The sequence below is a fragment of the Stegodyphus dumicola genome, chromosome 1, assembly GCF_044657685.1.
Source record: "Stegodyphus dumicola isolate Sdum_Otavi_A_Nest chromosome 1, ASM4465768v1".
NCBI classification, from domain to species: domain Eukaryota; kingdom Metazoa; phylum Arthropoda; class Arachnida; order Araneae; family Eresidae; genus Stegodyphus; species Stegodyphus dumicola.
In genome coordinates this window covers 280,410,621-280,482,709 of record NC_140768.1, presented here as the reverse complement: position 1 = coordinate 280,482,709, position 72,089 = coordinate 280,410,621, and the positions used below count along the sequence as shown (strand labels likewise).

The following is a 72,089-nucleotide window of genomic DNA, read 5'->3' as shown; positions in this document are numbered from 1 at the left end:
AGAACTCTCGCTTGTAACTTTAGAGGCGAAGAATTTAGCACGTTTTACGCTATTCGCTATTTTTAATTAATTTCGTCACGTTGCGTCGGCGGGATGAGGGCAATTATTATCGACATATTTACGTTGATTACTTTTCCTCCTCTTCCATCAACGAAAATGGCGGAAGAAAAAAAGCAAGTAAATATGGCGGCGTGTAAGCGGAATAATTAGAAAAATATCGTCTGCTGAGATAGCTAAATAGTGGCAGCTGTCTTCGTAGCTGGTGTTCTTCGCTTGTTAAAGTGCGAAATTAAAGTTTTGTTGCTTTCGCTATTTTATTTTGTAAGAATATACGTTATTTGGAGGTGGTTATTAAGTATTTTTGTATTTTTCGTTTGCTGGAGATTGCGTGTTGCTGCAAATGGCAACGTTTAGGATTGCGTGCAATTAGCGGAGAGATGATGATACATTAGTAATGGTAAGTATAGATTAAGGAGAGAATGCATTAAATAGTAGTTAGGGAAGTCTGGATTTCCATGTTCAAAATGTTTCAAGAGTAATTGCACGTGGATGTGAATGATAAGTTGAATGTTTTTAAAGCAAAAGATTCAAAAAAGATATTCGACTTAAAATAATTTAAACTTAATTTAAATTATTCTATCTATGTGAATAATTGTGAACTTCTGCAGTTTATGTCTATTAGTTAACCTATATTTATAAATAAATTGCAAACTAATATAATAAAGGAGGACTTTCTGTTTTGATTTTAAATTCTGTAGCGATTTTTTCCTCACATCTCAATTAGCGTACCCATCAAATAAAAACGAAAAAATTTGTTTTTGTGTTTTCACATAATACAGAAATGCAATACAGTATTAAGAAATTTAACTCATATATTCTTCTTCAGAAAGAGGAATTTTATTCTTCTTTGAATCAAGTACTTGAAAATCGGATTCCGATTTATTAGTCCAAAGGGCATTAGCCCAGAAGAGAATTTCGTTTTGGCATTTTTTGTTGAAAACTTTAAATGTCGGTTCACTTTTCAAGCTGTTGCCACCAAATATTACAGCCCTGTATTATATTTAAAGAAATTAAATAATGAAGAATCTGCATAAATGTATGTATGTTTCTCGCATTGTGATAAAATGACGGTTTGATGGGAGTTATCAAATTTTGAATAGTATATTTCCACCCAAATATGGGCATCTGGAAGCACTAATTTGGAAATTTTTATTATCTGTTTCATATTTCGTAAAACTTTAATGAATTTTTGATTAACAAACTCAGTAGTGATTTCAAAGCGAGCAATGGCAACACTGAAAAAAAAAAAAAAAATTAAATTCCTACTCTTAGCTTACACTTTCCCTATATCTTGTTCACATTTTCAATCGTTAATAAAATACTTTTTAATCATCCACTCAAGTTCAAATACTTTTTTTAAAACTTGTAGTGAATGACATTTGATGTTAATACAGTGTTTTCACATATTAAAGTCAATTCCTACTTATTTATTCCTGTTTATCGGTACTAACTGTTTTTATTAAATATATTATAAGTCTTACATATAATGACCGTTTATTAAAAATTATCACGTGCTGTAAAAATTAATTTTATAACAACTTATAAATAATAGAACATGGCTATGATAAATGGAATTGTAATATTTAACAAAAATAAGTGGAAACAGTAAGACAGAGTTCTATAGATTTTTAAAGTGCATGGAATTAAAGAATGGTATTTTCATAGAGATGGTAGTAATCTCGATCTGCAAAGTTCAAAACAATCTCAATGGCTTGAAAAGCTAGACAAAGTTTCTGCATATTTGATTTAGCTGATTTTATTCTCTGAGCTTTTGTGGTTATTGATTTCATGAGATAAAGGGTTTTCTGATCTTTGAAAATGTTAATGATTTCTGCTAAATTTTCCTGCGGTTTTTTCTGCTTAACTTTGTCACTGTAAAGGTTTTTAGGCATTTCTTGATTAGTTTGGCCTGAAGCTTGAATGAATTCGGGGAAGTCATCTTTAGTGGGAATTTCTTGTGGTTTTTCTATCTTTTCGAAATGATTGAATCTTTTTCTGTATACCTTGCAACCACGATAAGAAGAAACGTGATTTTCGTGACAGTAAATGTAAGTTGGTTTTTCATCTGGTTTTAATTTACAGGTATTGGATCTGTGATTTTGTCCGTACTTACAGCACCTGACCATTTTAAAGAAGTTATTTTGAGAGTGCCCGAGATCCTGGCAATTGAAACATTGAATTGGGCGTTTTCTGGGCTGATATTTTTCTATTCTGATATGGAATCCGAACATATTGTTTAATTGATGAATTTTCTCTCCTGCAGAATTTCTTTTTAGTTCAAGGAAAAATGTAGGTAAACAGATAATTTGGTCTTCTGCTTTCTTCGTGAATTGCTTTACTTTAATTATAGGGAAGCTTCTGCGTTCTAAGTTTGCGTGAATTTCTTGCTCTGTGTAGGATCTTGGGATATTCTTAAGTATAACTTTAATTGAAGAGGCTGAGGAAATTTGATACGTATGAAAACTAATATTCTGCTAAATCTGTAACAATATGTACAGGTGACAGGTGACAGCAGGGCCGGACACCCGGACGGCTTACAATGACTACTCGGGTGCTTTCCGGACCCTGCAACTATCTGTAGCTGAAACTTTAAATAGACATAAATATAGTAATTTACAAATAGACCTGATTGTGTAATCGCACGATGCGTCAATGTACATAATGTAACACACTAAGGTACTGTAAACTCAAAGATAGACACAATACACCAATACACATAATTGTGACACACTAATACGCTAGACACCAGTATTCTATACACTAATATACTATACACCAGTATACTATAAAATAATTCACTAATATACTATACATTAAAAGATAGACACAATACACCAGTGCGCATAAAGGAGACACACTAGTATACAATACAATATGTACAGCTGTATAACAATATGTACAATTGTATGCTGAAAAAATGCTAAATCTGTAACAATATGTAAATAAGAAGAATGTGTATGTATGTTTCTTACATTGCTGGAAAACGGCGGCATCTAGAGCTATCAGATTTTGAATACACCTAATTCTCCACCCGAATATGCCTACCTCGAAGCCCTAACTTGTTTTTGTTTATTTCAGATTTTGTACGACCAATATTGTATATTTGTACAACCAATGTAACTTGTAAAATTTTATTTCAAATAAATACCTCTGATAGCGGATGGTAGATAGTTTCATCAATAGAGCACAAAAGCTGAAAGTCGAAATGATGGTGTTATCTACTCTTTTATTGACGGTCTCCTGTCTCCTGCCATTCGCTAAAACCTAAGATATTTAACTTTCAGTTTCAGTCTGGAAGGTTACTGATTACCAAACGGTATGCGATTTAAAAGCAATAAATTTATAAGCAATAAATAAATAAAACAATCTTAAGCATATTGTTTCTGCTTTTTAATATGACTGATTTAAATAAAAAATGCATTAAAATAATGCGATATATAATCAGAAATATTCAATATTTTTAAGAAATTACACTAGATGAACTCATTAAAATCATTATATTACATATTGTAATATATGAACTCTGCAAACATATTGCACATTGCTTCTTTTTAATGATAGCTCATTTAGGTGGCTGCTCGCGCATGCGGTTAGTTTTTAAAGAAATAATAATCAAATTCATTATTTCGATTAAATTGCACATTTAATAATCCTTGACATAAAATGAGATATTTTAATTCTTTCCTTTGTTTTATCGCCTGTTTTTGCATTTTCGTTATTCAGTTTTCATTCCTGTCATTTCTCAGTGCGAAGAACGCCGTACTGTTATCATTTTGGAACTGAAACAATAACAGTTTCTTTTAAGACACCGTTAAACTTCTCTAAAACGACCACTTACGATGACAAATCATTTTGTCCTTGTCTTTAGAAGTGGTCATCACAGGCAGATGATATTCAATAGCCATGTTTTTTATATTCTCAGAAATACAATTTTACAGAAGCTAAACGTCAAACCACGAAAGATTTTATATAACTTGATGTTGGTAATGTTATCATCAATGCATTTGAGAGGTATTTGATGAAATAACAACACAGACATACAACGCATAATATTAAAGATATCTTCCCATTGAAGATAAATAACATTGTAGGAACTAGAGGAGAATCTCTATTAAATTAACAGCTCAAAGAAGTGGAATAAATGCTACAAACAATGTGAAATTACATTTATGCGTTGTACTAGCAGAAACGTTGCAATGCGAATGACCAAATTAGCAAGTTTAAAACAACGCAGTATTGCCATTAGGGAATAATAAGTGATAATTATTTCTAAATTTAACTGTAAAGTTGTAAAGGAGAATGACTGTAGTGCCGATGCATGTCTTCAACTGAAGTTATCCATTACTTCTGCGGTTTTCAAGTTGGCAGTTTAAAATGATAGATTCTAATGACTCAACAAATATATTTTGGATATCAACATTGTGTACAAAAGTTTCCCACGTTCTCAATATCAACAATTTTATAATTCTTAAAAGAATTTTAAATAGTTTGAGTATATGATTTAATAGTATTATAAGGTATTTTTTCCGACTTCTTATCATACCTTCGCACTGTGGTGGTTAGCCGCTCGACGCGTATTCGAGAGATCCGTGGTTCGAGTCCCAGCGAGGGCATTGCTCATTTGACTCTACAGTATGAATGACTGTAGATGTATGGCTAATGACTCTACAGTATGAAGTATAATAAAATATAGTGAATATTATTACATAATATTTGTAATAGTGTTCTGCTTCAAAAAAAAAAAAAAAAGGGGGGGATGAAAAAGAAAGATTAAGTATGATTGCCACTCATAAGTTACATAAATTCTGAAATACACTCATAAATTCTGAAAGAGTTCAGATTTAATATCGTACCTGAAGTTTTATTAAGGTTTTTTACGCTTTCACTGAGCAACCCAAGTTAACATTATAACAATTCCCTTCTGATAAGAATTTTTTTTTTTTTTTTTTAGCTTTATTATTAAGCATCGCTTTCTTCTCTCTTACATCACATAAAATTCAAGAGAAAAATAACAAAATACATAAAAATAGCATATCTTTAGAATTATTGATAGAGTGTTAGGAACTCCCATACATTTTTTTTTTAAATATTTGTTTTGTTATTGTCAGCTTGTTAAGTATTTTAACATAAACACATTAGCTTTACATAAATAAAAACGATATCTGATTAATGTAATTTATGAGTGGCAATCATACTTAATTTCAGTTTACTGTTGTTCTAAAAAGGATATTCTTTGAATTTCTTATTAGAATTCTCGACATATTTTGAAGAATATATGCTTTAAATAAAAGTGTCTTTATTTGGGTATCTTTGGCGTGTAATGTTTCTTTATTAAAGAACTTCCTTTGTGCAGCCTGGGGTTCAAAAGAAAATAATTTATCAGCAGAAAATTCGTTGAATTTTCGGATTACAACTTACACTTGTCCGTTTATAAGACTTTGGTAAGTTACCCGACATTTATTAATCGAAGTTTAAATGATGTTTTTATCAGTGAAATATTTCAAGAAAAAAGATTTAAAACTTCTGGCGAATAAACTTGGTGTTGTAGTGAACAATCGGCAAAAAATCTCCAATTTAAAGACTATTATTCTAAATAGTAATGAGTATATAAGTTACACAGATTTTGTTAAAGGAGATTTGGAGAATATTTCTGATGATGGAATCAAGACAAAAGATTAAGAATTTGAACTAAAAAAAAATAAAACTAAACAATGAAGCAGAATTAGCAAAAATTAATGTATAATCTATCAGCCAATTTTAGAAACTAGGACAAAGAGAAAGTGTACTTTGCCTAACTTGCAGTTCAAACAGTGCGGCAATGATTTAAAAAAATTGGCTACCCTTTTGGAGCCAGTTTGAAAGTATTGATAATGATAATGGTATTACTCCTGAAAACGAATTCCAATATTTAGTGCATGCGATTGTTAATAGTTCCAGAGAGCAAGAGAAGCAGTGGGAAGTTTCTCACCAACTGGAGAGAATTATGCAAAGACTATCGTTTTGGTAGCGAAGACATTTTGGTGGAAGTATATGTCAGGAAGTTGTTCAGATAAATAATCTCTGTAAAATACAGCCAAAAGTTATCACTCGTAGCTCTATATGACAAACCTGAATCTTATTTGCGAGCTCTTGAAACACTGAGTTTTACAGCGATCAAATGGGCAATGAGATAGACTCGTGCTTTGAAGAGGACTTTCTAAATGCTTGGAACAGAAGCCAATTCTGCTTGGACCAATTCTGTGTCAGACGTGAAAGAACGCTTGAACAATTCGATGGCATTTCTCAAAGGTAAAGCAGATGCAGAGAAAAGAATATTTTTTGCAATATAGAGTTTGGGTTTAACTAAAAATGAAGGTCCTAAGATGCCTAAAAAAAGAAATACGATTTGGAACCTGAAAAAGGCAAACTTCCTACGGCATCCATGCTGCTGACATCCACTAAAGAACCTGAAACAATAAAACCAAAATGCATATTTTGTGATGGCAAGCATTGCAGTGCTGATTGTTTTAATGCTCAAAAGTTAACATTGAAGGAGAGGAAGCTTGTAAATGATAAAAAATGCTGTTTTGCGTGCCTTGTTACTGGTCATTCCATTAGAAAGTATCTCATATTTTTATGTATGTGTCATTTATAGTAAAAAACATGTTTCCCTGATGTGGCATGAGCTGCAGGCTTGCAAAAAGCCTAATTATAAGAAGGAAGATGAAATTTTCTCTTGGAAAAGATGGTAACTTATCAAATGTAAGTTCAATCTAAAGGTCTTCCTTGAGACTTTAAAAACCAACCTTAAAGTCTGTGGTGATAAAGAGCGAATTTTTCATGTGCTATGTGATATTGGTTCATAAAGGTCACACATTTTAAGGGATATTGCAGAAGATACAAATGTCCCATAAGTCCTCAAGAGACGATTAAACACTTTGTTTAGCGGTGTTTCTCTTAAGAAAGATAAACATAACTGTTATAAAATAAAGCAATTAAACAGGAATTTTACTTGCAATTTAGAAGTTTAGGATGTAAAAAATTTTGGGCAGCACTTGCTCAGTTACATGTATAATAATATAATAATAATAAAGGTAAGGACAAAGTATGTTCATCTAGGAGAAGAAAAAAAACAGCAATATTTCTTGCCTTAAACACTGCATTAAAAATGATCATCTAAAAATCACTCATCATCTAAAGGCTTTTTTAATGCAATTAGTTATTTAAATTAGACAAAATTCAGTTTCTGATGTTGATTAAAACAATAGGCATTTCAAGAGACTGTGCATGAGATTCCTGTTCTTCAAGCAGCAAAAGTGTTTTGTAATGAAGCCCAGGTTAATTTTTATCTTACTTCAGATTTCAAATTCTCTTACTGATTTTCTCCACATCGTAATTTAATTAATGCTTAAATTAGCCTACATTAATATGCTTAAATTCACCAGTAATTTACTAATTATTACACAAAAGCTGTTGACATCAGGAATGAAATTAATATTAATTTTTTATAAAGTAGCAGAATTTATAAAATAGCTTAAGTTTTTATAAAGTCGTTGCGCGCTGATGGAGGGTACTATGCTGAATGACGAAGGCTAATGTGTAGGAGAAAAGTAGTGCATTTGCATCTAAATTATTTGCATGGGTTTCCTGAATGACGCTTTTGTTTATATATAACCCAAATCTGAAAATTTTAAAGAGAATTCGATAAAGAAGTGTACATTGAGATTTATCTGCCACAGTAGTACTTGAAAACATTAAACCAAAAGCGAAACCATTTCACTTTTTGAAATCTCGAAAGAAATAATAACAAATTTGGGAATTCTGTAGATATGGAAATGCCACATTATGAAACGAACAAAAAAAGTTGTCATCTATGTGTAGTTTTAAGATAATTATGGACTTTTTCATAATTTTCAAAGCTAATTTCATTGTTGCATTGTTTGGCTGTTCATGAAGCAATAAACAATAAATAAAAGCTTTTTTGTTCGGTATGTTGATTAGCCAAGGTTGGCTACCAAGCTGATAGGCTTACGTGCAAGATGTTATGTTGGTCTGGCAATCACGCCAATGAGTTCGTCACCAAATTTTTAGTCGATATGTTGGCTGCAACACTAATAAAGCTGTATTCATTCAATATGTTTGTCGCCGAAGATTAGCTACTGCGTTTGAAGGCTTGCATCCATTCTCGTTGCTAAGGCATGTTGTTAACCAAAGTCTGATTACCACGCCGATGGCTTTGCAAATCCAAGTTGGCTTACTAGTTATTGGAACCTGTTACCAAAATGAACAACTCATATGCAGGCCCTTGTGGTATACTTGTCAAACTGATGGGCTCACGTGCAAAATGCTATGTTGGTCTGGCAACCACGCCATTGAGTTCGCGGGCAAATTTTTAGTTGATGTGATGGCTACAATACTAATGAAACTGTGTTCATTCAATATGTTGATTGCCGAAGATTGGCTACCGTGTTAGAAAACTTGCGTCCATTCTCGTATGCGTGTTGATAACCAAAAGCTGATTACCACGCCGATGGCTTTGCAAATCCAAGTTGGCTTGTTAATTATTGGAAGCTGGTTAACAAAATGAAAAACTCGCATGCAAGCCTTTGTGGTATGCTTGTCAGGTAACTACACAGATAAGTTTGTGGGCAAGTCTTGGTCGATATATTGGTAGACTGGTTTTGTAAGTAAGTCCTGGATAAAGCGTGGGCATTTGTAACTGTTGTAGCTCTGCGAAACTGGGACATATAAATTCCGTTGATCCAAAGGCTGTCTTTTGTGGCATACGAAGAGGAATTCCAGACATCGAATCTTTTTTCCCAGGTTATTCTCCACCAAAATTTATTGCCAGAGCTGTTACAACCTTTGCAACTAAACTGGGCGGAATTTTGCTTCTAAATTTAGGGAGGTATCTAGAGCAGTAGAATTGTGGAGCAAACTGCAGCGGGGGTAAAAAGTTTTGTATCGGCACTGCCAGAAGTGGTATGGAGTTGGGCAAAAAATAATTGTCTTTACTGGTGCTCAAAACATATCGCCAACAATAACAACATTTCCGATCCAGTCAGTATTATTCTTGAGGCAAACCAGAACCTGGACACGGGATTGTCAACAACATTATACTAAAAAGAACCAATTAATTAAATAAGAGCAAAATACACATTTTAGTCCATGTTCTGTCATTTGTATAAATACAGCGAAATTTTATGAATTTTTAGTAAATGCACTTCGAAAATTTAATCCTTAATCTCTAATAAACTTAATTCAGGCTTTCATGCAGTTAATTATAAACATCCCACTGAACTACGAACTGAAATAAGCGCGCAGTTTTATTTCTTATAATCTAAACCGAAGTGTCCTAAAGTAGTTTTTCGGAAGCATTTTTATGAGCGCAATATCCTCAGCTTATAAACTTTGATATATTGTTTTAAATTTAATAAATATACTTCAGTTATTTCTCATAAAATCACCCCTTTATTTTATACTTCAGAACATCACAAATGCACATTCGCTTTAGCTATAACCGTAAAGGACAATCGCAATCTATGATAGACTGTGATTATAGCTAAGCAAAACAAAAAAAAAAAAAAAAAAAAAAAAAAAAAAAAAAAAAAAAATCACAGAATATTCGTGAATAAAAATACACACCTATGAAAAAGGAGTGAAAAAAAAAGGAAAGGAGAAGTATAGAAATAAGAATAATATTTTTCCATCACCGTCTTTGCAAATGTAACTAAAAATTTCCCGTCTCTTGTAAATGTGCATAAAAAGGCACACCGGCTCAAAAAAGGATTGCACTTTCGCCGACTAAAAATAGTAAAATAAAATAAGCGCCCGGCAAATAAATGTATACAAAATAAATAAAAAATGAAAATAAAATAAAAAAAAAATCAAATAAAATCCGGCGAGCGGTAGCAGCTCAACGAAATAAAGGGCGGCAAACAACCTCCAGCTAAGGCTATATTTATGTAATGGTGCAGTTAATGCAACCATGGGAATTTGAATTGTGTGCATGCCATGTCTATTGAGTGTGCCGCAAGGGGGCGCACCGTAGAACCCATTACTTGCTCTATTCACTCCTTATACGCACCCGCTACTTCGTATTATCTCATTCGTCACTCGTTCTATTTACCAAATCCTACCTCCCCCGCGCCCGTTCCCTCCCTTCCCTAACAATTCCGCCGGGTCCCAAAAAGGATTTATTTAGAAAACGCGAGAAATAATCGGTCTCCAAAACCGCAACCGTACGGTAATTGCCAAATGCTGACGTTACATCCATAACCGTAAACCGCGGCTTGGTTGCCATACCAACGCTTTTCGGTGCACCCCTCTTTGCCTCTATCAGCCAAGGGTCCGTTTATCAAACAGTTTAGAGCGGCGGCGGCGACCGGCCCTTGCTTTCTCGCGATGTTTGTGTGAAAATTGCCTGAGTGCCAAATTTGAATGTTTAGCGAACTTTTTGGCAGAACTAATTTCACACAGAAACGTTTCTCGCCAACGAATTGCTCATAAGATAAATGCCATTTATCCGTTAGTCACGTAAGGAAAAATAGGAGTATTCTTTTACTTTAGGTCAGATAAATTTTAATGGACCAAAAGTCGAATTCTTTTATGTTCTTGTATTAAACTTTGATCTCGCACAAGTATTTTAAAACAAAACCGATATAAAAATTCGCTTTAGAACCAACCAGTGAAAGGGAGGGGATAGTTCTAAGCTTTGGCCATTTAAATATGCATATGCATTTCAGCGATCAATAATGGCGAGTTTTTATTTCAAACTCCTATTTTAAAAAGTATTGTGCCATAATAATTTTAATTTTGTTTCTTGTTGGAGAAGAAGACAGCAAATATTAAATTTTGCTCTACATCAGTTCTCCCCCCCCCAAAAAAAAATGAATATTTGTCAAAGGACTTGAAAATTTTGTCATGATATGAAAAGTTTAAATGTTCATATTTAATCCTTTGTGTTATACATATAAGGATTTCACACACTCTTCTATGCAAACGCGAAGTTACGCATAAGAAAAAGTAAAATCAAATAAAATAAAAGAATAAATAAAGCCTAAGTTCTAAGTTTAAAAAAAATATTAAAAATTTTTTTAGATAATTTCACTGTTTAATTAAGATTTCATAAAAATTCCATCTCACTGCTAGCGTGCATTATACTTCTCTGAACTAGCTGATTAGAATTTCAAGAAATTTTGTTTAAATGTGTAAACATTATACCGCTTCGAAGTGAAAAATTATCATGTCCTTGTTATAAGAATTTTTAGATCTAGAACTAAATTTGAAATTATATGAAAAATTCGACGCTTCACTTTTCATTGTTCAATTAGAATTATGTATGAAACGCTATTTAAGTATTTAATTATGGAAACTTAAAATCTTCAACTAAGAAACATTTTAGTCTTATTTATTAGCTTTCAGAAATAAAGCATATTTACAAGATTTTGAAGATAACTTTATCTGTAAATTGCGATTACTTAAACCTAAAATTTTCCTACTTGCAAGCAAGATTTCCGTGAAACCATTCACAGAATTTCAAGAAATTTCGACCAACTTCGTAAAGCTTATATGAAGATAAAGTGACAAACTTTTATGGTTCGTGTGAAAATATTTTAGAAATATACATTACAACTTTATGCCAATGACAAAAAAAAAAAAAAAAAAAAAAAAAAAAAATTGTTTTTATTCAATTTAAAATATTTAAATACCTGTAATGTAAAAAATATAATGTCTCGTATCTCGTATGCAATCTTGGTCTTTCTAGATTGGCAACAAATCTACTATTCTGTTGTTTCAAATGTAAACAAATATGTCCGCCATGTTATTTAAAGATTAGTCTTAACCGCACTTAAACAGCTTTTAAATTGTTGATAATTGTACATATATTGCTTGCAGATGTAGTAAAGGCATAAAAACTTTAACCGGAAGATAAGAGCAACATAACTCAATCATTTTTAAAGCAAAAAATTCACAGTTTACAACCATATAAGTGTAAAGAAATTGAGATCACTGAGCCGGGTAATAGAGTGGATATATATATGTTTGGTGCCGCCGATAGCAACCAAAATACGATGTGCACATCTACATGTTATAGCAGTCCTATATACAAAATTTCAACGTTCTGAGGCTACTCGTTTTTGAGTTATGCGAGATACGTACGTACATACGTTCGTACAGACGCCACGAAAAATTTTCTTCAGAATTCATTTTAAAACAGTTTTATAATTTTTTTGGAGGAAAAGAGTCTTTTATTCTGTCTTTACGTACAGATATCATGCAAAAACATCATTAAAATGCATTCGATAGCTGTCAAAACGGATATTTTCTTTGAAATATGCTGCCTGAAACTTGTCGCGATTACAATACTTCCTTTTTACTACGTACAAAGAAGTAATAAAAGAGCGACTAGAATATAATGAATATTGAAATAAACATATAAAATTCCACGATCATTAACCATTTAATTGTCGAGTTATGAAACTTTAAAGTGTGTTCTATTTTTAGCATATCTTGACAAAATATCTCCTGCTGTAAGCCAGTATACTGACGAAAGTATCAAAGCATATTTTGACATTTTAAAGGAACCTGACTCCTTATAAAACGAACCTCCTTCTTTGCTAGAGATGTCTTTTTTACTTTAATCAACTTAATTTTGTCATTATAATTCAGAATTTAATATACTGCTTTGTTGGCGTGGTGGTAGGCGAGCCAAGCTATCATAGCCTTGGTCTCATTTTCGAATCACAGCGATGTGTGAAGTGTATATTGTTTTTAAGATGAGAACACTTAATATATCTTCAAGCCCAAAGTTGTCTCAAGAAATTGGTGATAGGAGAAGAGGACAGAGATCGTCGGATCCGGAGGTTTATGTATCCAAATTAGTGTCGAGATGCCCTAAAGTCATACTGCTCTTATAAGGTGCCGAAAGCCCTGGATAACGACTGACTCTTGCATGATAGTTCACGAAGCTGGTCATAATCCTTCCAGATCAGGAGCAACATGAAATCGCGTGCTTTCTTTAACGTCATAATATGATCTTATGTAATGATAATATGCTTAATGTTTGGCAATGCTATTTAGTCCAAAGGGGCAATTTGCCCTGAAGGACTATTAATTTCCTTTTGGCATTTTGCGTTGAAAACTTTTGTCACCATATATTATCGTCCTGTTTTATATTTAAAGAAATTAAATAATGAAGAATCTGCATAAAAGTATGCATGTTTTTCGCATTGTGATAAAATAACGGTACCTAGAGCCATCAAAATTTGAATAACGTAATCTTCCATAGAATATGGGCATATGGAAGCCCTAATTTGAATTTGAAATTTGTTTTATTATCTATTTCAGATTTTGTAACACTTCAACGAATTTTTGATTAAAAAACTAAACGATTTCAAAGCGAGCAATGGCAACACTGTACGAAAAAAGCATTTTTATCTCCAGCGCGCGAGACTCTGTATTATTATCTTTATACCGTTATCATCTGTATTCATTTTTATAGACTAATTATGGGTATATGATATTTAAGCTGCAGAATATAGAAAATACAAAAGCAATTATAAAATTCTGAGAACCCGAGTGCGTTTAAAAAGATATAACTTCAACATGATTGATTATTTAAAAACTGGTTAGTACTTTCCGTTACAATTAACAAAAATTCAATTAACTCTTGATTTAGAGATAATAAAAAACTAAAAATGAGTTATGTTACAGATATTTTTTACAGCGTGAAAAAAAATTAACTACCCCTATCGAAATAATTTAGAAGATTTAGTTGAATACTATCCTTTCACGCTTTAATTAGTGGATCAAAACAGCCTTTCCATTTTGCTAATGAAAAAAATACTTTCTTTTATAATGCAGTATTTTTTGGAAAACGTTTTCCATCAAAACCGAGAAGGAGAGTACGTCAAACTGAAGCGAATTCTTTCATCATTTTTCATAGCAACAAAATTTTTTTCTTAAAAAAAGTTTGTATTCTTTCGCGAAACGTATATTTAAACGTTTTTTGAATTCCGATTTAATTAACCAATTATAATTGGCTTTTTATGCATTCGGAAGATAAAGAATAGCGGAAACGTAGCAGAGTAAATAAAGAAATCATTCGCTTATATTTAACTGTTTTTCAGTAAGTGAAGCGACTGCGTTTGAAACCAAATCATATTATCTTAAGTATTTAATTTCTCATAGGATAATGCGTTCGAACTCATTAGTCATGGAAAGAAAAAGAATGGATATTGACATATTTTTAACTGGCATTTTAAAAGCTGGTTAAAGGAACTAAGACACTGGAATAAGTTAAGAATTTAGCAGGCATAATGCTCATACAGTAAATATTAAATTTGAATTATGGTCCTATTTCCCATTACTTATTTCTTTGCGGGAACTGAAAGCACAGTATTTCTGCCTCTGCTTGTCAGTCCTCTTACCTTCTGAGCTGCCTATATTGTATCTTATTGTATCATCTTCTATCTTCTTCAACTAGGAAAAGATTATACAGAGTATAATCTAATCCTAGTTGACATAAAACGGTAACTACCGCTCTTTTAAATAATTACAGGAAGACTATTGCGCTTGTAGTTACTATATGTGGTCGTGAAATAGCAATACACATAAATGTATTTAATCTATTGTATAATATGGACAATACAAACACCAGTGAGCCTTGAAAATAACAGGGATAGAGAGAAGTCTTCTAAGTCCTGTGAACATGATCTCCTCCTGTTTGGGTGCATTGTTCGAGGCGATACAGAAGTCTTTCGCATCCTCAAGATGTCCTCTTGAAATACCACATATTTCAAGGCTCGTGGCAGTCTTTAAGTTGTCAGTCGTCTGCAAACGACGTGTAAAGACTGTCCCCCTTCAGACTTGACTTTCCCCCGGGGGCTACTGGGAGCAATCCCGGCGTTCTGGCTAGGTCAGTATCCAGACAGCGTGGACCTCTGGCGAAACATTAACTGTCTTCACAGTGACTAGAACCATCGTTTATTCGGTGGTAGGTTCAGGCTCGGCAGGGACCGTACGGTATTGTCTTCTCTACCCCTTGGTTGGGAGCATGGTGGTAGGAAGTAAGATTTATTCTTACTTCCATGATTGTGGGGACGTTACATGGTCAGATATCGAAGGTTTGTTGTCCTCTTTGTGGTCGATGCATTGCCACTCACAATTTGACTTGTGTGCTTTTAACTCAGACTGTGTGAAACATAAGTTGTTCCTCTGCGTTGACCGGGGGTATGCCTCCTTGGATCGCCTGTAGAAGTTGGGGCGATTAACCTGTAAGGCAACCTTGAGCAAGCCAAGTTTGGGTGCCCGTTCCTCCTCGCACACTCTCCCATTTCAGAAAATCCCCAGGAAGTAGTCTGGAACTGCGAAATCTGGGAAGATGGTTAGCTAAGTCAAACAGTCAACTCGGAAAAAATCAGACGATTTGGAAATATCTAGCGACGTACAAGCAAATTTTATCCAAACTTATCTAACCAACGAAAATTTATCCGCTTGCCGTTGCGCCGTCCTGCTGAAGCAAATTTTATCCACCGTCTTATTCATAATTCTGCCGATCTTCATTCTTCGGCCGCTTTACCCACTAAGTGTCTGTAAACAGAGCCTGTCTGAATGAAGCCACAATCCGTAACTGTACGGGCTAATTAAATATCTGATTCCTAACTCTACACGGATGTAAATATGCCACACTTTCGCAAGGACATTCTGGCAGGTCTACAAATCAAATACATAGGTACCATGTGCGACACCCTGTATTTCAAAAGCACATTTTCTACTGGTATCATTTATTTGCAAGTAGTCTCTACGTTAATGATAAGCGAAAAAATTGTCAAGTGGATGTAACATAAATTAAGAATTCTAATGCCGCCCAACCGGGACAGTGTTTAGTGACTCCGACTGTTGCACCGAAGACTCCGGGTTCGAATCCCGGAGAAGGCATGTAAATATGCAGTGTCTGTGCGGCATGGGAGCATTCTAAATATGCGGGAAGTCCTCTCGAGAGGTTGTAGTAGGGGAGATCCTCGGACCCGTCCCTCGAGGGTGCGCTCTATCAGAACAGGAGGCGGAACTGACCAAAGTCGTACTATCACCTGTGTGGTGCTCAAGGTTCTTGCCAGCAACAATCTTGCACTCCTTGCCTTGATGAATTGTTTTGATGTTACTGTCAGACAAGTGAGATTAAGTCACAACAACAACAGAATTCTAATTATTTTAGTTAAATTCTATTACTTTAAAACAGTTATTAGACATTTTGTTTATTTCAAAATTAGATTGGCTTTAATTATGTGTTCAGTCTATCATCTTATAAAGAATAACTGCATTTATCCGTGATGTAAGCGGTTAGAACGACCAACTGGAAGATGGAAGATACATAGTTCGAGTCTCGGCAAGGGTGCAACTGAGTTTTCGGGTTTTCTGTTCCAAATACATAAATAAACATATTTGTGGAAGGGCTGAAAATTTGATGGATGACTAATCATCACCCCTAACATTTAATCAAATGGATCTCGTCGTGGCTTTCTTTGGTTGCCTTTCTTTGGTTGGTTAAGAGAGGGAGAAATTTACGAGTTATCGCATTTCCTCATATGTGCTTTCGTGGCATAAATCATCAGGTTGAGATAACTGTTGATTATTTCATGTTTCATGTTGCAAAGCCGTAATAGTATTTACAATACTTCTGTAAAATTCCTGGATGATCCAACTGCTAAAGGTGTCATTGCATTAAAAAATACTTAATCAGATAGCTTTTTTATTTCGATTTGTTTTCTTTCTTTCCTAAATATAAATATAGGTGAATAGTTTCCCCTCCCCAACACCATGTTTCTTTATACATTATAAATCAACGCTAATCTTGCGATCCTCAGTAATGCTACTTAACGAAGATTGGCTTTAGGATTGGATTATTCAATTATGGCAAAGCACACGAGCGCTATCTGCCTAAAGGGAGAGATGCTTTCATGGATGACTTTCTAAGGGAACTGCCTCGTATAATGTTACACACGGGGAAAACCACGAAAACGCCCATGCAGCCAGCCCGTTCGTGGAATTCGAACCTCGGACCGAACTACCAGTGTTTAGCGTCTTTACCGCTCGGCCGACGTGTATACGAGCCAGTTTCCCTTAGAAAGTCCTCCACGAAGGCATCCCTCCCTTTAGGCAGATAGCCCTCGTGTGCTTTGCCATAATTAAGTAATCCAATCCAATCCAATCACCGCTCGGCCGCTGTTGAAAAGATTGGCTTTAATCTAACATTTATAATACACTGGTGTGCAAAAATTAAGGACGAAATCGAAAAATTAGCATATCAGCTGAACGAAGAGGCACAGCGGACAGAAAGACCAATCAGGAGATTAAGTAAGGTGATGTACGGTAGCACATGCGCAGATATGTAGGTAGACGTAATGGGGGAGTGTCTGAGTAGTATAAAGCATGTTGTCGGTGTAAGATCAGTATTTCTGGCAAAGAAATTGCACGCCGTATAGCAGTTAAAATCACACCGAGTTGCTGCCTCAGAGAGAAATGACGAATAATCAATCTGTTAGACGACATCTGGATGCTTTTACCCGAGGTCGAATCATTGGGAAGTTGGAGGAAGGCCGCAGTATGACAAGTGTGGCTGCAGAGTTCGGAATTGCTCACAGCATCGTTTCACGACTTTGGAAACAATTTCAAACTACAGGAACAGCTATCCGGGGGTTTAGTAGTGGTCGTCCACGAGGAACCACACCCGCAGATGACCGGTATATTGCCTTACAGGCCAGAAGAAACAGGCGGCAGACAGCGGAAGAAATCGCTAGACACACGACACAGGCGACTGGACGACCGATATCGCGTTTTACCGTGTCCAGAAGACTGCACGGTGGTGGTCTGTTTGCACGACGCCCTGTACGATGTGTACCTCTAACGCCTGCCCATCGGAGAAGGCGTTCTCTGTGGTGCCGGGAACACCGGAATTGGAGAGACAATGAATGGGGACGAGTACTCTTTACAGATGAGAGCAGATTCAGTCTGAGTAGCGATTCTCATCGCATACTCATCTGGAAAGAGCAGGAAAGCCGCAATCATCCCTCGAACATCATTGAAAGGGACAGGTATGGAGGTGGCGGTGTTCTCGTTTGGGGAGGCATCATGCTTGGTAGTCGTACAGACCTTCACATCTTCGACGCAGGTTCAGTCAACGGGACCCGTTATTGTAACGAGATTCTTCTTCCCTATGTGCGTCTTTTTAGAGGCGCTATGGGTCCGCAGTTCCTTTTCATGGACGACAATGCACCATGTCATCGCACAGTAGCTGCTGAACAGCTCTTAGAGAGTGAGCATATTGAACGTATGAATTGGCCGGCACGATCTCCGAATCTCAATCCCATCGAGCATGTATGGGATTTTCTAGGCAGACGCTTGGCAGCTCGTACCTTACCACCAGTAACGATTCCGGAGCTTCGATTGGCGCTGCAAGACGAATGGGCAGCAATGCCTCAACAACTCATTGACACCCTCATTCTCAGCATGGGCAGAGGCTGTGAAACCTGCCTAGCAGTCAGGGAAATCATATCCCCTATTAAAGACCGGATGTTTCTTGCTGGACACCCATCACAGGGATGTTTCGGCCTTCAGTCGCATTGCGCTCCATGCTACTTTTTCAATAAAGCTTCTTTTTATCCCTCTGATTTCTCTTTTAGTAAGTGTTGCTTACATTACTCATGTCCTTACGTATTGGGGATCTTACGGTATTAAATGTGTTGATTTGGAAAGCTTTTGTACAAAGATATATTGAAAAAACCGTCTCGTCCTTAATTTTTGCACACCTGTGTATGTTAACTGTATTTTAACATTACAAACTCAAATGAATTTACAAACTTTGTTTTTCTGAAAACTCTCTTTCCTAATAGGATTGATTTTGCAGCCTAATGGTACCTGGGATTGATTTTTAATCCTTCAGTTCTCATGTTCAGATCTCCAAGTGTGAAATACCGCCCTAATTTGCGTTCTTTTAAGAAAGTATTCAGCAACTTTTCTTCAAACAATTGATATTTTTAAATAAAAATTTGCCGACCGATCTTATTTCTGTTTATAATTATTACAATACGCCATAGGCCAGAAATTTAATTGCAAGAGTTGTATTTAAAGTAAAAACAATATCCCGAATAACAGTTTTATAGTGTTAGCTTTTCAACAAGAGGTATCAGCGGTAACATTTTATAAATTTTACAGTACTAGTTCCGCAGTTTTGAGTACAGAATCTTCCTCTTAATCAATTAAAACAGCAACTTTTGTTTTACAATTGCTTTCTAAATGTTTAGGGTATTGCATTTCTTCTCATATAGAAAATATATTGCTAAAAATATTTGGCATCAGTGACAGCTGTTTTTGACTCGATCGGTTTACTTATCAGGCTACGCCACCAAAGTTTACGAGTTCTATTCTCGACCAGCAGCATCAGCCAAAAGAACAGAAGTATTTTAAATTTATATTGTTCACAAGGTCTTTTACTAATTTCATTCTAAATGCTTGAAGCTTAGTAATTACTTTATTCTCATCTTCATTTAACCTAACATAATTTTGTTCTAATTTTAATGTTATTACGAATGTAAGGCTTTGTTTTTTTGCTTATAGTTCGCATTTTAAGGTTAATTAATAAGCTCCCCGATTTTCTAACGAATCGAATAAGGGAACGCATGAGACTCGCTACTGTATGAATTCTACAGAAATGAGAGACTTAAAAAGTAGAAATAAATCAAATTTTAAAATTGTATATGAATTTTGAGACTTATGTAACATTTTGCCTCAAATCACTTTACTGATGATGACTGATTTTCGAAGGCTGTGTTGAAACTACTGAGGAGTTTTTTCTCTTTATCTTCCGAAATTCGCGGCAGTACAGGACTTATAGTTTTACACAAACCTCTACTATCCTCAAAGTGTTAAAAGAAATTACCGAGTATTCGCGAACTTGAGAACGCAGAACGTCTTTTGCCTAACTATCACTATTCCGAAGTTATTAGAAAACTAAGCATTAAAAGGGGTGTTGGAACCCAAAAATCTTCAAAAAATGGTGATTTCGGATTTTTGCATTTTTCAAATTCTCTACACTTTAATCTTTCTAAAAATACCATTCTTTAATCTCTACGAAAATTAGAACTGTAAAAAATCTAGTTTTAATTTATCATCGAATACTTTGATAAATGAGGATTTTTACATAAAAACGCGTTTTTCTCCAAACGTGATTTTTTTATACCTGATGTACCTTTTCTCAGAAACAACTGCTCACAGATATCTAAAATTTTTATGGCTTATTTATTAGGTTTCCTAATATTTACTGAAATGAGCTTTTTGTGATAAAGTAAGGGGATAAAGTAAGGGGAGCAATATTAACATAGGAAATAAATTAATATTTAATTTAAAAAACAAATTTTAATTATTAAGTGAGGATCATGTCATACATTAAAAAAATAAAACACTTAAATTTTTCTTCGAATCATTCTACAATTTATCTTATTTTAATTCATTTTTGCGTTATTCTTCTCCCGAAGTACACAGCGATCTGTTTTCACTTAAGAATAACACCAAAGAATTGTGGAGACTCGGCTTCGTGCAATCTTTTGCAGAAAACGGTTATTTCCGTGTTGTTTGTTCCCTTTAGAAAATTTTCAGCAAAATTCTGTATTACTGCCTAAATTTTACCCCTTTCTTCCACTGCTGACGAATTCCACAAGCTCATATTTTAAAACTAACTTTAAGGCAAAAAATACCACGGTTTGTGTATACAAAACCGTTGGAAATTTGAATACAATGGAGAAAAATAAAAAAAAAAAAAAATAAATAAAAAAAAAAAAATAAAAAAAAAACCCGCATAACGAAAATGGCGGCGTTGCTTCCCTGAAACAACTATTATGAGCATGGTTGCCAGAAGAAAAGCTATGCGCGTGGGTTTCCAGAGTTTGTCACTTTCTGAAAGTTTGGCTACTTCTACTAAGATGATTGCAACAGTACGTAAGTACCGTTCATTCTTCTTGAAAAACACTGTGTATTAGATTTGTTACTTGTCTAATTAATATGGTGAAGCATATGCAGCTTAATTCTGTGAAGAGCGGTATGATTTCATGCAAGACTTTCTAAGGAAAGCTGGCTGTTATTTACATTATAGCCTATAGATCTACGGACTCAAAACGAAATGAAAAACTTTTCGGAGAAACGCTTTCCTGCCAGAACCGGTTTGAACAGCAGGTTTCTATTCTCAACTTTGGAGAAAATGTTTTGTGGAGAAATGTATTTCACTTACGTATAAGCGACATTTCACCGTCCTGGGAAAAACTGCACAAATAACTCTACGATACGCTGCTGAACCAATAGGAAGAAGAATCTAATTCCCTGTATAATAATGCTTTGATGCTTTGGTTGCATATTTTGGTTTACAGTGGGAATTAATTCAGCTTTTACCAGAGTTTATCTCGGAATCCCACGAGGGGCCTCACACGTAAGGGCTTATCAAATTGATCCAACATAAAGATGTGTACCTTAAGATATCCTGTATAATATTTCTGAAACACGATCTTTTATACTTCTGAGAGGAATGTGTTTCTCTGAAAGTTTCTTATTACGTTTCACGTACGTAAGCCTGATAAGGGTTTCAGACATTTGGAAAAGAAAACCGTAAGTAATCTTGCTGAATGCCTGGTCAACTGCGAAAATTGAACTTATCCTCTATAGATAAAAATGTTTTTCCAGTTTTCGCTACTCATGTAAACGGATATTTACTAAAAACTATTCTTTTGTTTATTTAAACTCAATGTCAATTTTCCTCACTCCATTACTAAATAGGCTAATATTTATTGAAAGTTATTTTTTATATATTCTAAGTGGATTTTGAGTTTAGCCATTTAGCCACTGGTGGGCTAGCATTTACTGAAAATTGTTCTTCTGTGTATTATGACTGTAAAAAGGAGATTTTTACACACTATTGTTGTAGTTAATGTATCTAAACTCTGTGAATAATTTTACTTTATTTGATTTAAAATTTCCTACTGGTATTTATTTAGTGTTTCCAAAGAGAATTTGGGGTTGGAAACGAGTATAGCTGTCTGAAGCAATAAGAATGAGATGCAGTGCATGGCTTAAAACGCGAGATTTACTTGAAAAAATTTCATAACAATAATCACATTCAGATTTGATTACAAAAAATATTCCTAAGAACTTTTGAGACATCCATAATAATATTTCAACTCCGTTTGTTACTTCAGTCTAACTATAAATAACATTTCCAAATATGCATAATAAAAAACGACGTAAAAGAATTATCTATTAAAATAGTTCGTTTAATAAATTCATTTATAAACTAAATATCGGAAATGGTAAATGTGACTTCAATATTACTAAAAATTCTTTATAATGCCCTAAACTAGGATGCTAGTGCATTCGCTATTACCGAGGTTCTTAAAAATTTGAAAACTTGGCAAAATGAAGAATTTATTTTTTATTAAGGTGGAAGTTTTAATCGTCCCTTCGAGCCAAAACTCTTCCAGTTTGGAAGCATACACACATAGGCTGGTATTGATAAGTTATTGGTTATTTGTTTTTAGCGCCCTTTTGGGGAAAAGCCGTTAAATGAAAAATATTGACACGAGTGATCCATTTTTCATTACTTCACTTACCCTAAATGACTTTTACTTGCTAAGGAACTGGGGAATATTTCGGCAAGCACACATAGTAGATCGAATAACATATTATAAGCTACTATCAGCTCTGCTGTTTAAAATCATACTTTTGTTAAAAATGTTTCTCGGTTTTTTCCCCCTAGTACTCAACCTTTAAACTATGGCTAATTTTTAATTTTTCATCAGCTTGTCTATATGAGATTTTATTTTGAGCTTCGGGTTTTTTCTTTGTTACTTTTTATTTCTTCCGCTTTCCTTTTGTTTTCCTTTTTCTCTCCCATTCCATTTCTTCTTCTTTTCTCATTCTAAGTTTTAAGGAAAGTACGGAAATAATGCATTGACTGAGTTTCAATAGCTTTTGTTACTACTCCGCAGCTGCTGTTATTAGAGGTTTCATTCAGATATACGGTACGTAGTGTAAACCTAAATCTGTAAAAATGCGAAATGGAGAAGGTCTAAAGCTACGACTTTCCGGATAATCTCAAAAACATACTGATGGGGGGTCTCAAAAGATGTTGATGGTCTGAAAAATATACTGGAAGTGCCTGGAAATATTATTTTTTATGAATTATTAACTGGAGTAGAATTCCTGTTAACTAATTTGTGGTTATATGGCATTCTATCTAATTTGGAAGAGTTTTTACAAGGAATTATTATCATATGTTTCAATAATTCAGTAGAATACTGATTATCCGATGTTATGTTATCAGATATACAATGGAAACGTAACTCATACTGGAAACCATAATCATTATTATGTGTTTTAAAGATGCAATAATGTCTTAAGTATCCAACGACATCCTTTTTTATCTCACATACCACGAAAAATTAATTCGTTCGAGATATTATCATTATCTTTATTATAATAAGGTTTCTATTATCAGATATAAATGGAATTTAACAATCATCGGATAACCGGAAATGTCGGAAAACAAAGAGCTTCCAAATGTCGGTTAATAATTTTTCCCCCCAACGTTTCCCCAAAATTCACAAGACCTTTGTAACAGAAAATTAAATTTGATTGAACATCATAACTAATATACAAATCTTCATAATATTCAGTACCAAAGGCACCATATTTTCCTAATTTCTTAGGATAAAAACGATTCTCTTACTTCGCTTAATACACAAATTAAGCATACATTTTGAAATGCCCTAGGTGATGTAGTAAGCAGGTTTATGTACAACAGAAATGTGGTTCTTCGACCCAAAATTTCCGTAAAACTGTTTGGCTATATCAGCAGGGTTCAAGCTGACAGCAACGGAAATTTACAGTTTCTTTTTAACGAACAACTAGTTCTTAACTATCTGTTAGCTTGGAATATTTCAGATCTTCTTGGTTTTGAATCAGCTCTTCAAACGATGTCTTCGGAATAGTTTGGAGGAATGCTCTTCCTATAGATATGCCAAAAGATTCTGGAAGATTTCTCTCTTTAATAGTTTTTCCGGATATGCGTATGGATATATGGATGATTATGGCGTATGGATATATGGATGATTTTCCGGATATGCGTATGGATATATGGATATATGGATGATTTCGTAGATCTCATGAAAGTTCATATTTTGATAAACAAATTCGATAACAATGATAAACTTTAGCGGTACGCTAAAGTTTGTCATCAGTTCTTCTTACTTGTATGTTCGTAATGATTAGGCTATTTTTTTCATCTCCTGCTTATAAAGTGACGTGGAAATCATTATACGCGACAACAGAGTCCTTGTGCAATTCCAGATTAAGTAGGTCTTGTTCATCCACTGTTATGTTAGTTGCGAGGACAAATCAAATACCACGGCTCAAACTCCACACCTTGTCTTATCGGGTAAAAAGATTTCGCAAATTGGGCATACTTTCGGATATGGAAAGTAATTTTTCTCTTGTGAACGATGGGTCCAACAGAGGTGTTACAATCAATCTGAGGGAGTTTCTCTGGCAGGGGCGTAGCTAGAGTTTCCAGCGCCCGGGGTCAACTGAAGAATTTGCGCCCCTTTCTGTGTGCCAAGAATGGAAAACATTTCCTTAAAAGATTTCGTAGCATTAATTTGGCGCCTCCTGGATGCTGCGCCCGGAGACAGATGTCCCCCGTTGCCACATCCTAGCTACGCCACTGTTCTCTGGAATAGCGTCATCAGGAAGAATCTTTGCTTGAAAGGGGAAAATGATAAGCTATTTGGTAAACAAGTAATATACATAACAAAATCTGATGTGTACAACATATGACTTCCTTGTACAGAATATTGAATTATACGCATTTCTTCTTGCACTTCATTTAAACTTTTTGGATTGAGTTAAATCCACTTCGCCGATAGCGCATAAACCCCACTATAATAAATGCACTCTTTAAAATTCACTGTATTTGTTTACCATAGGGACACTCTGACCCTTGGTTCACTTAACAGTGATACATTTCATTCATTTTTTAACTCAGAATGCACAAAATTTATATTATCTTAAGAATTAATCTAATCGTTGCCACATGTTCTATTCAAATACTATAATAAATCTAGAACAATGTATAAAAGAAATTAAGCAAACAACAAAAGAAAACAGTTTTTCACAGACGCTTCAGTATTTCTCATTCAATTAATTCAGTTTTTACTTTGCGACAGAGCAGAAATACATTAAATATCAAAATATTATATGTTAAAATTAAAGTAAATCTTAAACACTTACGTCCTAGAATAAATTCCAGAATGGATTAAGCATGATTTAACTCATAATAAAAGAAGGCGTTATCTTTGTTGTTGTGAAGCCTAGTTTCTCTAGATTGGCAACAAATCCACTATTTTGCAAAGTTTCAAATATAAACAAACATGGCTGCTATAGTAAAAATAATTAGGCTTAGCCTTACTTAAACAAGTTTTAAATTGTTGATAATTCTATAAATATTGCATGCAGATTAACTAAAGGCTTAAAAACCTTAACCGGAAGATAAGAATAACGTAATTTAATCATTTTTAAAGCAAAAAAGGCACAATTTAAAAACATATAAGAATAAAGAAAATGAGATCACTGAGCCGAGTAACAAAGATAAATATATATATATTTGGTGCAGCCAACTACAACCAAAATAGGAGGTGCACATCTATATGTTATAGTAGTCCTATGTATAAAATTTCAACGTTCTGAGGCTGTTCGTTTTTGAGTTATGCGAGATACATACATACATACATACGGACGTACGTACAAGACGCGACGGAAAATTCTCTTCAGAATTCATTTTAAATAAGTTTTTAATTTTTTGGGGGGAAAAGAGTCATCTATTCTGTCCTTACGCAAAAACATGGTTAAATTGCATTCGATAGCGGTCAAAATGGATATTTTCGTTGGAATATGATACCCGAAATTTTTCGCGATTACAATACTTCCTTTTTACTTCGTACAAGGAAGTAAAAATTAGGGCAACTCATAAAAATGTAAGCGTTTTAAAAAAAATTCATTTCCTTGAAATGTTTTTTTTTTTTTTTCCTTTTTTTTTACTTATAAGGATTTATCGGGATATCTGACAGTCATGGGCTGTCTTTTGTTCGAATAAGATTGCAGTCCACAGTGCTCACCACTTCGCCGTTTGTCGTAGCTTCTTTCAGAAACATTTTTTTCAATTCCATATGAAAAAAAAAAAAAAAAAAAAGGCCAAATTAAAAACACATTTCAAGAATAAAATTCAAAAAATACTAAAAAAAATTTTAAGGGATCAAAATTCTAAAAAACAGTATTATTAAAATGTTACTTAGGTCTATAGCGTTGTTGTTTCATTACTGTACTGGATTCATGTTCGAAATGGTGAGGTTTCAAAATAAAAATCTAGTGAACAAATTAACAATGCCAGCCCGTTGTCCAAGCAAAAAAAGTACATATACTCAGGGCGAAAGCAATGAAAGAATTGCTTAAAGTTTCTCCGGATAATCCTTTCTCGAAGAGGAATTGTTTATTTCATCTGACTGATATTGGCCAAGAGGCGGTTAATCTGATTTTTCGGATAATCTGATTGGTCCATAGACTTGCATTCTTTCACCTAAAGGTCGGTTTACACTACTCCGAGTGAGCCCTGAGTGACTTTTTTCGAATCACTTGTCCGAGGGTCTCGATCCGAGTGAACGGACCTGTACTCTGATAGATTGTTTACACCAATCAGAGCGGACTGACGACTCGCCTCCGTTTGTTTGCAGAATGGATACCGAGGTGAAAGTTGCTGTGCTTGAAGTTTGCGAAGCAGTTTCCAGCGAATTAATTTCTATTCTGGGGGGGGGGAGGAAGAAAAAAGAAGAAGAAGAAAAGGAAATCAGAACCGTGTCTGTGTAACTCACCGTGATGAAGTGGGAGCATTGAATCAACTTTTAAATGAACTTCAGCGCGAGGATATCCAAAGTTACAAAAACTTCATCAGAATGGGTGAAGGATAATTTGAAACTTTATTGGAAATGGTCACTCCACTTATTCAAAAAGAAAATTTGGTTCAAATAAAAAGGTAAGTATAAAACAAAATTTCAAGATTTTAAATTATATTTTATTAGATGTATTTGGCTATGAGTAGAAATGGGTTTTTCAAAATTTAGATCAACAAAATAAAATAAATAATTGCCATTTCACATATTTTTAATTAAAAACTGTATTTTATTAGGTAGTTTAATAACGTATAATTTAATTGTTTTTACTTCCTTGTACGAAGTAAAAAGGAAATATTGTAATAGTGAAAAGTTTCAGGCAGCATATTTCAACGAAAATATCCATTTTGACCATTATCGAATGCAATTTAACGAAGTTTTTGCTTAACATCTGCTCGTGAGAACAGAATAAAAGACTCCTTTCCTCCAAAAAAATTATAAAACTGCTTTAAAATGAATTCTGCAGAGAATTTTTCGTGGTGTCTGTACGGACGTATGTATCTCGCATAACTCATAAACAAGTAGCCTCAGAACGTTGAAATTTTGTATATAGGACTGCTATAACATGTAGATGTGCACCTCGTATTTTGGTTGCAATCGCCCGCACCAAACGTATATAAATATATTTATATATATATCCACTCTGTTACCCGGCTCAGTGATCTCAGTTTCTTTACTCTTATATGTTTGTCAATTGTACATTTTTTGCTTTAAAAATGATTAAATTATGTTGTTCTTATCTTCCGGTTAAGGTTTTTATGCCTTTAATAAATCTGTATGCAATATTTTTAGAATTATGAACAATTTTAAAGTTGTTTAATTGCCGCTAAGCCTAATAATGTTTTTGATGGCGGCCATTGCTTGTTTACATTTGAAACAGCAGAATATGGATTTGTTGCCATTCTAGAGAAACTTAGCTTCGCAATATTAAATATAACGCCTTCATTTAATACTGCGAATTAAATCATGCTTAACCCTTTCTGAAATTTTTTCGAGGAAATAAGTGTTTAACATTTACTTCGTAATTTTTAATACAGATATTTTGAGTTTTTATGTATTTTTGCCTTCTCGCGAAGTGAGAACTGAATTAATTAAATGAGGAATACTCAATCGTCTGTGAAAAACTGTTTCTTTTTTGTTTTGTTTGCTTAATTTCTTTTATACATCGTTCTAGCTTTATTATAGTATTTGAATAGAACATGTGGCAACAATTAGATAATTCTTTAAATGATATAAATTTTGTGCATTCTGAGTTATGATATGAACGAAATATAATACTGTTAAGTGAACCTAGCGCCAGAGTGTCGCTATGGTAAACAAATAGAGGGAATTTTAAAGAATGCATGTATTCTATTATGATTTATGCGCTGTCGGCGAAGTAGATTTAATTCAATCCAATAAGTTTAAATGAAATGCAAGAAAAACTGCGTATAATTTAATATTCCGTACAAGGATTACACATCAGCTTTTTTGATTAAAGGGCATTAACAAATAAATATGTTTAAAATAATTATTTTGTATCCGATACCCTAATTTAATTTTCTTCTATGTTTTTCCTACAATATCAAAATAAATTCATTCTGATGAGTAGTTATATCCACGTTATATTAGTAAATAAGGGTCGTAATACTGAGGTATTGAAGTATCCCATAACACTTCACAAGATGCATATGCGTTAAAAATGCCATATTTAGATTATCGCTTTATCTCGGCATTTTCGATATGACGATAAAAACTGGACACGACGTCTCTGTGAACACTGCTCGGAGTTACTGCCCGGATACATTTTTCACGTTTCTATTCGGACAAAGTGAGCGTTTACATTGTCAAAGTAGCCGTAGTGAGGACCTCGCTGCGGGTCGCTCGGACAGGTGTAAACTGGACTTAAGCGGAAGCACATAAAGGTATGATAAGGAAGACTCCATTTTGTTAAAAAGCATGCCCACAAAAGCGATGATGTCATCCAAAATACGTGTTTCAAGTGGTCTTTGCCACAGAAAAGAGAAACTTTGAAAAAAGTCTTGGTTGACGCAAAATAAAAACTTTGAAAAAAAGGGTAGTCGATTCTAGTTTTTTTTTTTTTTTTTTTTTTTTTTTTTTTAACGTTTTGTGTGTAACTTTTATTTACTAAATATCAGGTTCTTCGCACTTAAAAATTCAACCAAAACGGCAGCAACGCAAAATAATTTTAAAATGAGCATATCTTTAGAATTTCCGATACACAGTGTCACGCGCTGGAGATAAAAATGTTTTTCCTCCCGTAAAGTGTTACCATAGCTCGCTTTGAAATCGTTGAGTTTGTTAATCAAAAAAAGTGTTACAAAATATGAAATCGATAATGAAACAAATTCCAAATTAGGGCTTGCAGATGCTCCTATTCGGTAAAGGATTACGTTATTCAAAATTGGCTGACTCTAGGTACCGTTGTTTTATCACAATTTGAGAAAGATACATACATTTATGCAGATTCTTCATAATTTAATTTCTTCAGATATAACACATGGCTCTAATATTTGGTGGCAACAATTTGAAAAGTGAAACGGACGTTGATTTTCAACGCAAAATGCCAAAACGAAATTAATAACCCTTCTGTGTTAACGCCCTTTGGGCTAATAAAAGGTTCATTAAAAATAATTATAGTTTATGTAATTAAAAATAATAACGGGCAATTATTTAAAAATTTATATCATCCAGAACATGGAGTTGAATAGGCCGTTGCCTTAGAAAAACTATGAAAAAGTTCTTGTTATCAAAAAACAAAAAACTTTGAAAAAATAATACGTCATTTTGTGTACGTCACTTCTAATTGTCATGTGATTCCAAGATGGTGGCTTCACCCCTTTTCTGCGAAACACATATTCTGTTCCCTTCTGGTTACGGACGGTTACTACTTATGCCACATACACATACACAGCGAAATCACAAAATTTTTAAAAACAGCGTATTTTTAGAATTTTCTATAAAATGTTAAATGCTTCTATTTAGCCCTTTGCTATCCGGTTCACTTTTCAAATAATTAGCCGTTAGTGCCTAAAATAATTACTATATAAAATGAGAGATATATATGTAATGCTTTTAATAAATCCAGCTAGTATAATTTCGAGGTCCAACTGCTACGTAATAAGGTGGATATAAAAGAACCTGCAATGTTTTGAATTTCCGGGAAACAGTCTCCTTTACTTCGTTGCAGGTACGAAAGTCAGGTGTATAAGTAGTGGGTTATCCTTCAAAACCACAAAGTAGTATGCAGTGAAGTAGTAATGCAGTGAAATTATTAAATATAATATCGTCCTTCGTCTTATTTTGGGCTCCAAATTGAACTACAATTTAACGCAAAAACCGAGAAATATTAGAGCCGGGCTTCCGCTGAATTTTAGCCCTCAATATTTAGTATTATCTACTATTTAAAGGGACAGTAGATGCAAAATATCATTCCTTTTCCAGCACCCGAATAATAAGAATTTGATTTAGACACGGCAATGACTTTCTTTACGGCCTATTAAATTATACGCACTTTTTATGCACTTCATTTAAACTTATTCCCTCGAATTATTCTAACTCACATAAAATTATTCAAACTCACATAAAAAATTTCAAATTTTGAAATTAAATGTCCCGATCAACTTTTGTCGCTCGGTAGTCAAACTTCTCCTAATTTTATTGTATGAAACTTTTCCAAATATAAGTATAAATGTTTTTTAGAAATTTGACATTGCCAAATCATGAATATATTCGTCACTTGTGTTATCTGTATATACATAAAGAAAAAAGTCTGTGTGTTTGTCCTCTAATAACTCAGTCACTACTACTACTATTAGCTATTGTCGCCAAACTTTCTACAATTCTTTTCTGGATCCTGGAAGAGGTCGACGTCCACTTTTCCCAAAACAAAAAGTAGCTAAAATCAGAGATATTAATTAAAAACTCGAAAAAACGATCATTTTCGCCCTCATTTTTCCGAGTTGCAACAGTCTCGCAAACTGGAGATGAAACTTTTTTTTTTACTTCGAAAGTTGTTGCCACTGCTCGCTTTCAAATCCTAGAGTTTGGTAATAGAATGTTTAAGTTTTACGATGAAATAAAAATAACATTGACAATCATTCAATACATTATTCACGATTCCAAAAATTCGTGAGAAGCCATTTCGGCTATTTCCATCTTCGTAAGACTTTAATCAGCTGAAATATTAATTAAAAACTCTGAAAGCACTAATTTTCATATTCATTTTTCCGAGTGGCAAGAGTGTCGCGCGTTGGAGATAAAAATTCTTTATTTCGAAAAGTGTTGCTGATGCGCGCTCTCAAATCGCAGAGTTTATTAATCAAAAATTTGTAAATTTTACAAAATCTATACATATAAAGAAGAATGTCTGTTTGTGTGTTTGTTTGTTTGTTTGTTCGCGTTATTGATTTCTGATCAATTGGGATAAATGTTTTGCCACATTTAATCGACTAAAACTGAATATAGGTGAAATATTGGATGGAACTCGAACCTTTACAACCATTTGATTAGAAAGCTGAAAATTATTAAAAACTGCATGCCATTGTTGCTGATATAATGAGAGAGAATTAGCTTATTTTTCGATGGAAATTTTTTATGTGGGTTCATATCGCATTAGAGAAGGATTACAGCGGTATCGTTCTCTCTGTTGTTGGATACATTACTCTCAATCTAACGTAACTGCATCAGGTACTTCCGCTAGTTGGAATACATAACTACTATCAAGGATTGCGAAAATAAAGCTGAGTAAGGACTTACAAGCCCGAGTAGGTATACATATATACCGGGTGGGTATATATATATTATATATATATGCTGAATGCAAAAAGTGGCTTGGGTTCTGCCGAATGTATTAAAAAGAGAGGTGCACAACTATATATTATAGCAGTCCCATACACAAAATTTCAATATTCTAAGCTAATCATTTTTGAGTTATGCAAGATACATACATACGCACAGATGTCATGAAAAAAATCTCTTTTGAAGCCATTCTAAATCCATTTTCATAAACCGTTTCGGGGAAAAAAAGTCTTTTATTCTGTACGTACAGACAGATGACACGGAAAAAATCATCCAAATGGATTCTGGAAAGGTCAAAGTGGATATTTCTGTTGAAATATGATACCCGAAATTTTTCGTGATTACAGTATTCCCTTTACTTTGTACAATGAAGTCAAAATGTCAAAGCTTCGCTAATGAGAATGCTACACACAGTATAAGAGCATGGACGAAAATTTTAAAAGAAATTTGCATATATGAAAGCAAACAGAGTAGAGTCAAACACTTTCTGACCGCTCTTTTTCCAATGTAATTATAGCTGTCAGTTGGCCGCCGATTCCAAGGCTTGACTGTAAACTGAGCACACACATATGGTTCTTTAAGAAGGTTCCCTAAGGGGAGGGACGCCTTCGTGGAGAAAATTCTAAGAGATCCTGGCTCGTATACACGTTGCACATCCATGAAAGACTGGATTGCCTTATGTGGATTACAGAAAAAACATGCGAGGGCATTCAGCTTAGAGGGGTAGGTTTCATCTTGGAGGACTTTCCAAGAGAAATTGGCTCATATTTACACACGGGACAAACCATGAAAACGCCCATGCAGCCAGAGACTGAATTCGGATCGGAACTACCAGTGTTCAGAGATCTCATCGTTTACCCGTTGGTGAACTAATTTCCCCAAAAAGAAACCTCTTAAGATACCTAATAATTATTCATAATTCATTAACCAAGTAACTCAATTTCGTGAAAAGTTTTAATTCATTCTTCGATGCATTGCAAGTATACGTAATAAAATTTTTATTGTGTAGTCTGTCAATGTCTACGCATCAGATTCAAGGAAAATCTAACGTAACATTTTTTTTATCTTACTGAACAAAAGAAAATCAACTTCCAAAAAGGAATGATGAGCCAATCCGGCTCTAAAACCATGCTCTTAAATTAGATACAATGTAGAAAATTTTACCTTTTATAGAGAATTGAATATTCTCACCAGATTTACTTTTTGACTTCTGGAATACAGTTATTAAAATGACATGATCTGATATGAATAACTTGACACATCAATAGGAAACATAATATCAAAATTGTTGAAACATCTGTGAGTTAGATCTGAAGTTTAAATGTACAATAGATAGCCATTTATCGCTATTTTGGTGAGTTTTTTAGCAATATCCTAAAATCAAATTCTTAGTATATACTTTTGAGATAGTAATCTTTCAGCTCTCGGATCTATAATATTCAGTCTATTCTTCTGGTGGTTTATCATTATTATTACTATTCGATATTTCGAATGTGATACTTTTTATAGCCTAAAATTTGATGTTAAAAATATTAAAATAACCAGGGATTGTTGATTTTTACAAAATTATGAACGTGGCATGATTGGGCCCTAGCTTGTAACAAATAAGAAAAGTAAAATATATGGTGAATACAAAATTGTTAAGCATATAACAGTAAGAAACGCTCAGTGAATTTTTTTGAAGGTTAAAAAAATTTAAATTTAAGTTTAAAAAAACATTGAAAAAGATGCTCTTTTGTGCGTAATATAAAATCCGAAAGCTTTCGGATTTTATATTACGCCCAAAGGGGCATTTTATTTTTCATTTGCATGCACATATACATTTCAAGAGCTAATAAAAATTGTTCCTTTGAGCTAAAAATATTTAAAAACAGCCTATCTTTAGAATTTCCGATAGACAGTCTTGCGCGCTGAAGGTAATTTTTTTTTTCCGCACGGTGTTGCCATTGCTCGCTTTGAAATTGTTGGGTTTGTTAATCAAGAATTCATTAAAGTTTTCCAAATTTAAAATAGAAATAAAATATTTAAAAACAATATATCTTAGAATTTCCGATAATCTGGCGCGCTAGAGATATGGAGATAATTTTTTTTTTTTTTTCGTGTAGTGTTGTTTTTGAAATCATTGGGATTGTTAATAAAAAATTCATTAAAGTTTTACAAAATATGAAAAAAACAATAAAACAAATTCTGAATTCAAAATTCGTGCTTCTAGGCTCTCATGTTCGCGTGGAGGATTACGTTATTCAAAATTTGTTGGCTCTAGGTACCCTCGTACAGTGCGAAGCACATGCATACATTCATGCACACTCTCCTTTGTTTAATTTTTTTCTAAAATAATAGAGGGCGATAATATTCGGTGACAACAATGTATTTAAAAAGTGATTCACCATTTATAGTGAAACCGTCGTTTATGCCGAAGTTCTCCACGAAAGCATCCCTCCTCTTAGGCAGACAGCCGTCGAGTGCTTCGCCATAATCAAAATAAATTGAAAACATCATGAAAAATTATTCAACTGTCTGTTATAAAACCGTCGTTAAAAACTCACGATGACTATATGCATCTAAAAGGGTTGGTTTGGTTTATGTGACCTGGCTAAGGGAAGGCATGCTTTCGTGGAGGACTTTCTAAGGGAAACTTCTTGGTACACACGTTACATATGGAGAAAATCACGAAAACGCCTATGCAGCCAGCCGGTTCGCGGGATTCAAACTTCGGACCGAACTACCAGTGTTCAGCGACTCTACCGCTCGGCTGCCGCTGGGCGTGCATCTAAAAGGAGTGGACGTGGGAGATATTTGTTCACATTTGTATTGAATATGGAGGAGCTCCATGTAACCAAATCTTTCTTTTGCAGTCCCCAAAGCTGAGATGGGCAGCAAATATTTAAAGTCTCATGCTCATTTACTGCTGGACGCAGTTTTAAAAAAATTTTTGCCCACCCATTTACATAATTTGTGGTATGTGGACGTTTTGATAATTTTTCACATGATCAATCCAAAAGTCAGTTTTTCTATTTAGAATTTTCCTAAAAGACAAATTATGATATTCTCTTTTTCGAAGTAAGTGATTCAGTTACATATTAACGTCTTTATAAATGTCTCAGAATTTAATAATATACAATAATCTTATATGTAATTAAACTATTTCAAAACTAGATGCTTAATAATTGAAACTTAAATAACAACTTGAAAAAAGCTTCCAAAAACATTTTGCCTTGAGTATTTTTATGTTGTCATTATTCTGAACAAAACAGCAGTCAAGCCATAAAATTACTGAAAATTTAAAATCTATTCTTTAAAATCATGCAGCTAAAAATTTCAACAAAAAAATCACATCTTTTGGCGACGTTACGTAAAAGTTACAACCCTAATCTTACAAGTCGATATAAAACAAAGAACTTACAACTGGCAATCTGAAAAGCTTTGAAGTGTTTTACCGAAGAAGATACATTTAAAAAGTAAGATAAATTTTGTGGTTTTTGAACCTATTATAAATGCAGCATATTATTAAACTATGATTGATTCCTTATTGAAAAGAGCAACATTATTTAAAATCTCTTTATCAATTCTTGAATTTGAAAGCTATTATGCAGTTAAAATTTCTTATTTGAATTTTAATTTCAGTATTTATTTCAATATTTATTTCAAAGTACAACTTCAGTTGAAATAATTTATTCAGCTGAAATAATTTATCAGTTAAAATAATTTATTCAAGACCATGGAAAAGATCTCAGGGAAAAATATTATCACATAATGCATGCTAATAACAACATTAAAATTATTTATGATTTTCTATTTTAGATCTATCCGACAGAAAATTATCTACGTGTCGCAACAGTAGTTGTAATTATAGTTACCGTTTCCTATATATATATATATATATATATTATATAAATTATATTTGCCGATGCCAGTGTAAGTTACAAAAAGGTGTTTTCAATGGCATTGAAATACAGATTTTATTTATCCGTTAGATAATTTTCATAAATTTGTATCGGGCTCACGAGCTGCCGAGCGGTTAAGTCGCTGAACACTGGTAGTTCGATCCAGGGCTCAAATCCAGGCGAACGGGCTGTCTGTATAGGCATTTTCGTGTTTTCTTCGTGTGTAATATGTATGCGAGCCAGTTTTCCCTAGAATGCCCTTCACGAAGGCGTCCCTTCTTTTAGGCAAATAGCCCTCGTGTGCTTTACTGCAATCAAAATAAACCAAACTAAATAATTTTGAATCAGTATATTAGTTATACGTGGGAAATTAGAAAGTCTTTTTTCCTGTGTTACCTTAGCAGTTTCAAACCAGCGTTTGATATGATTCTGGTGAGATTATTCTTGAGTACATACAATTTTTAAAGGCTTTAAAAAACGGAAACAAAAAATATAAAAGCAAAAACAGTTATGATGAATGGCTCATGTGTCAAGATTGTTAACAGATCCTGAAATTTACACGTTATCTTAGGGAGTTTCATTATTTACTCCGTTTGTAGTAGAATTCGAAAATGTACTTTATGTCTCTACGAATCTGCGCCCACTAGCGGCCGAGTGGTAAAGTCGCTGAACACACATTCGATATGAGGTTCGAATACCGCGAACGGGCTGGCTGTATGGGCGTTTCCGTGTTTTTTCCTATGTGTAACGTGTGTACGAGCCAGTTACCCTTAGAAAGTCTTCCACGAAGTCATCCCTTCCCTCAGGCAGATAGCCCTCGAGGACGTAGTCACATAAATTCTACCAATCTGCAGAATCCGAAAATTGTGATGGCTACTGATATTCTGCATGGTTTAATGCGATGTATTATTAGTTTTTTCGTGATACATTAATTGTTATTACAGCCCATCGGGGGGGAGGAAAAAACACAATTTGAATTTGTCGCTTACATAAAGACCAAGGTTTCCTTGGTAGGTCCACAGATCTCAATGTCCACCTATCTCGGTAGGTCCGCCGGTCAGTAGGTATTGGTCTACCGATAACTTTCGAAGAGTTTTAAAATTTCTCGTTCACAGTATTACTCAGCATCTTCTAAACATTAACATTTGTAACATTTTGATTTACTAAAAAATTTTCATATTCCTAGCATTCATTTTTGACCGTCATTTATGTAAAGTATAAATCATTACCTCATCAGTTATAAGTTAGTAATAAATTGTAAATTACTTACTTCGAAAGTAATTTTTTCACATATTACCAGCCAAAGTGATAAATTTCACATATAACTTGTCGAAGTGCCAGGAAAGTAATAATAATAGCAATTCAAGAGAAACAGTCTTTCGAGGTTTAATTATTTAATTTAGGCAAAATTTATGAACAATTTGAATTTATTTGCAGTTTCCTCAAAAACGTTAAAACGAATAAAAAAATTTTTGTATAGAATGCAGAAATTAAGAAATTTTGTTGTCATTAGCCAAAAGGGGCGTTAGCCCAGAAGGGCTATTAATCTCGAAACGGCATTTTAAAGTAAATCACTTAAATGCGATGCATAACTTTTCCAATTGTTGCCACTAAATATGACCCACAGGCGGCTGAGCGGTAAAGTCGCTGAACACTGGTAGTTCGGTCCGAGGTTCGAATCCCGTGAACGGGCTGGCTGCATGGGTGTTTTCGTGGTTTTCCCCATGTGTAACGTGTATACGAGTCAGTTTCCCTTAGAAAGTCCTCCACGAAGGCATCCCTCCCCTTAGGCAGATAGCCCTCGTGTGCTTTGCCGTAATTAAAATACACATACACCGTTGCCACCAAATATGAAAAGAATATGAAAAGAATTAATTATGCATATCAGGCAAAAATTTATTTTATATAAGAAGTTTTCTAATGGATTGAATCACACTTGGACTCATGTATTCAATTAATCTATATTCAGACGCTTTGTCTTCCCTGCTGGCGCTCTCACGCCCGATTCATAACAATGAGCTTATAAATGAAATCAAATGTTTATATAGAAAACTTAAAAGAAAACACAGATTAAATCTGCACTGGGTTAAAGCTCACTCTGGAGTGTGAGGTAATGAGTCTTGGGAAATGGGGGCATTTGTTATGATATTCAAGATTCAAGGAAAAAGACTATTACCATTATCAAAGATCATTTGTTGAAGCAATGGAAGCATAGGTGGGAGACATCTGAGAAAAAGACCAAGGGGAAAAAATGACTATTATGAATGATATGGACCTTAACCAAATAATTACCAATCATGGTAAGTTTCCCGCCTATCTAAACTGATTCCACATCCAGGAGAACTGCTTATGCAAAATATGTAATTCTTACGGAGAATTCGGAGATACAACTCACTTTGTCGAGGACTGAGACATTCGAATTAACAGGCATTCTCAGGCATTTCGAATTAACAGGGAGTGTGAGGGCAAAGTATGTATCATTCAGTATGCAAGATTTGAATAAGAAGAATGGAAACTGAACTCGTTAAAACCATTATATACCTTTCCTTTTTTATGATAACTGTTTCATACGGCTAGCCATGCAAGCGGCTGGTTTAAAAAAATAATATAGAGAATATAAGAAATTATGTTACAACACCTAACACCCAAATTTTAAAGTTATGCTGTTTTAAAATATTTGGCGTTTTTGCTATTGAATTGAATGTGGCGTAACATGATATTTAATAGATAAAGTTAGCACATAAAAAATTAATTACAAAAAGAAAAAAATTCTCTGTTAGTCATCGTATTAAAAAAATGAATATTAATATGATAAACTGAGAAAAGACTGAAAGAAGTATAAAAATATATGCCACTGCACTTAAGACTGCATCAGAATTACTAAACTCATGCTGCTATGCAGCTTTTAAAACTTTTTGTGATTTTGTTGTTGAAATATATGAGGCGTTAAGGGCGAAGAAAGAGATGCTTAGTAATAAAGCTAAATAGAAAAAGGTGAGTTAATTGGAGGGAGTGGAAACTGGTAAATTGCGAGCTTAACGAGAGCGAAATAAACCTCAACCCTTTTGGGCGACTGTTAAAATCTGAAACTTTCCAGATGATTTTTCTTTCCGGTTTTAGCATGTTAAGATGAAGGTTGAATAGTGTCTTCTTTGCGTTTAAATCATCCGTTATATTCATGGGTAATGTAAACATCGAGAAAGTGCGAAAACATTTATGCATATACTAACAACTAAGAGCGACATCAAACGGATACCACAGGGCACCTAGAATAATTTAGATTGTCGAACTCGCTGTTGCATTTGTATTTATTATCAAATCCATGCAGAATTTATTGAAAATTATTACATGTAAACCTCTTAGTTGAAAATTATTAATAGTCACCGAATCGGATGATAAATTCTTATAAACTCTAGATTTTAACGTTTCCAATTTGGTAATTTTTAATGTAAGCGTATTAATCTCTCCCACTGTAAACATATATATGTTTGTCATAATTTCATAACATCTCTATTGTCTTACATAGAAACAGCATAGTACTAACAGTTAAAAGTAACAAGACATTGCCGTGGTATTAATTAAACAGTAAATTAAGTATTGTCAGGATAAAATAGCCAACTTTTTAAGAATGGGTATTTGAGCTCCTGTGCATCTACAGAAGAAGACCAATATGAAACAGCTCGGCTTATCAAGATATAACAGAAAGGTCTAAGATCAAGCGAATAGGCTAGCCAATGCAATCTAATAATATCTTTACTTTCAGATGTATTTATCTTCCGGATAATAAATTAAACTGCTTACCCTCCTTTGCGGATTAGTGTAACAGTAGGGTCTTACCTTTTTTAGATCAGCGAATATTCTAAGCTCAAGCGAATAGGCTAGCCATTGCAATCGAATAATATCTTTACTTTCAGATGTATTTATCTGCCGGATAATAAATTAAACTGCTTACCCTCCTTTGCAGATTAGTGTAACAGTAGGGTCTTACCTTTTTTAGCTCAGTTCTGTCATATGAGGGAGGTGTTGGTTCTACAAGAAAGAAACAGCTCTGATTTCAAGTCTTGTCGTTCTCAACCATTCTTAGGCAGGTGGACTTCTTCAATGCACTTTAAGGATGGGGGAAAATTCGAACGTATGGGTCGTCCACTGTTGATGGATCCACCGAAGTCTTAACTGTGAATCCTCTTCATAATGCTTTACCCCAGAGCTGAAGTTACCTGAGTACAGATCTCAAAAAGCCCAATCTACCAGATAAGATCAATGGAAAGGTCTGAATTATAGTTCCTTAGGTAGTCTAATGCAGGACTTCATCTACTAAGGCTTGGTATCTTTGAAGAGATACCGAGCCTTAGTTGTAAAATCTGCAGATAGGAACGATCGCTTATCAAGATTCTCTTCCAGACAGGGAAACCATTACCATAAAAATTAAGCCTTCCAACTACATTCCACAGACTAATCATACATTCGCTATATTTTCACCAGATGAAAGTACATTAAAAAACCAGTATTTAAACTGAAACCTGATTCATCGATGAGACAAAAATAGAGCTATATCATTTAGAATTCAATTATGGTATAGGGAAGATTATCTTAAGAACTCATCACGTGAATAGAAATAAAACTGCAATACATTCTTCGCCTGGTAAGCAAGCTAATTTGTCCATCGTTTGTAAATAACTCCCTTGTTTATTCTTACGCCAATTATTGCCCAGACGTTAGAGTAAGTTAATTGTCTTTCATTTGCAAGTCACTTTCCTGTCGCTTGTGAGATAAACGGAAGTCTTTGAATGTAATAGATGTCCTTTAAAGATCTTAATATTTCCGAAGACCAAAAGTTCTTGTGCTACGCAATGACTTCCATGTACTTATTGAGCATTGATTATGCTACATATTTGATGATGACATCCTACTGCCATAAGTAGAATGTTCAACTAACTAATCAACTTGGCATAGACATTCTACTGATTAGTCGCAGTAGGATGTCTTGGTATCTCTATTTCTTTCCGTCTACTAACGGCCATCGGGCCATCATTCATATGAGTGAAATCTTCGAGAAACATTTAACCGTTTACAAAGACTTGCTAATTCATAAACGTACTTAAAGTAAGAATAGATGTGCGAATCCTAATATGTGTTCTAACTTCATTCGTTCGCATTCCTCAAATTTGCATATTTTGTGCTTTAAGACATGAGAAAATCCAAAATTTCACCTTCAGTAATTTCATATTACTATTCAGGTATCTTCATGCGGTTTTCATTTTGGTATTTCGTACAATTTATAGTTCATCTAATACTATTTTAGAAGTTATTCTTGACTTTTGTCAGATCAATGGAATATTAATTAGCCACTTCCTTGATTTCAGAATTTTGCCCTCCGCCCAGAGATCCTAGTCCTTGCAATTTGAGATCCAACTGGAATGACTGCTGTAAACAAAGCGACTGCCATAGCTTTGACATCTGCTGTGCAGAGCCTTGCGGCAATGTATGTAGACGTGCCACTGATAAACCTACTACTGGAGTAGCGTTTAGGGATGGAGACTATTGTGTGGAGGGCTGGCAAGATTAAGAATTTAACTACATCCCAGGAAATGGGATATTTTGATTTTAATGGATCTACGTTTTGCATAGACTGACAATTGTGTATTTGTAAATGTGGAGAATAAAAATGAGCATGAAACATTTTCTGTCTTATTCATCACCGATCTTCAGCATTTACAAAGCAATTTCTGATTGTTTAGTTACATGCCCAAGTATCATATCATTCCCATTTACTACCGTCAACGTTAAAACTTCATTCTCGGTGTAATAGCTAATAGATTTTAGCAGTTAGACCATTTATTGGTGAACGAGACACGAGACCTCGCGACAAGCAGCAATATCCTTTCGCGTTATCCTACTATCAGAGAAAACCATAAAGGCATGTGAAGTCTTCAAGCAACGTAAAAATTACGAGTCACCCAAATGCAAATTTTTTAAATAGATAGTGATTTGGAGTCCATCTTGCATATTTTACATCGTAAAGTAGAAGATCTTATAAACAAAGCTTAGTTAACAAACACATTTTCTTCGTTTCAGAACACTGCCCAATGCCCAGGGATTTAAGTTCGTGCACTCTGCAAAAGGAATGATTGTTGTAAGCAAAGTGACTGCCGGTCCACTGGTGTCTGCTGCAAAGAACCATGTGGCAACGTTTGTCAGCGCGCTGTAGACAAACCCGTTTACGGTGGAGTGAAAGTGACCGACGGAGAACGTTGTACCGAGGGTTGGCAAAAGTGAAGAAGTTCGAATCGTAGTTTAGGCCGAAGATAAAATGTTTTTATTTCGTAAAGTATGCATTTTATGTTGGTTGGAAGTTTGTAGGGTTGAAAAGACTGAGAATAAATTTCTGCATTAGTATTTTTTGTGTTTTAGAAGAAATACTTAGCTATAAAAACGTTCTTAATTGTAAAATACTTGTATCTTATATATTTGAGCAGCACCATCTCGCCTTTAAAATTAAGAACATTTATGTACGTTAGTTTACAGACACCTAAATCTAGGCACAATAATCCAGGATTTTTTAATTGGTAGCAAGGATAGAAATACGAAATTTAAGCTTCAGTCAGCCTATGAACCATTTCACATTCCTTGTGATCCATTGTTGGGTTTAACACAAAAAGCACTCATTTATTCAAAATAAATAAATAAATAAAATAAAGTAAAATAAAACTAAGCTATTGAAATAGCATAACACGTAGTACTTTCTTTCCACCGACAGCCTGGGTAGCCATTTCACCGAGGCACTTAGCATTTCGCTTATGTAGACGCGCTGATGGCACTATCTTGGTTTCAAAGTTTTCTGATTTGCAAGCTGCCTAGAGATGTGTTCAGAGAAGGGATAAATAAATTGATGTGTTGTAGTTCTTTTCTAAGGTCAAAGTTCTAGTATAGGGACTGACGAGTGACAGACAAATAAGTGATTCAAAACATGAGCGATAGATGCAGTGAGGAGGATGAGAACATATAGTAGAGTTTACGCATGATACTGGGCTGTCCTTGACGGAATGCATGCTCAGCTCTGGAAATAGATATGGACTGATGTAACTGAAATATTTTTCATGAGTTTTCATAACGCGAAATATTTAATTTTGTAGATGCACACAATGCAGGTATAGCGTCTGAATGAGTTATATGGATATGCATGGCCCAATCAGTTCAATAACACAAAGTTAAACATATAGTGTAGTTGCCAAAACCGCTACGCAAACCCTGGGTTGTGACAGAGGGTTAAAATTAACTTCAAACTCAAGTTTTAACAATAAAATGAATTTTAATAAGATGAAAACCTTAACAGTTGCATATCTTGACAATATGGGACTTGGATATATTTAGTCCCGTAATTTCAGAATTTTGTTACAGGAAAAATGCTCTAACGCATTATTCACGAGGAATGATCGCTTTTATCAGGCCAACATGCTCCTAGCTCTAAACAGGAAATTTTTTCTCTTCTTCTCTGTAGAACGGTGTTTGAGACACCAGGGTGCCTGAGCCAAGGCTCTACCCCTTGTAGAACAGTTTGATCATTTCGAAAGGTGGTATAGAATAATCGAAATATAAATCGAATAGGTTATTTTTTTCTAAATAACTTTGTTAAGGTCAGATAGGAATTAAGTATTAATAACAATGGAGTTGCTGTCTAAATTAGTGCGAGCAGAAAAGTCGAGGAACTGGTGACTGTGATAAGAATGAGGTACTGCAAACATAGGCAAACTGAATCCATTAAGAATATCAAATACAAACCATCTAACACTAAGACATGAACTTGGAATAATTATATGCAATACTTAAAACATACACAAAAGTGAGAATGCAGACAGAAAATTCAAAGTGTAGCAGATAACAGAAATGAAAATAAATACATAAATAAACACATATGTCAAATTATCAGAGTTGCATTTTACATGATCCATACATTTAGTTGGGCCATAGGCCTATCCATATTTTCCAAACTGTTATAGTCGTAATCACAGATTTTAATACTGGGATTATCAATATTTTGCTGCCTTTCATGAAGTTTTTTGGCCAAGTTATAATAATGAGTGCGAAGTAACTCAATGTCTAACTCTTCATATATTCTGTTATTCCTTACATACCATTCAGCATTTACAATTTGTCGTAGAACAGTATTTTGGTAGACTTGCAATCTTTTCCTATTAGTTTTCTAGGTATAGGCCCAAACCGGACTTGCATAACACAAAAGTAGACATAGAATGGATTTGTAAATGAGTAACTTGTTGTCAATAGATAATATACTCTTTCTAGCAATTAAGGGGTATAGTTTGGCTTTACGAAGTCGAAACTTCTGGATAATAGATGTAATGTGAGGGGACCATGTAAGTGACTTATTGAGGATCGCCTCAAGATAAGGGATTTGCTTGGCCCAGGGAATATAAGTGCCATAACCTTTTTCTCTGCTCAGGAAACCACCTTATATATCTCCATATGTTTTCTTGCGCTGAACTCCCAGGCGGGAATGGTTCTTTCACTCATACATAACAAAGTAACCATCTCCTGACCTCGATGAAGACTTCTTTTACTCTTTGTCCACTGGAGTGACCAACGAAGCTGCAACCGTAATTATTATCAAAGGCACAGAATTACACCACTGGTGAAAATTATTGCACTCTGAAATCACTCATCCTAGACAAAGAACCACCTTATCACAAACCACCTTATCACAAACCATTAATAATACATTAAGTATTACAATAAACAATTAATAAAGTTATCAATACAAAAATTAAATACTCTAAGTAAGGCAATGTGCGATGCAGTTGCTTTTCTGTTTAAGAACGTTGCAATTTTTTATTTTCATGCCATGCAAGGATATACTCCGCTACTAGCTGGCGAAGATGATGTTTTGTAGTCTCTGCAGTCGAACGTATAGCGATCAGGATCCCCTTCCACCTCGAATGAAAACTGGTCGTTTTCACATCATCTAAAGCAATCGTGAAAAGCCCAAAGATAACCAGTTTTCCTGTTTTGTCATTATCACAATAAATAATGCAAAATGCTTTATTTTTCCATAACATTTTAAAGAAAACAACCAGTATAGAATTCAACTGAAAAAGCATAAAACAAATAAGTCACGATTTTTAGTCTTGGCATGGAAAAGAAAATAGTCAAAATTGACAAGAAAGTTATATCATTCCAAGAGAATTGATAGTATATTTTGTAACAGTAAATTTTAAGCCTATTTTTTTGTTATTTTATTTAAAAGTTTTGTTATTTTATTTAAAAGTTTAAAGTTACAAAAATGAAAGAAATAAAATTAAACGATACATATTAGTAATTGCTACTTGCATTGTAAATGAGAATATTTAACTGTTTCGGTTGTGTAATAGGCAAAAAATTTGGTAGAAACATCAGTTTTATATTTCCCGCTAATAAGGCCTAATACGCTGATTGTAAATTTTTTGTTCCATAAAGGCAGACCTGGTTTTAGAGTTTTTAACCCATTATCTTATTAATTTTATCTCTGCAGTCACTTCTACTTCCACTGGCGCCCCAACGGAATGCAAATTAATGTATATAAGAACAGAGTTTTGAAGTCATTGGAGAGCTTTTGCCAGTTACCGCTGACTTTCTCCAAGCAATCTTTGTCCAACTTATAGCTTGAGTCGTGTGCCGCTGTTTTGATTATAGGACTGAGATTGTAAGGTATCGTTTTAGATCTTTAACGAGTTATGTTATGGTTATCACCTTTCCTATCCTCCTTATTTCTATTTTTCTGCCAGAATGTAAATTTCTAATTTGAGTTATATTCACATGCGGTAGAAAGACGAGAGTATTTAAAGAAGGGTTTTAGATGATAGAATCAGAGGTGTTTTGCCTGCTGAAGGCCACGTAGCTAACGTAATTCTCTTGTTGGTAGTATTTTGCAGCGTTGCGTTATTCTCGCCATTAGGCTTGCAATGCGAATCTTAGGTCAGAGCCAACTTGCACGTTACTCTAATTGTGCAGCCAATGGGCTAGTTTTTAGCCCAAGAGGGGCTCTATCCCAAATGGGCCATTAGTCTCAAAACGAGATTTTGCGTTGAATCACTATAAAAGTCTGAATCATTTTTCAATTTGTTGACACCAAATATTATCACTCTGTATAAATAACTCCCCCCCCCGGGGTCGACGTAGAGAATTCTGCGAAGCTACTGGCTAGGATCTGTACCTAGGCAGTCTCGGCCACGGGGGTATAAAATTTATGAACTTGGTGGTTCTGAAGTCTCTGGGAAAGGTCACTTATTGGCTGGCCCCAGAGTCTGGCACGTCCTAGCGCGGCGTGGTACTAGTAACTCGGGGGTCTCCCCCGAGGTCGCTGGGTAATGTCCCGCTGCGACGGGCTCGCCCAAGCGACTGGTAGGAGCATTAGACGACCGGTGCTGCCTGGGGCTTGCTCCAGGTGGTGCGCTGCTCTCCTAAGGGGTAATAGTGGAGGTTGAACCACCACAATGTGCCCTAAGGGGGAGTGGACCCGTAATGAGATTGAGTTCTCGAGGCGGGGAATGCCCAAATCTTCTTTTTCTGTATAAATAACGAATCTGCATGAATCATTTAAAGAAATTCATCACGGATACATGCTTGATTCTCGCACTGTGAAAAAAAAAAAAAAAAAACGACTGTACCTACAGCCATCAAATTTTGAAGGATGCTCCACCGAGCACGTGAGCCTGGAAATCCAAATTTTGAATTTTATATTTCATTTTTGTAAAACTGTAATGAAATTTTGATTAACAAATTTAAAGGTTTGAAAGCTGTCAGTGGCAACACTGTACAGAATAAAACATTTTTATCTTCAGGGAGCGACACTGTCTCTCGGAAATTGTAAGTATATCCTGTTTTTAATTATTTTATGATTTTACTATTGAATTGAATTTTTTGTATCCTGAGTATGCAGAACGCGATGTTTTATAAATAAAATTAAACACGCAAAAGCTTAAAAGGACAAAAAAGTTTTATAAGCTCTAAGTTTAGTAGGGAAACTGAACATTGATATAATCAACTGAGAAAAGTATGAAAAAACAGAAAAATGTATGACAGCATTTAACACTGCATCTGGAATTCTAAACATACACTGCTATGCTACATTTAAAATTTCATAATATATGATGTACGTGTGAAGAAAATGATGTTTAATAATAAAGTTATAAAGACAAAAAAAAAATAATAAACAAAAAAGAAAATCTGAAAGATTTCAGATTTTAAATTACATCCAAAGGGGCGTTTGCGCTTTTCTAACGTTTTGTGTGTTACCTTTATTTATTAAATATCATGTTCTATGTACTCAAACTATTAAATTCAGTTCAACAGCAATATCGCAAAATAATTTTAAAATGAGCATATTATTAGAATCTCAGAGTCTCGTGTCCTGGAGATTTTTTTTTTTTTTTCTTTTCCCGTGCAGTGTTACCATTGCTCGTTTTGAAATCGTGGAGTTTCTTAATCAAGAATTCGTTAAAGTGTTACAAAATATGAAATCGATAATAAACCAAATTTCAAATTCAAATTAGGGCTTCCACATGTCCATATTCTATGAAAGATTACGTTATTCAAATTTTGATTGCTCTATCACAATGCGAGAAACATACATACATTCATGCAGATTCTTCATAATTTAATTTCTTGAAATATAGTACCGGATTCTAATATTTGGTGGCAACAATTTGAAAAGGGATTCGCCGTTTATAGTTTTCAACGCAAAATTCCAAAAAAATTAATAGTCCTTCAGAGCAAATTGACGCTTTAGAATAACAATGAGTTAGCAGGAGCGAGTGTAGCAGCAAACTGGTAGACTGTGACCTCAGCAAGTGCATAAAAATCCCTAACAATTCTTTTTGGAGGACCATTAAAATCTAAATTATTTCAGATTTTTTATTAAGTAATTTGTTATCTTTGATTTAACAAATGATTATTGACCTTTGTAAACGCGAGTGGTGCTGTCTGCTAATTTTTATTTTAGTCAAAGAAAAATGTCCTTTACACCCTTTTCCTGACTCTATGGTACTTACAAGACATAGCGATAATACACTACCAAGTCTTTACGACGTTTCGTACGTTTGCAAAGAAAATGAAACGTTATAAGAGAGAGAATACAGTAGGACCTATTCGTGTGAACTTATGCTTTTACTGCTAAAGTTTTACCTTGACTTGATGTCCTGTTAATTCTCCAAGAAAGCGTTGACACTTTTGATTTAATATACTAGTCATGGAAGTTGTTAAGTTGAAGTCCTAATAAAAATATTTCTTTTAAACCTTCTTCTGAGTTCCGAATTATTTTTACGGGAAAACTAAGGTACGGCGACTGTTTATACAGTGTCAGAGTTTAGCATTAAAGTAGATAGGTTCTGCCACTGGTGTCCAATCTATAATATCTGATGTGTACACCACATGACTTCCATGTACGGAATATTAAATTATACGCATTTTTTCTTGCATTTCATTCAAACTTATTGCATTGAATTAAATCTGCTTAGTCGATAGCGCATAAACTACAACAGAATAAATGCACTCATTTATATCACTTGAAGAATTATCTAATCTTTTCCACATGCTCTATTCAAATAATATAATAAATCTAGAACGATGCATAAAAGAAATTAAGCAAACAAAACAAAAATGAAACTGTTTTTCACAGACGATTCAGTATTTCTCATTCAATTAATGCAGTTCTCACTTCGCAATAAGGCAAAAATACATAAAAACTCAAAATATCTATATTAAAAATTACGAAATAAATCTTAAACACTTATTTTTATAATTACTTTACTTACTTTCATAAAAAATTCCAGAAAGGATTAAGCATGATTTAATTCGCAACAATAAATGAAGGCGTTATCTTTGCTGTTGCGAAGCTTAGTCTCGCTAGATTGGCAACAAATCTACTATTCTGCTGTTTCAAATGTAAACAAACCTGTCCGCTATGTTATTTAAAAATTTGGCTCAACCGCACTTAAACAGCTTTTAAATTGTTAATAGTTGTACAAATATTGCTCGCAGATTTTCTAAAGGCATAAAAACCTTAATCGGAAGATAAGAATAACATAATTCAATCATTTTTAAAGCAAAAAATGCATAATTTACAAACATATAAGAGTATAGAAACTGAGATCACTGAGCCCAGTAACAGAGTGGATATACATATACTTTTGGAGCGGCCGATTGCAACCAAAATACGAGGTGCACATGTTATAGCAGTACTATATACAAAATTTCAACGTTCTGAGACTACTCGTTGTCGAGTTATTCGAGACAGATACGTACGTACAGACACCACGAAAAATTCTCTTCAGAATTTATTTTAAAGCAGTTTTATAACTTTTTTTTTGGAGGAAAAGAGTCTTTTATTCTGTCCTTACGTATAGATATCACTCAAAAACATCGTTAAATTGCATTCGAAAGCGGTCAAAGTGGATATTTTCGTTGAAATATGCTGCTTGAAACTTTTCGCTATTACAATACTTCCTTTTTACTTCGTACAAGGAAGTAATAATTTGAGTGATAGGTACTGAAATACTCGTTCACTTCTTTCCATCAGCTTGATCAAATTGTTTTCCGTCTTTTATATATTAGGGGTGGCATTTAATGTCACCTATTCGAAAGTAATATAAGGATTATTTTAATTTTATAATAGTTATTTTTTAATTTTGAAATCCTTTCCTTAAAATTCCTGTTTCCCATCTGCAACTCCCTGCCAGAATGAGTTTTCAGCATCGCGTTTTATGTAAATGAGATAGAACCATTATTTAATAGGAAGTTCAGTCACTTTGATAGAAGAGCTCAGAACTTCTCAGTAGAACGTGTTCTGCTTTAAGGACACGTCATTGCTTTAAGCCTATTCTACTACGGTGAGCCGTAGCCTTAAATGCTTGTTATTATTCACCGGTGAGATTTAATTACGGGCCGAATCGGTTAGTTATTTCTGTACAGCTTCGGCTAAATTTTAGTTAGTTAGAATTAGTTCAGTTCCTTATGTTCTATTTTAAGTTAAAGCCCAAGTGGAGGCTTTAACTTAAGATAGAACACAAGGAGAGCCCTATAAGCCCGAGAGGGGTCATCTGTCAAACGTTTCTTTGAGTGAATAAAATGATATTATAGTTTTAAGAAGACCAGCGAATAGCTGCTAGATTCTTCCCCAAGGTTCTAGTAGCCAAGGACAGGTAAATTATCTAGAACGTTATAGTAGGTTATATATTTGAGTGCTGTAAGAAACCCAACTGAACGTGGAGAGGTAACTCAGTGTCCTGGATTCACAAAACAGGCCTAACTTCTTCAGTGCATCGAGTTGGAGATGCGATGCACTCCATGGCAGTCAAGATATTTGTGCCATCTTTTAGGTGCTTTTACTATTACGCGATGTGAAGTGTCCTGCTAACATTTACAGTTTTCTAACGAATTACAATTTTAAAGGCTATTAATTTCCGGCAAGGTGTAAGTACAAACTCGAGGTTTCCATTATTTTCTTACCCCTGGTGGGGGCAATACGAGGGAAATTTATAAGAGCTACTGAATGTCATCAAATCGAGCAAGAAGCCGCCTGAGGAATGTGACACAGTTTTTAATGTGAGTTTTGAAAAGCTTTCACAGCCTACCTAACAAAATACCCTTAAAATAGAAATCATCAGAGGACATCTAAAATTACACACGACGTCTTACGTCACGTCATGTCAAGCGTTCATTAGAGATAGCAGCAATGTCTTGATCTTGATGGATGACACCCTTAAGACGTAGTACAGAGGGTGTTCGCACATTTTTTAGACAATTTTGGTAAGCGGTAATATAAAATACTTTGCTGCAAAAGAAGTAATTGTAATTGCACTATGTTTTTAAAAGTCAAAATTATCGTCTGTGGCTTCAAAGTTTTGTATTTATTCAAAATGGCGAATTTAACAAAGCAGTGGTTCGAAGGCACCATTTACGCTCTTTCCGAAGAGAAATATGCATACTCCGTTATCCAAAAACGATGTGAGAGTCATGGTTTTGTGATATCTAAAGCGTTGATAGGTAATGTCATCAACAAGAAAGGAAAAAAAAACGTCAAATTGGAGCCTTAAGTGGGACAAAAAATTCCAAACAAATATCCAAGGAAAAAACGGACATCTTCGACTATTGCAAAGGTACGTTGTTTAAGAAAATCCCCCTAGTCAAAGGACAGTTGCAAAATCATTAAAATGCTCGGTGTCCACTGTAAAAAAAAATCTGATGTGTACACCACATGACTTCCTAGTACGGAATATTAAATTATACGCATTTTTACTTGCATTTCATTTAACTTATTAGATTGAATTAAACCTACTTCGCCGACAGCGTATAAGCCACAATAGAATAAATGCATTCTTTTAAAATTCACTTTGTTTACCATAGCGACACTTTGGCGCTAGGTTTACTTAAGAGTATTATATTTCGTTCATATTATAAACTCAGAATGCACAAAATTTATATCATTTAAAGAATTATCTAATCGTTGCCACATGTTCCATTCAAATACTATAACAAAGCTAGAACGATGTATAAAAGAAATTAAGCAAACAAAACGAAAAAGAAACAGTTTTTCACAGACGATTGAGTATTTCTCATTCCATTAATTCAGTTTTCACTTCGCGACAAGGCAAAAATACATAAAAACTCAAAATATCTCTATTAAAAATTACGAAGTAAATCTTAAATACTTATTTTCTCGAAACAATTCCAGAAAGGATTAAGCATGATTTAATTCGCAATAATTAATGAAGGCGTTATTTTTGTGTTGCGAAGCTTAGTCTCTCTAGATTGGCAACAAATCTACAATTCTGCTGTTTCAAATGTAAACAAATATGTCCGCCATGTTATTTAAAACTTAACCGCACTTAAACAGCTTTTAAATTGTTGATAATTGTACAAATATCGCTTCCAGAATTAAGAAAGGCATAAAAACTTTAACCGGAAAATAAAAACAACATAATTCAATCATTTTTAAAGCAAAAAATGTACAATTTACAAACATATAAGAGTAAAGAAACTGAGATTACTGAGCCGGGTAACAGAGTAAACAAGAAACTTCAATTTCAATACTAACAAATTAATAAATTGGAACTCCAACATATCCAAAAAAGTAATTAACAATACTATAATTAATCAAATACAACGAATTAAAACTATATGCACAGATACAATAGATTTACAACGCGAAATTTTGATCCTTATCAAAATTCTCAAAAATAATCTAATTCCCTTTCAATTTATCAACCATTGCCTTAAAAGAGCAGGCGTTAAATACTCACTCTAAATCATTTAACTGATAGGGATATGATAATTTATTCCTAAACCTGAGAAGGCGGTATAAGTTGGATGACTGTCAGTTGAAAGATTTGTATATAGTGTAATTACTCAATTGTATATATTGTAAAAAGCTAATTGTCTTCAGACATATACTGTTACTATACTGTTACTAAAAAAATGGGCCTATTTCCTGCCTTTAGACTGTCTACTAGCTCTTGGATAGCGAAAATGCCTTTTTCCTTTCTTAAATTCTTAATCATTGCAACACGACAATTAGCCAGAAATTAATTAATTTCCATTCACTAGTATTTTTAAAAAAATCTTAACAGACGGTCTCTCTCAGATAAGAACTCCACAAAATACATCCCTCAAGAATTCCAAGTCCAACCCACTACCATAAATTTCTTCACCCAAGTCTTGCCGACTGATATAATTCAAAGCTCCTACTGCCGCTAAGAATTTTCGGACACCCTACACTTCTGAGTCAGACACGAAGAGAACACACTGCCAACTCCCCCACTAGAAAGAATGTAAGTTACTTAATACCTTTCTGGCCTTTATATCTTCATGTACATTCACTGATCTTATTTATATTATTTTCTATTTTATTTTTATATTATTTTTATATTATTTTTATGTTCTCTTTGATTTGTTTTTGCAAAGTTTGCATTATTTATCTTTTTTATAATCTTCTATGTTTATTTCAACTTTACTTTGATTTCGATTTCATAATGACAATTTCCAATGTTTAATTTCTACAAATAATATAGTACTCAAATACATAAAGATGATAGTGTCGGGGACGATTACTCGAGTTTTACAAGATTTCTCTACAGTAATTGATTTTTACTCCAAATTGAATTGACTAAAATGCTTCATGAGAATCAGTTCTTTGAGTAACAACTATTCGCGGAAATATTTGGCCTGACTAGAATTGCCGGTTTGGCTTTAATTTATAACTCGAGTAAAGACGAAACACTTTCATATTTACGTATTTCTATCAATTATTGATCATTGAACGGGAGTTGGTTTGTTCCCCTTGAAAAGTCAACTAATTTCCGATCAATGACAATAATTACATGTTTTAATTTTTACTTTTACAATTGTAATATTATTCTTCGTGATGATTTAACTCCAGTCCCCGTTAAAACATTATTAACATTTTGCTTTCAAATTACTTCAAAACATCTTTCAAAATATAACTTACCAGTATGGATGCACACTTTTAAAATAATTCTACTTTAATTAAACTTAGGAGATAATATAATCAATTAATCAATACGGTTTAGGAAATAAATTATTTATAAATATATTTATGTACGTTTGGGGCGGCCGATTGAAACCAAAATACAAAGTGCACATCTACATGTTATAGTAGTCTTATATACAAAATTTCAACGTTCTGAGGCTACTCGTTTTTGAGTTATGCGAGATACGTACGTACATACGTTCGTACAGACGCCACGAAAAATTCTCTTCAGAATTCATTTTAAAGCAGTTTTTTAGTTGTTTTTTTTTTTTTTTTTTTTGGAGGAAAAGAGTCTTTTATTCTGTCCTTACGTACAGATATCACGCTAAAACATGGTTAAATTGCATTCGAAAGCGGTCAAAGTGGATATTTTCGTTGAAATATGCTGCCTGAAGCTTTTCGCGATTACAATACTTCCTTTTTACTTCGTACAAGGAAGTAAAAATGATAAACGTTGATTTAAATCTTAAGAAAGCGAAAAAACGCAATGTGCATCGTCTTCTTCTAAAGCATATCGCTCAACGCAGGACACGCTGCAGAATTCTATATGAGAAACACTTATCCAAAGAAAAATGGAAAACAATTGTCACAATAGATTAAGCATGGATGTATTTAAATGATTGTAACAAAAAAAAAAAAAAAAAAAAAAAAAAAAAAGAGCCATTTATTATCATAAAAGGGGAGAAAAAAAATTTAAGTACATGGTTCAAAGAATCGAAAGAAAGTTTTTCTAAGGGATTCATGATTGTTGCTGGTTTTTCTTATAATGGCAAGTTAAAAATAAAGAGAGTGCAAAAACAAAATGTCAAGATTAACTCCAAATACTATCAGGAACATATTTTATCTCCAATTTCTCTGAATGAAATACCATCGCTTTACCCACAGTGCCATCAATCTGTGAGACTCCATCAGGACAAAGCTAGCAGTCACACATTAAAATCCACTGTAAATTTCCTAAAAGAAATGGAACAAAAAACTGGTATCAAGGCCGTACCCTTCACTGATATCCCTACTAAATCTCTCGATGTGTCACCTATGGATTTTTGTGCTTTCGGACTTTTAAAAACTGCATTATCCAAACGTTGTCCCAAAACTCTAACAGGACTCTGGAAAGCTGTTCAGGAGGAATGGGATAGAATATCTCTTCTGCCACTTGAAAAGGTATTATTATCCTGGAAATTGCGGTGTCAAAAGAATAATGGATGTCAAATAGAACAGTTAAAACAGAAGAATTTTATGTAATTTAGTTTTGTGAATACAATATACGTCGTCTAAAAAATGCGTGAACAGCCTCTGTATTGAAGAAATGAGATTTTTTTTTTAACTGAAGCTGTCTTGCAGACCATTAATAAACTGGATTTATTGATGCATAATATAAATGTATCAACCTACTTTGAAAATGCTAAATGCCGCACTCTGTAATTTACCCTTTTAAAACATCCTTCGTGTTATAATGAAGTCTGCTATATAAGTTGTGAGTAAAGTAGTCACACAATAAAATTCTTAAAGAAATGCCCTTAATCTAGGACTTCTTTGTCAACTGTGTTACTTACCATTTTCAGATTCATGGAAATAATTACTGATGTTTGAAACATTTTTCCTTGTACGAAGTAAAGGAGGAGTTGCAATCGCGAAAAATTTCGGGTGTCGTATTTCAACGAAAATATCCATTTTGACCGCTATCGAATGCAACTTAACGATGTTTTTGCGTGACCTATGTATGTAAAGACAGAATAAAGGACTCTTTTCCCCAATACGGATTGCAAAATGAATTTAAAATGTATTCAGAAGAGATTTTTCTTGACTTCTGTACGTACGTAAGTATGTATCTCACATAATTCAAAAACGAGTAGCTTTAGAACGTTTAAATTTTATACATAGGACTGATATAACGTGTAGTTATGCACCTCCTTTTTTGGTTGCAATTGGCAGGACTAAAAGTATATATGTGTATATACCCACTGCATTACTCAACTCGGTGAGCTCAGTTTTTATTATTCTTATATATTGATAAGTTGTGTACATTTTCTGATTTAAAAATGATTGAATTATATAGTTCTTATGTTCCGGTTAAGGTTTTTATGTCTTTAGTTAATCTGCATGCAATAGTTGTATAATTATCAACAATTTAAAAGTTTTTGAAGTGTGGCTAAGATTAACGGAGCAGTCATATTTGTTTACATTTGAAACTTCGCATATTAGTGTATTAAGTCAGTTTCTGCACCCTAAGTCCCTTTTCCTATATGCCGAGTGGAACCAAAAGTAAATTTTCAGTCTTGTGCACCGAAAAATATATCTTCTTGCCCGCCGGCCGAATTGCTTGTTTTTGCGTAGAAACTCTAATTTTAATTGTAAAAACATTTTTAATTGTTTGAACTGTATTTGGCGATTTATTTTTTTTTTTCTGTATTTTCCAATTTTTAATGAAGATGTTTTGAGTCTTTATGCATTTTTGCCTTGCCGCAAAGTGAGAACTGAATTAATTGAATGAGAAATATATCTCTAACGATATTCGAGAACATAAGTTTAAATAAAATGCAGCAAAAATGCTTAAAATTTAATAAATCGTACAAGGAAGTCATGTTGGTGTTCGCATCAGATTTTTCTAAAAATCTTTGCGACTATCATTTAGTTTCTTATTGTAATAAATTTGATTCACGTTTACTTGTTGTCCTTAAATGAGTTTCAAATGTGTGATGAGCTTTCAGTCTGACATTTTCTTTTTTTAATTTCATGTTACTGATTTATTCCAGAGATACTTATGTCACTAATGACAGAATTTCTGGAATTTGGAAAAACAGATGGCGGTAGATTTGACTTTCTTATAAATACTTACGCAGATGTTTAAGAACACTTGAATGGAAGAAGTACCTATGTGAATTGAAATAACAGGTTAGAGTAATATACTTTTTCTCTGTGATGCCTTTTTATTTAAATTACATGAATATTTCTTTAAAAGATACTCAGAGCATTCTCTGGCAATAAAATGGATGTATTATAACGGATAACTGTAGTAAAAGAGAAATAACTTTAAATCTTACAGATTTTAATTCATTCTTTTATATTTTCAAATTTTATTTTAATCTCGTAAATTTCCTCCTGCAATTTGTAGCTGCTGAAAGTTATCTTTGTGATGTTTATGTTGCAACGTTATATTGTAAGAAATTGATTACTAATAGTTATACTCGAGTAGCATACCTATACATATACCTGTATGGGGGATAAAATATGTAGAATTAATATCAACCAAGGTGGCAGACAAACATCGAGGTACAGAATTGAAACAATAAAGACAAATCTTGGATAAAAAACTTGAAAAAATGATACAGAAAACTACAAAAAAAAAAAAAAAAAAAAAAACCTCTTCAGAGTCTACGTTACGCTCAAAGGGACTTTTTTTTAACTTTTTCTGTGCTACCTTTATTTATTAAATATGATGTTCTTCGCACTTAAAAAAATAAAATTCAGTTCAACAGCAATATCGCGAAATAATTTTAAAATGAGCCTATCTTTAGAATTTCCGATACACAGTCTCTCGCGCTGGAGATAAAAAATGTTTTTTTTTTCTGTACAATGTTGCCATTTGTCGCTTTGAAATACTTGAGTTTGTTAATCAAAAATTCGTTAAAGTGTTACAAAATCTGAAATCGATAGTAAAACAAATTTCAAATTTCAAATTAGGGCTTCCAGAGGCTCCTATTCCGTGGAAGATTACGTTATTTAAAATTTAATGGCTCTAGGTATCTTTGTTTCATCACAATGCGAGAAACATACATGCATTTATCCGGATACTTCATTATTTATTTTCTTTAACATGGGGCGATGATATTTGATGGCAACAATTTGAAAAGTGAGCCGACATCTGTAGTGAGTCAACGCAAAAGGCCAAAACGTAACCCCTTCTGGGCTAACGCCCTTTGGGCTAACAATAGTCATTAAAGAAATATTAAATAATAGTTGATAAATTCTTGCTACGAAAGAAAAATCAGCAGAGCAGCGTTTATGAATTATATTTGGATAAGTTGAAAACGAAAATAACCAAATGAAATCCTCTTTTAAGTTTAAAGCAAAAACAAATGCGAAATTTAAAGAGCCTTAAGCATGTGGTTCATAAGAAGTGAAATGCATTTAATCAGGCACGGATGCTGTTCTCCAAGCATTCAACTTCCAAATTATTACCGACCATGGTTACAAGTATTTCCCTTAAGCATGTGGTTCATAAGAAGTGAAATGCATTTAATCAGGCACGGATGCTGTTCTCCAAGCACTCAACTTCCAAATTATTACCGACCATGGTTACAAGTATTTCCCTCGTGTCTTCAAATTATCAAATTATCAATTTCAATCGAACAGGATATGTGAATCTGTATCTTGACTACAGATTTTATTTTCTTTTTTCCGATTCAGAATGGTTTCATTTCAGTTTAGCTTTACTTTAATTATTTAATATTAAGTTTTGAGTCCCAAAATTGAAATTATTTTTTACTTAAGCGTGATGTATATATCCGCTTCATTAAAGTTTATCATCTGGCAGGATTAATTTTGAAATGGCATAATTTAGATCAATTTATTTTAAGCAATTACTAATTTTAGGACCGAAAACCAAAACAACCAAGCTAGAAAGGAACATTAAGAAGCGACTGAAAATTATTTTATCTACCCATATTTAACATAAACATAAACACACACACATTCATATATATGTATATATACATATATATATACAATTTTTAAAAAATGAGGGAAAAATTTTTACAATCATGGGAATTTTTTAAAATGTAGTATAAAACAAAAGTAAGATACTATTAAATTTTAGAATGAAGTATAAAGTAAACTGAATTAATAAAATTAAACCTTAAAATTTTTTTTAACATTTTAAAAATAAATTTAAAATATAAAATGGCATATTAATTATTTATGTTTTAATGTTTCAAATCGACTTGTCAGGTAGGTAATAATTTAAAACATTAAAAACCGAACAATTAAAGATTATTGAAAATACGTTTCGTTCCTCTGTCTATTTGAGCATAACAAATGAAAATTATAAAAATAAAAATAAAACTATGAATACAACTCAAAATCACATACAAAAATATTTACACCTTTACTCAAAAAGATCAAGAGGTTACCCCCAATGCGATTTCAGTTATCGAAAGCTTAAAACAAAATTATAAAAGTATATAATATTATAAAAAATTTTAAAACAATTTAAAACAACAAATTTAAAAATGAGAATTATAAATAAAAATCCCGTCATTATGCATTAAAAATACTGTTACGAATTTGTACGTATGTAAATAATTTTAGCGAAATTTAGATATTAGCGAAAATTATAATAGTTTTTGCATAATGTAACATGAAATGCTTGAAAAAACGAAGCGCTGCCGAATAAATAAGGTTACAGAGGCGAGCCTATCTAACATTGAGCTAAATGGCTATTTCGCTCACGGGCAAAGGGACGAGAATTCGCGCCAAGTTGGCGATGGTTTTGGCGACTAATTTTTATCAACAAATTTGGCGAGAAATTGTCAAAATTCAGCGAGTTCAAAATTGGCGAGTCCAAATGTGGCGACCATTTGGCGACATTTTAATTTGGTCACTGTATAACTGTAAATAAATAACAATGCAACATGTAACATAATAACATGTAATTGCTTCCGATATGCAACTGTAACCGTATCCAGCCTTTCTATATAACTTTAACCATATATGCCTTCTAGTAATTTTGAAAAATAGAAGTTATCGGAGATTTCCCTGCGAACCGGGGCGTATATAAGTCCAGATAGAGCATCAGTTTTCAGTTTTTCATTTCAGAGCAGACTTTGGAGTACTGAGAAATCACCATGCGAGTTTCGCATTTTCTGTGAGTTTTGCGTTATACGTAACGTTCACAGTAGCTTCACGTGGTAACTTCCAATTTTGCTCTGTTATACTGAGAAAAGCTGCACTAGTACATTCTGGGGAAAGTTATGGAATTATAAAGTGTTTTTTTCGGGGAGGGGGATAAATTCTACTAAGATATCACCGGTTCTATTTTCAGTCCATTACAAACCCGTATGTACGCAACAAAACAAATGGCAATTTAACGGTAAGACTCAAACTTACAAATTTTTTACGTAACAAAGTTTGCCATTTTGGCTAAAAGCACTTTAAAAATATTATTTTAGTAGGGCAAGCATTGGGAAAATTTCCCCAAAAAATTAAAATTATAAAAAATATATATACACATATACTTTGGTTTCTAGCTTTTGAGACCTTCGGTGCAATTTTGATCTTTCGGGGTCCTGGAAAAAAAATATATAATTTATTTCATAAACAATAGTGATTAATTGATTAAATTATCTCCTAAGTTTAATTAAAGTAAGAATTATTTTAAAAGAGTGAATCCATACTAGTAAGTTATATTTTGAAAGATGTTTTGAAATAACTTGAAAGTAAAATGTTAATAATGTTTTAACGGGGACTGGAATTAAATCATCATGAAGAACAAAATTTCAATTGTAAAAGGAAAAATTAAATTAAAAGCATGTAATCATTGTCATTGATCGGAAATTAGTTGACTTTTCAAGGTCCGAACAAACCAACTCCCGTTCAATGAACAATAATTAACAAATAAATACGTAAATACGAAGGTGTTTCGTCTTTACTCGAGTAATATATATATATATATATATATAAATCTGAAAGGTTTCAGATTTTAAATTCCGTCCAAAGGAGCGTTTTGTTTTTTAACATTTTGTGTGTTACCTTTTTTTTTATTAGATATCATGGTCTTCATGCTTAAACTATAAAATTCAGTTCAAGAGCAATATCACAAAATAATTTTAAATTGAGCATATCCTTTAGAATTTCCGATACACAGTCTCACGCGCTGCAGATAAAATGTTTTTTTTTTTTTTTTTTCTGTACAACGTTGCCATTGTTCGCTCTGAAATCCTTCAGTTTGTTAATCAGAAATTCGTTAAAGTTTTACAAAATATGAAATCGGTAGTAAAATAAATTCCAAATTTCCAATTTGGGCTTCCAGATGCCCATATTCGTTAGAGGATTACGTCATTCAAAATTGGATGGCTCTAGGTGCCGTTGTATTATCACAATGCGAGAAACAAACATACATTTATGTTCTTCATTATTTAATTTCTTTAAATATAATACACGGAAATAATATTTGGTGGTAACAGTTTGAAAAGTGATACAGCCTTTTAAAGATTTCAACGCAAAATTCCAAAACGAAAACAATAGTTCCTCAGCGGCAAAGCCCCTTTGGACTAAAAATTTGTTTCGGTTTCAGACGTAACACATCATACACTGTTAAAAGACCGAGGCTAATCTCACTAGAAATCAGCTCATTTTTTGAATGAATAGTTTGTGTTTATCATTTAAAAAAAAAGGTATTGTGAATAACAATGATCTTATTTTTTATTTTCCTAGTTTGCCCTTATTGAGTTCTCTGTTTAATATCACCTGGAAAACGATCAACCTGGTATTGCTGCACATGGAAGAAAAGACGTTGTTAATGGCAATGCTGATTGCCTGCATTGTTGTAATTACAGCTGAGAGTAAGTATACAAAAAAATTACCTCTTGATTGAAATCAAAAATGATCTTACAATTAAACTTTTTTAAAATTTAAAAACATCTGAAACGTCCAAAGCGGCGTTTTATTTAACATTTTGTGTGTTACCTTTATTTATTAAATATCATGTTTTTCGCACTTAAACCATAAAATTCAGTTCAACAGCAATATCGCAAAACAATTTTAAAGTGAGCATATCTTTAGAATTTTCGATACACAGTATCACGTGCTGGAGATAAAAATGTTTTTTCTGTACAACGTTGCCATTGCTCGCTTTGAAATCCTTGAATTTGTTAATCAAACATTCGTTGAAATTTTACAAAATAAGAAATCGATAATAAAACAAACTCCTAATTTCAAATTTGGGCTTCCAGATGCCTATATTCGCAGGAGGATTACGTTATTCAAAATTGGATGGCTGTAGGTACCGTTGTTTTATCACAATGCGAGAAACATACATACATTTATGCAGATTCTTCATTATTTAATTTCGTTAAATATAATACAGGGCTATAATATTCGGTGGCAACAATTTGAAGAGTGAAACAACGCTTGTAGTGAATCAACGCAAAAGGCCAAAAAGAAATTGATAGTCCTTCTGAGCAAATTGCCCCTTTGGACTAAAAAACAATGTGCTGCCTGCCAACTGATAGCACAGTTTGCCTGCCAACTGTCTGTACATCGATCAGATCAAGGAGTTGGCGCTCTGTGACTGTACTTTAATATTTCAGGATGTTACTGATCGAGTTCCTATATCACTTGCATCCTGTAAAGTGATCTTCAATGAGCATTTTGACTTGCAAAAGCGTCTTGTAGTTCCCAAAATCTGTTGAAACTTTTTAAAAACTATTAGAGTATGCATTGCGTTCTTTTAGTAATTTGAAGTATAACTTATATTGCTTAATATTATGAAGCTTGATTATATTGCTTACTATTATGAACACTTGTACGAATATCTGTTTCCAGAGTTCTGATATATTTCTCCCGATAAGAATAAATTTTACGCGCGCAAAAATATTAAGAGCTAACAGAAAAATACTCCCGAAACGTCTGAATTCTAAAAGACGCTATTAACGACCATTGTCTGAAGAATAAACTGGAGAGCTTTCAAAATTAGCAGCGCTCTTATTTTGCTTGACTTTATCTTTCGAAGAAACTGTTGTATTGTCTCGGAGTACACCGCACTGGCCTTGTACTAGAATTGACAACAAAATGCAGAATTGCAGAGAATATTGTTAACAAAAATATAACCAGTTAAAACAATCACAGATAAGAAGCTTGTGTTTTAATGTGTGGTATGAAAAACGCTGAACAAAATGCAAGCAATTTCTTTTAATTGCACGAAATTTAGAATTTGGAATTTTTTAAGGAATGTTATTGGGGTCATTTCAGATGTATTCAGATACAATTATGCAAAAATTTCATTATTTTTATTTCGTAAAGTTAAAATTACGAAGATTGTTCAAACATAAACAAGAACTTTCATGGATCATTCTTGTAATGAATTCAACATAATTCTAACTTATTAGGTAAATATTTACCTTTTGAACTTATCAACAGTAATGCTAGTTTCTCTTTCCATTGACCTTGTTAGAATCTACATATCGTAGCAGAAGATTCACAGCAGTATTGCGTAATCATCATTAAATTTTTTCTAAGGAGGGTGTCTTTTCGTCTCAGATTTTTCTGAAATTGGAAAATCAGTCTAGAAGTGAGTGCTTTCCTCAGCGTAGAGTCTATATTAATAAAAGACTTTTAGAGAACGCTGAGCGAATGTTGATTCGTTTTTGTGATTATTGCAAAGCCTCGAAGGCTATCTGCCTAAAGGGAGGGATGCCTTCGTGGAGGACATTTTAAGGAAAATGGCTCGTATACACGTTACACATGGAGAAAACCACGAAAGCCTGTTCATGGGATTCGAACCTAGGAATCGAACTACCAGTGTTCAGCGACTTTACCACTCGACCGCTGGTGGGTAGGTGAAGGTAGAAAATGAATATATACTCGTCGGACGAGAATTTCAGTGAAAACAAGTTGAATGCCTTTGATGCTTTTTTTAAGTCGATGGGAGGGCGAATAATCATGAGGGAATTCTTTAACGATCTTAAAATAAGCAGTGCTACGATGGAAATATTAGATAAGCATTTCTATGAAGATAACTTCCCAGGAGACAATTTTTTCCCTTAGGCCAATGCTTACTGCTACTTTGGCGATGAAATCGCTGCAGGAACTCAGGATAGACGTCCTACCTCACTCTCCACATAATCCAGATTTAGCACTATTGGAGTTCCATCTCTTCGGTTCAATTTGAGAAGCTTTAAGAAAGAAGAAATTCAAATCTAATGAACAGATTATTAGTGCCGTGCAAGAATGGGTCTTCATGTAGTTAAAGGACTTTTTTTATCTTCTGGAATTATTTCTTGGGCGTTGGAACAAGTGTTCTGCAGTGGCAGATGACTACACGGAAAAACAGTATTTAAGTCGTTTCATTGCATCAATAAGTAAAACTTAGCTTATAAATTCATATTTATATACGAACGCCCCTAATAATCATATTTAATAAATTTAAATATGTATATTGCTTTGACAAAATGTTTCTTTTATTTTCAGAGTACTGTCCTGAAATCAAGAATACTCAGTGTGAGCTGTATTATAGAATAAACGACTGTTGTTTACAAAGTGACTGCCGCTCATATGCAGTCTGTTGCAAAGGTCGTTGTGGGAACGTATGCCAGACGGCGAAAGATGCACCAACAAATGGAGTGGCTGTTAAGGACGGAGAAGATTGCAAGCTTGGTAATGTGTATCCGAAAACAGGTTTTGAATGGTTATTTGGGGAAAAATCAAGATAACATGCCTAGAAAAAAGCTTCATTCCGAAAAGCAGTCTTATCAGTTCTATATGTTTCTATAACTGATACTGCCTTTTACATTCTAATATGGCTGTACTTTTTATCTATGAATCTTTTCCAGTGGTTGTAATAAACACATACAGAATAAAAATTAATGCATATAAATTATTTTTCTCAAAATCCTTTTTAGAGTGGGTTTTACGATGTGCAGGTTCCCAAGAAATGCTTCCACTGCTGAACAACACTCAATTGGTGTAAAACGCTTTTACAAAATTAATAACTCTTATGCAACTGTAATACACCTTAATTTTACTCACTCTGCAGTTTACCCATCATTAGTCATTGTTCCAGGGTTAATTAAATAATGAATCAAAAAATTCTAATAAACTGGTTCTGCCGTAAATGGGAAACAAGTATGATGGCCATGCAGTTGGCAAAGCAAAGAAAATATGCTAGACTTTAGACATTACACAAAATTGCAAGAATTTTAAGTGTGTAGCAATAGGACTTGGATGCAAAGTTTACAGCTTCTTGGCTTGGAGCAGAGTCAGTTTTTATTGTAACAGATATCAAGATACGTAACTGATGGTCGCTGTGACGGTCACTAATTCGGCCTGAAAATCTACGTTATGGAGATCCGTATATCATATGCAAGTGAGTTTGGAACCTCTCAGTGTACATAAATCAGGACAAGATGCCGATTCTGGTTGAGCCTTCACATTAGCATAATGCCGTGAAAGTTCCGTCGGGAAAAGAAAGAAAAGATGGTGCTGTATGTCCTCTCTCAAACGTCTCCATGCACCTAAAAGAAATGTTCTTCAATAAATTATTTGCTCGTAAAAAAGATGACAACCAATGGCCTCCAAGGATTCCAGATCTTTCTTCGGTTGATATTTTTTATGGGGTATCTTAAAACTCGTGTATACAAAAATAAACAGATGATAATAATCCTAAGGAAATAAAATATTTGTGATGAGATAGTCAAATTTCCTCACGCTATGTGTAAAGCTAGTTTTTCGAAACGTATGTGCTCGGTTACAAGACTGTCAGAATTCAAAAGGGTGGGCAATTTTAATTTTAAAAGGTAAATTATCGGCTATGTTTATTCTGCTAAATATAAGCTCGATAAAATAGCTTTACCGTGTTTAGTCGTATTTGACGTCCCAGTCTTATTTCATTTTCAAATCACAGGAATTTATGATGGACCTTGTGTATACAAATACATATTCCTTTTTTATACACTTTCCTTTTTATTATAATATACCCTTTCCTTTTTTATTATTTTTTGTTCCCTAGATGTGCAATAATATATTCATATAAAGACTTCCACTAATTAAACAAAAAAGAGTTTCACTAATTAGTCAAAACTAATTTCATTTTTTGTGGTTTGTTTAACGTATTGCTGGTTAAATGGAATTGTATTACCGCAATGATTCTCCAGGAAAGAGAGAATTGTATTACCGCAATGATTCTCCAGTGAGTAGAGTATAGCAAAGCTGCTAAGAATCATTACCAAGAAGCAGAATCGAAATGAAAAAGAACTCTATGTTGAAGTATCACTAACTTTTTTCCCTTTGAAAACTATGACCAAAGCAGTGACAGAATAGTGGTATCACCAGTATGAGACTTAAACAGAAACAGAGCTGGATATAATTTATGGTATCGAGTTTTGCTCTAGAGTCATATTTAAGCTTTTAAGAGCTGGACAAATGAGGAAACGTAATGATCTCGATAACATTGTTTAATACTGTATCTTTATTCCCGATAGTGGGATGGTTTAGGTTAGAATTTTTTTTTTTTTTTTTTTTTTTTTTTTTTTGTAATATCACAATATCACACTAACAGAAATTCATTCAGAGGGAGTGAAGCAGGAAATTATTAGGGTCAAGTACTTGAATCCTTCATGAGATACTACGCTACAGTCGGTAAATGTTACGCTGTAGTGAACCCAGCCTTTCAGTTTATGGGTTAAAATTCACAGAGCAGGGTTAGTGGGCGAGTACCTAGAGAACCAATTTATTGCTGGTAATATGAAACAGCCGATGTTTTTTCGAACCCCAGCCAGAGCTTAAATTGCGCCGGAGCCCAACTTCAAGTCAACTTCTTAGTTTTTGGAATAAATCGTAATTTTAAACGGAGCCCTAAATAAGTAGGATCTTGTCATTCTTTAATGTAAATGAACAGCAATTTCAGCAGAAATCTGATCTCGAAAATTGTATTTTTTTATAATAAAATTATATTAAAAATTGATCCTATTTTCTGAATGCATGTTTCTCTTTCCTTGGGAAACAAACTCTTGGATAGAGGTCGAGATTTTAAAGGAAAGAAAAACTCCTACCCACATGTCAAAGGCTTATTCTGCAAAAAGTACAATTAATTTTTGACAGTGGATAAATTTTTCCTTCCAACATTGCTGTCTTCCCACGAAAAGAGCACCTACAGACTTTTTGGAACGGTGTAACGGAAGACGAAGAATCAGAACTGTTACTTGTTAGTCTTTTTTTCAGATAACTCTCGGATTCGGTGAAAATTTGCTCCCTTGTCATATTCTACTTGACAGCTAGACTTATACTGAAAGGAGACAGTGGCTAGAAAATGTTGGATTTTTCTCTTTTTGTTTTTATAACTGCAAGTCATCCGTTAAAATTTTCTCTTACTGTTTATAGCATTCTCTTTATTTTCATTAGTGACGTTTTAATAATTTTTAAATTTTTTCATTGGTCTGCTGAAAAAAGAATGGTCCTTATATCTATCATCCCTTAAAATAGTACATTATATTCTAGAGCTTAAATTAAACCGGAGACAGGTTGAGCTGTTTCTTATTTTTGTGTGAAATTTAAGTCCAGCCAAAATCCCGAATAAGTCAAGATCCAGTGTTTTATTTTATTATTTGATAATTTAACATTTATTTAATAAATATATTTTTATTTATCGCTTTACATTTGATTAAATTTTAATATTAATTATCTCATTGTTCTAATCATTAATAACTTAATAATTAATTATTTAATTGTTTTATTATTAATTATTTTATTAGTCATTTTATTTATTTATTTATTTATGTTCTTCTTTCTTGATAGTCTTCTATAGGGTTCCAGCATTTCTAATTTTAGAAGTTAAGCCCTGATTGCAGCCCATATTGGAGTTGCTCTTGAACGAGCTATGGAATAGTGGATAAATATTTTAAGAGTTATATTTTGAGTTTCACTTACATAAGTTATAACTCGTAAGAAATGGGCAATGCTGTCTTCTTAGAACTATAGAATATTTTTTGGAAGTATTTGGAAAATATGGTGGTCCGTCTCTTTCTACATCTTTCTTCTGCATATCCTCAAGTTACTCCCCAAGAATTTTAACTGCCCTTCCACAGGACTAGCAACCTCTATGCTGGAAAAGCTGCCTAAAGAGATATACGTCGATGTCAGACGTTCTTCAAATACAGAGGAAGTCATGTCCCATATCATGATTTAAGTGTTTTGTTTGTCTAGCAAGTACTGAATCTTTCTGTTTGAACTAACGGCGAAATAGGCATTTAAAGAATTGAAAATTTATCTATACACATAACAGTATTTATGAATTAATGAAATAGTAAACATCTGACAAGTGCTTATAGTTCAAGAGAGTGTGCTTATAATTTGAAATATGTAAAGAAATAATGTCGCCAAAAGTCTACAAACAGCCCAAGATATATGTTTCATATTTATCCGAAAAGTTGTAATCGTATCTCTGGGAAATACGGCTACGACTTACAGAGTGAAAATCAGTGTTTTATTGTATCAGTATAATGAGTGCATTCATGAATTTAAATGTCAAGCAAAGGAATCGGATTTGCTATACAGAGGAACTGGTTACCTAGAAAGTCTTCTCCAAACAAGTACGTATACTGAAGAAATTCATCAAAAAAGATCTTCAAGTTTCATGATTTGGAAACGTACGGCAAATGTATTAAAGTTATCTCAATTACTGTAATCAAAATGATAATTCAGTAACATCTTGACCGTACAATAACCTTTAAAACGTATGCATGTTGCATGCAAAAAATTCGCCGAAATGAAAGAAAGGCGAATTGTGGACAGCTTTGCCAAAAAGTTTTGTCTTGCGAAATACAGAACAATATTCATATTTTTTTTTATTTCCAATGACTAAGCAAAAAATACAAAGAACTAAAATTTTACAAACAGAAGAATAAACAAAAGAACTAAGAACAAAAACAACGTAGTCATCGCCTATGGAGCGCTCTTGCCTCCTCGACTCTTCTGTAAGACCACAAAGAGCCCCACGTCGGAGCAGGTGGTCCCTGTCCATGTCTTTGCCAGAATTATAAATAGGATCGATTGCAATGCCTATACGGTGCAGTTGGGTAGCAGGACAATCTTGTCCTGTAGACAGACGGAAAGCCGCAACTGTATTGCGTGTTGAACCATAAGGAATAAGATAAGGACTTATCATGCTCCAACGTTTTAACACTGTACGAGCCTGAAGATCTCGTATTAGCTTTGTTTCTTAAACCAGTGTAAAAAAGGAGTATTTTTATAAACACCATTTTTGGATAAATACTGCAGAAAGTGGTTTTCATAAGCCTTGTTTTCAAATTTTTGAAGAACATGTCATTTCAGAAACTGTGAGAAATTCAGTTCTAGCTCTGATTCCAAACTCAGTACAGATTTTTGTGGAAGTCAAATTTTCAGGTTTAATTCACTTGGTAGCTCAACAAATTTCTTCTGAGCTTCATATGGAAAAGAATCAATGAAATTTCTTTAAAAATTTCCTTTAGGTATTTTTTAATTCGTTAAATTTTCGCAACCCCAGCATTTTGCTTTGCGTTCCATTTAGAGTCTCGGCTCACAGTTTACGAAACGCTGGTGTAACAGCAACCTGGCATATAAACGGTGAAACTCCGAAAACTGGAGAAATTTCATCGATTTTTCTAAAAGTGAATTTAAAGATGTAGTTTTATTTTTCTAACTTGCTTGAATTTCTTTCCGATCCTGTTGCTTATCTGTAAACTTGAAAGAAATTTGGAAAAGTATTAAAGAGTTCCTTCAGTTTCTCGAAGACCATCGATTAATGAAATCTCTTTGCTTGCAATTACTGATAAGACTGCTAACAAGCCATCTTCAGTGTATATAAAAAAGAACCATCCTGATTGATATGCTGCCTGTAAAAAGGTAGTTGAGACATACTTCTTTCACCTTTTCGCGAAAATTATTCATCGAGAGAACAGCTGGTCCACTGCGTTAGCTTGGTATATCCCGTCGATGGAATGAAAAAAAAAAAAAAAAAAAAAAAAGGGGGGGGGGAACTTAGTGTTATGTCCTCCAAGATCTGACAATATAAATTGAGGAATACTGAAAGAAGGATCGGAACATAGAGGGAAAGTGGATGGTTGGAACACACTTTACTAAGTAAAAAATGCTTACCTTGAGAGCTGTAAAAGTTGCGAAATACTTACTTCTGAAACTTCAAACTAAACTTTGACTATGCAAAGTATCTTATCGCACTCTGGAAATGCTTTCGGTGAGATCCGTTTGTCACTCGGTGCATATCCAGTCTGCAATCCAAAGGAAAACACAGCATCTTACTTAGCCTTCAAGCTTGAATAATACCAGTCCTGGACATTACGTGTGTGTGGCGAGGCGGGTATATTAGAGGCTATAGTTAGCAAAAACTGTGGTGAACTCAAAATCCTCATTATCTATGTCGTCGCATCAGTCACATTCGATTGAGGACTGAAATAGATTACAGATTGGTTACATATCATGTGATAGAAGGATGTCACACGGAGCTTTTGGGATGAGTAGCATTAAATTTCGATATTACAGGCAAAGTTTTAACAATTAAATTGTATGCCATGATCATTTGAAAGAAAATTATTCTTTCAGACTTGCTCTGTACTGCATTTTTATGGTAATGGGATATAGTTGTACAGGAGCAAAAAACTTCAGGAGCTAAAACTTAAAAAAACAGGAGCTAAAACTTAAAAAAAATATTGGAAAATGCTTTTTGAGGGAAAACCTTGCAATTAGAAAAAAAGTAGTATAAAAGGCTCTGCGGAGCAAATGAAAGACATCGTCATCTCAGTCGTCAAGCTCATGGGAAACAGCGTATCGTTAAGCATTTTGTTAAATATTATTGCGTAGGTAAGGAATAGATTGAATGCATAAGTCCGATATAAGGTTAATAAAATTTATTATTATAAAAATAAATATATCAGAATGCTGCAATTTTTTTCTGAGTTATGGGCACAGTTGTTTACAGTATCACGCAGTATAATCAGTAGTCCAACTACTAAAAAGAAAATTAAATAGAACACAATGCACATCGCATTTAAAGAGAAGGCTAATCAGATTGATCTCAGTTAACGCGGAACTACACAAATCTTAATAACAGTAACTAAGCAGCTAACTAAAACGCTCTATCTCCAGCCTGTGACAGATTTCAACCGGCTGCGTGAGATCCTTTTAGTAATTTCTCCTTTTCAAGATTTCTGGAAAACAATAAGAGGATGGAAATACGGTTGCAGCTAATTTAGTGGTCAATTTAAGAACAAATTACCGAGATATCCATATATTCAATGTTAAATGCACGTGCCCCTGTATTTTACTTATTCGGCATAGCTTTTTCGTAAAATTTGTTTCGCTCTGCATTGCACGAAGAATAAAACACTTTCAGTTGTAATTCTACTAAAATTAGCTATCTAAATACAAAATTCGTAACACTGCTCCCTTCCCAAGGACTGCATGTTCCTGGCAGTATAATCTCTAGACAGGAAGTACTTACATCTAAGGCACAATCAATAATCAACATTAAATTACAACAACAAACAACATCAACAACAATTTCAATAAATAAATTAAAACAAATAAAATAATAAATATATAACAATATGCGCACAAATTTAGAAACGAAAAGGACCATGTCTTATACTATTTACATTATATACACTACGTACTATGACCATTGTAAGGAGCCGTAATGAACGACGTTACGTTGTAAGATTCTGCACTGTGTACTTTCAGTTGAATGTGAAAAATCTTAAGAACTAAGTAACTAATAAGCGAATAATACTTGAGTTCGTTAGACAGGTGACAGGTGATGGAGGACGGGGACGCCTGATGTTTAACAGGGGTAAGCAGGCATATGTCCCAAGCCCTTCACTATCCAGATGCAACAACTCCCTGGAGCAGCATAAGGCCGCACCGAAAGCTTATTGGTACTCCATTCAGATTAAACATGGCCATACAGGGGCAACATTGTGCTACACTGAAATCTGATGTACATTTGGGAGTGGGGTAGTCTTCTTTGTGCATTAAACAAAGCATAAACACACATGAAATGTACACATGAAAAGAAGAATACATAAACACTAAAACACCTATAGCACTTAAAAACCTCAATCATTTTTAAACATTTAAAACACCTAAGACGCTTTAGACATGTAAGGACACCTAAACACTTAAAGACACTTGAGAAGGTACACAAAAACACTTAAACACTTAATACAATACACAATACAAATAGGCAATAGAGGTAATACAATGTACAGTGACACAACATGCAATAATAAAGGCATAAAATGCAATACTCATATGCTCAGAAGATACGTAACGCAGTGCACATGTACACAGTACGCATTACACAGGATACATGAGTAATAATCTGAGATATTAGCATGTTAACGCGCGCAGTGCAGTAGCGATAGTAGTGTACAATCAGTGCGGCTATAGAGGTAATACAATATGCAATAGAGGTAGTACAATATACAATAATACAAAGTGGAATTAATAAACACATATAATGCAGCACTTATATGCACAATAGACACCACATGCAGTACACAGGTATACGGGATGCAGTACGTAGGACACAGAACGCAATGCAATATGCAACAGAGGTAATACAATATACAGTAATACAGTATGCAGTAATAATCCCATATGGTGCAGAACTCATATGCATGAAATTTACATAACGCCGTACACATATGCACAGAACACATTATGCAGGACACATATGTAATAATCGGAGATATTAGCATATTACACGCACAGTGCAGTAGCAATAATAGTGTACAATCAATGCGGCCATAGATGTAATACGATGTGCAATAGAAGTAATACAATATACAATATATATTGTTACGAATTTGGTATTTAAAAAGCTAATGTTAGTTCAATTACAAATTAAATGGTTTTATTTCTCGCGCAGTGCAGCGCGTGACGAATATTAAAAGAAAGCTAAGCCGGAAAATTGAAAATACAAGAGCGCGTGCATTAAATAAATAAATATCTCTTTTTGATTTCGAGAAAGTACTGGAAAATTCTAGCGCGTGATTTTAAAATCTTATAAAAGGAGGAAAACAT

The 72,089-nt window shown here is 33.8% G+C and overlaps 1 protein-coding gene across 1 annotated transcript; it reads left to right on the top strand.

Moving 5' to 3' along the window:
- Positions 1-35,315: 35,315 nt before the first annotated feature.
- On the top strand, positions 35,316-63,891 carry LOC118197362 (U20-lycotoxin-Ls1c-like). Its single transcript, XM_085807682.1, has 3 exons — positions 35,316-35,338; positions 60,732-60,859; positions 63,486-63,891. Exons 2-3 carry the CDS (start codon positions 60,796-60,798, stop codon positions 63,725-63,727), a joined length of 306 nt encoding a protein of 101 aa, XP_085663808.1. The 5' UTR covers positions 35,316-35,338; positions 60,732-60,795; the 3' UTR covers positions 63,728-63,891.
- The last annotated feature ends 8,198 nt before the right edge of the window (positions 63,892-72,089 follow it).

Excerpts from the sequence above, each read along its gene's own strand:
- LOC118197362 (XM_085807682.1), top strand. The coding sequence starts at position 60,796 with ATGGAAGAAAAGACGTTGTTAATGGCAATGCTGATTGCCTGCATTGTT. Across the intron at positions 60,860-63,485 it reads TGTTGTAATTACAGCTGAGA|AGTACTGTCCTGAAATCAAG; the intron begins GTAAGTATACAA and ends TTTTATTTTCAG.